Source organism: Dryas octopetala, chromosome 6 (genome assembly GCF_963921425.1).
Source record: "Dryas octopetala chromosome 6, drDryOcto1.1, whole genome shotgun sequence".
Lineage (NCBI taxonomy): Eukaryota > Viridiplantae > Streptophyta > Magnoliopsida > Rosales > Rosaceae > Dryas > Dryas octopetala.
This window is the reverse complement of record NC_141371.1, coordinates 21048501-21120589: the sequence shown is the minus strand read 5'-3', so window position 1 is coordinate 21120589 and position 72089 is coordinate 21048501. Positions and strand designations below refer to the sequence as shown.

Genomic DNA, 72089 nt, shown 5'->3' with positions numbered 1-72089 from the left:
GTCAATCTAAGTCGTCAGCATCAATGGAATCCCTTCTTGGCGGCATAAGCGGCGTAGACGCGATAAAGCCAGGTAAGTACTGGGTGAACTTCGCCTACATCTGTGCCTGCATTTGACTCACATGTGTCTGCACCTGTGCCTCACGAGTCTCTTTTTCGGAATTTAGCTGATGCTGCATCTGCTTCAATCGAGTGGTTAGATTGGCGATGGCTACAGATCGCTGAGAAGAAGACGAGGATGATGTACTCACGTCACGAATCCTCTCATATCTCATGTCCCATATCTCCTTACTGGGCCTAACACCGAGTGTGTCCATCAAAATACGCAGGTCGGCATTGGGATCAGGTTGGATTGACTCCAACAGAGTATCAGGAGGGAGCTGGTTGGCCGCTTCATCCAAATACCTCACCTTCTTGGCCACCATCTCAGCCTTCAAAACTAGATACACAAGGTAGAAATTAAGAAATTAAGTATAAATATAAAAAAATTGTGAAAAAAATTAAAAGATAAAAAACTAACGTGCATTGCCCTAGCAGCATCACTACCGCCATGATTGCAATAAACATCCTCGTAGGTGTCGATCTCTGGGAATTGTGAAGCCGCCTAAACAAAAAATAATGTTGTCAAAAATTAAACAATATTAACAAATATATATGTATTAAATTAAATTAAATAACGAAGTACCCGATGTCGCTCCTCCAACCGACAACTGATGGGCCTCGAACCACCATGATGTTCAATCCTTGCCGGCGCTTTCCGGTTTTTCACATTGGCGGTCGACTTCTTCTGTTAAATATGAGACAAATTGTAAATATGCTAATGCATATACAATAAAAAAATGGAATAACAAAAGAAAATAATATTTTGAAGTCTTAAAATGATATAACGTACCAAAAACGTAAGAGACTCGAACTCCGTGCACATATACTGCCATTGATCAAGCTGATCTGTCATCTCCTCAGGGGGGTTGGCCAATGTCTCAATTGGCGACATCCACCTCTTGTAGTACAAGTGCAGCTCGTGCTTTCACTCCTTGAACTTATTACTCTAACATATATATATATATCATCCAAATACTTTAATGTGTTGGCATCCTCCCACACCTTAAAGTTTACCTAAAAAGAATAAATATTATGTTGTTAGGATTAATCAAATTCATAAATTTGTATTAATCGAACTATACTCATTGAGATTAAGGTCCTGATTCTCTCTTTTGGGCGGGATCAACATCTTTCCATTTGGCTGTAATCATGAGGCAGTGATCACGAATAAACGCCCCAACATTGTGCACGAACATACTGTGGGTCTCTGGGTCGGCCGGTCATCGTTGACCATCCGCGCACATAATGGTAATCGTCGTCTTCGTCGTACGTGTGATTTTTGACGATTTCAACCCTCTACATGGCCCCCTCGTCGCTTTGCTACCTACAAAAGCAAATATAACAATTATAATCACTTTAATCTTAGAACCTCTAAATACAGTTGAATCTAAACACAATCGGTATGAACATTTCTCTTGCCTTGTTCGGGTTGCGACGATGATAAGTTGGTTGCATCATTGACCTAACCACGTCTGCTGTGGGCTCGGCGAGCCCTCTGTGGCACAGGAGCTGACCCAATACTTGAGTCAGGCATCGACGGTAGAATGGGGTTTGAGGCAACCTCGAGCTTGACCTTGACCTTGGGCTAGTCCTAGACAGATTGCGTAGACATAGATCCTTGTGCTCTCATTATCATCATGGGATACATCTACATAATTCAATAAATATTTATATTAGTAAAAAATATATTAATTACCATTTAAATATATGAACTTAAGAGATATAAATAACAAATCAAAGTAATGACTTACTAATCTGAATCATTATTATTATCACTAGAAATACTAATTTCTTCATTGTCTGAGGTACTTAAATACACCACTTGATCATCATCATCGATACCGGCCATCACCATCGTTACCATCATCATCATCATCATCGATCAAATCATCAACATCAATTCACATAAGAGGTCTGAGATCAATTGTTACGGCATCAATCTCAGTAGGAGGAACGTCATGAATCTCGACTTGGTGTATGATATCATCATTGTTGTGAGCGACGCATGAGTTAGGGGTGTTCGAAGATGAATCCTCTTGGTAGGCCTTGTCATCCTAATTTTCCTTTTCTGAAATATCTCATATGTTTCGATTATGAATCTTTTGAACTATTTTCAACCCTCACCTGCCTTAGGATCATCTAAATAAAATACTGGTGTCGCTATGGCAGCAAGAATATAGGGATCATCCTCATACTACCGAGTGTTTGTGTTCACAGATATTAAGTCATAATCGCGCTTAATATTTAGCGGGTAAATATTAAACCAATCACACTTAAATAACACAACTTCATAGCGTTCTTTGTACAATACTTGATGTACACTCGTCAGCTTTTTATAGAAATTCATTGTGGTAGTGTTGCAGTTCCCCGACACACAAACCCTACTATTTTGAATGATCAAATTATCACCTGGTTCCGCAACCAAAAACTTAACTCCATTTACAATATATCCAGAGTATGTTTCAACCTTAAGAACGCCAGTCGCCAAAGCCATTAACTCTTTGTTGTACAAGGGAAAATGATCATCTTTCAACTTTTGCATTTGTTAAAGGACAATATAATTATTGATATTACCAAAACGATTACAAACAATCATGCATATTAATAAACATATACATTAATCACTTACATGTGTCTTAAACCATTATGGAAACAATTCTTTGTGCTTTTCTTCTAGCTTCGAAGGATAGTCGTGCTTCATCAGTTCCTCATGTTCTTCGAGCAATAATACAACTTCGTCGTAATTATTAAGTATCAACCAATGCATTACCTTCATGTCGGCTTTCGAGACCTCATATGTATGGGCGCCAAAATGTCGTGTGGGTTGAGCTAGAAAATATAGAAAGTGTCTCATTTCTGATACCACCGTAGTCGTTGCGATCGAGCCTATTGAATGATGTCTCAACATTATGGAGATACATTGCACAATAAGTGAGAGATTCATTGTCAATGTATTCCTCCGCTATGGAGCCTTTAGGCCATGCCCTGTTCAGGACGTACCTTTTGTACATGCCCAGCATTTTGCAATATGCAAGTACATAGTAAGACAAATTTTTTTAATTAAAAAGTAAACTAAACTTAAAGAATATTAACATAAGGATTTAGGAAGTGTTACCTTTCTATTGGGTACATCCACCGATAACTGACTGGGCCAGCAAAAGTTGCCTCACACGAAAAATATATCAGCAAGTGAATCATTATATTAAAAAAGACCGGTGGAAAAATTTGCTTGAATTTGCACAGGATATACACAATCTCATCCTTCAACATCTCCACATCTGACACACACAACGACTTGGCGAAAGAAATTCGACAAAGTAATAATCGGTTCAACAACCTTTTCGGGAAAAACCCCCTAAATATCGACCGGGATAAGTCGTTGTAATAACACATGACAATCGTGAGTCTTCAGTCCCGATATTTTGCCCGGGTCGATTTTCACATTTCGTGAGATATTAGCCGCGTATCCATCCGAAAATTTGACAGATGCAAGAAACTTTAAAAAATTCTTTCTTAGCCCCGGGCTTCATTGCAAAGAATGGATGATTCTTTCGAATTTTGTCACCCTTCTTCTCTAACCACAAATGTCTTTATATGTCCATTTCTTGCAAACCTTGTCGAGCCTTAATGGTGTCCTTTGATTTTCCCTCGATGCATAAAATTGTCCCCTCGATGCCTAATTGAGATATTGAAGTGGCCTCGGCATATTTCTTTGCTTGTTATCGGGGTGTTTGCCAATCCGACCAAATTCTATGTTGTTCAATTGACTCAAGATTTCATCCTGTAAGTTCTTTAGGTCTCCCTCTCATCTATGTTTTTTCATCAAAAGAGTCTGTTTCTATACGCCTATCATGACTATCCGACAACCATCGTCGGTGGCCCATATAACATATTTTCCCACTGTGTCAAGCAGCTGTCGTATCCTACATACAAACCAGACATGCCCTATAACTCTTTGTGCTGTAGCCTGACAAATTCTCATAAGCTGGAAAATCATTAATTGTCCACATGATTGCTGCATGCAAGGTAAACATTTTGTCAATCGACTTATCATATGTCAACACACTGTTTTGCTACAAGTCTTTCAACTCTTCAATCAACAGCTGCAAATACACATCGATCTCCTTGTCAGGAGATTGCGGCCTCGTAATTAATAGCGACATCATTGTAAATTCCTTTTCCATGCACCTCCAAGGAGGCAGATTATAAGGAACCACAACGACCAGACAAGTGTTGTGGGATGTGCTCATATTCCCATATGGATTAAATCCATATGACGCGAGTCCTATTCTAAAATTTAGAGGTTTTGCTGCAAAATCGGGATACATTTTATCAAATTATTTTCATGCGCTTCCATCTGCAGGATGTTTCATCACATCGTCATCAACCCGCTTATCCTTGTGTCATCTCATGTCACTAGCAGTATGTGTTTACATATACAATCATTGCAATCTTGGCTTGAGGAGAAAATAACGCAACACCTTTCTCGGAATGTTTTTCTTACCATGTCTAGACTTCTTATGATATCTCGACTCATTGCACACAGAGCATTTATCCCTTCCTTCGTTTTCTGTGTAAAACAATGCACAATCATTCTTGCAGGCGTGAATTTTTTCATACCCAACCCAAGATCTTTCAACACCTTATTCGCCTGATAATGAGTTTCAGGTATATGATTGTTCTTTGGAAGCATCTGTTTCAAAATCCTCATTAATTGATCATAACTTTGATTCGAATGTTAATTTAGAACTTTCCAATGCATCAACTCCACAACGGCAGTTAGCACCAAAAACACTTCACAACCAGGGTACAATTCACGCTGGGCTTGATTCAACAATCTCTCATACTTATCAAACTCTTCTCTTTGGACTTCGGGAAACCCATCATGTTCATCCATACTATCGCTCTCTGTATCATCATCATTGACTTCGTGATTGAGCGATGCATCAACAGATTTCGTAGGTTGCTTCCTTTTCTGGGCATCCGAGGAAGTCGAAGCAGCCACCATCGATTCACCATGATGATACCATGTCGTATAATTGTCTGACATCCCATTGTCTAACAAATGACATTAATTGTACTTCATGTAACGTATTCGAGTAACCGTTGTTACATTTCCGGCACGGACACTTTACAAGACCCCGAGCATTGACATGTTTCTGTGCAACTTTAATAAACGGCTCAATCCATCTAAATATTCTTCACTAACACGATTCGGATTATGTATCCACTGTCGATCCATAATGCACGTTTCCATATTATATGACAATTAGACAAAAGATGCGTCGCTCTTCTCGTCTCCTTATGCCTCCGGTAAGAACCCTATCTCATTCAAGAATGCATAATTATGTGTTGTGGTTAGTGGTTCGTGGTTCGTGGTTCGCGTGACTTGGATTCGATCAGGGAAAATTTCGGCAACATCTCCCTATGGTTCTCCAAGTGCACGACGTAGATATTAAAAATCAATATCTAGTATGCACTCGAAGAACATTAGGAGACGCCACCAAAATTCCCTTGATCAAAACCTCGTTATGTGAACCGCTAACAACAACACATAATTATGCACTCCCAAACTGTCCATAGATAAATTGGACAATTTAAGAATCAATATTGGAGCGCAGTCACGCATTGCGTCCATGCACGTCCAACAGAATCTCGAACGGGTCTAAGGTGTATTCAAGTTGAACGCATTGGTCGGAGTTATTCACTGATAACTTCGCACAACTAGTTTAATATATAGATATCTAAATAAATATCAAGAGATCTCCGGGAATTACTCAAGAATATTTATATTTCTAGCCCCAAGAATATATATTTAATAAATAAATGTAATTTCAAAATACACCTAAGTTTTACAATTTAACTAAATTTAAAATACAAACTAAATTATAAAATTTATAATAAATAATTAATTAATCTAATTTTACAATTTAATAATTAAACTAATGAGAACATTAAATAAAATGTCAAAATGTCAAACTAATTAACATAATAAATTTTACCTCGAAACTCCGAAATTTGTCAAATCAAATTTTCCTCGCACGAGAATATTCCTACAAAGCAATCAAGGAAATTAAAAACCAACAAAATATAATAGCTAATAAAAAACATAAAACCCACAAAAAAAAATCCACAAAATAAATTAATTACCAAAAAAAGCACAAAATCCACAAGCCTGCAAATCCCCAATAAATATAATCCACAATCCTACAAATGCAAAATTCACAATATTAAAAACCAAAAAAATAGAAAATCCACATAAAAAAAAAAGAAAAAAAATACCAATTAATAATATGGGTTTCAGGTGGGATTTCTTGGTGGGTTTTCTGGGTGAGATTTCTGGGTTTTGGGGTGACCGAGGTGGGTTTCGTGAGAGAGAAAGGGAGGAGGAGATCGGGAGGAGGGTGGGGTGGGTTTCGTGAGAGAGAAAGAGAAGAGGAGATCGGGAGGTGGGGTGGGGTGGGTTTCAGTGAGAGAGAAAGAGAGGAGGAGATCAGAGAGGTGGGGTGGGGTGGGTTCCGATGAGAGAGAAAGAGAGGAGGGTGCTCGAAGAGGGGGGTGGCTGGGTTTCGATTAGAGAGATCAGAGATGGAGATCGAGAGGGTGGCTAGGAAATGAGAGATGGAGAGAAATGAGAAGATGAGTGTTCAGAAACAGCAAAAAAGAAGGAAAAAAGGGATTAAATCCCGAACACTTTAGGTGACGAAGACATTGCGTCACCTAAAGTCTATTTATGCGACGAATTGCTCATGTTGTCGCCTAAAGAGGCTTTAGGAGACGAAATGTTTTCGTCGCCTAAAGTGTGAAATTTTAGGTCGCCATTAAGCCCCGCCAAAATTTCACACTTTAGGCGATGACACATTTCGTCGCCTAAAGCCTCTTTAAGCGATGAACCTGCTCATTTTGTTGCCTAAAGTGATTAAAATAATAGCGTCCATTGCTTCAAGCTCTAATACCTAACTTCTACATTTCTGATTGGGGTCATTTTTTGTATGGATGATCTCTGAGTGGTGTACTAAAAAATGAACTGTTTGGATCGTTGAAAACACGATCGAGCTGTGAGCTTCCACATATAAATGAAAGGTTTTGACACTTGAAGAATAAAATTCTAATAACTCTTTCGTTCGAACCTTGTCGTAATGATAATTGTGAGGACCACAACGTGATTTCAACGATCAGAGCCGTTCATGTTCTATGTTCATACTCAAACATCATCCTTGTGAAAGTTGGCCTAATCGGAATTCATCTAGCTGTTTGATTATCATTATGAAAGCCACGATTGTTCATACACCCTAAACCTTAAACCTAATTTTTACATCTCCGATTGAGATAATTTTTTGTATGGATGATCTTTCAGTGGAGGAATAAAAAATGAACGATTCGGATCGTTGAAAAAAAAGTAGAGATATGAGCTTCTACATATAAATAAACTTGAAGAGTACAATTGTATTAACTATTTTGTTGAAACCTTGTTGTTCCAACAATCATGAATACCACAATGTGATTTCAACGATCGAAGTCGTTCATTTTTTATGCTCATAATCAAAGATCATCCTTGCAAAAAATTGGCCAAATCAGAATTCATCTACTTGTTTGATTGGTATTAGAAAATTAACGATCGTTCATAAGTTCGATCACCGTTACCTAACTTCTACATCTTCGATTGAGCTAATTTTTGCATGAAGGATCTTTAAGTCTGGGGCTAAAAAATGAATGGTTCGGATCGTTGGAAACAAGATCGCATCGTATGCTATTACATACATAAATATGTACACAAATAGCACTGGGACTTTGGGCGACGAAGTATAAGATTTCGTCGCCTAAGGAGTCTTTGGGCGAAGAAGTATATTCATCACCCAAAGCCCCCTTAGGCGACGAAGATAAGATTTCATCGCTGAAGAAAGCTTTGGGTGACGAATCCTAATATTTGTCGCCTAAAGTATGGCCTATTCATCATTTTAGCGCATGATCTTAGGCGACGATATTTTCCGTCACCCAAAGTAGATTCTTTGGGCGACGAAGTAGATCCTTTGGGCGACGAAGTAGATTCAACACCCAAAGTCTCATTAGGCGACGAATTAGGGATTTCGTCACATAATGAGACTTTGGGTGACGTAGATTCGTCGCCTAAAGCATGGCATATGAATCATTTTGCGCATGACCTTAGGCGACAATATTTTTTAGTCGCCCAAAGTCACCTTAGGCGACAAACCTAAATTTTCGTCGCCTAAAGTCACCTTAGGCGACGAAATTTGTTGTTGCTCAAACATGTATGCGTTTAGGCGACACAAATGCAAATTCGTCGCTTCAAGTGTCTTTAGGTGATGAATTTATGCAAATTCCTCCCCCTAGCCCCAGCTTCGTCGCACACCCATCTCCCAACCCCAGCCCCTCCCCTCCCCCACCCAGCCCTATCCCCTCCCCTTCCCGCCCCCACCCAGCCTTCCCCCAACCATCCCAGCTCGCCCCAGCCATCATCCCCCCTCTCCCTGCCCGACCCACCCCCAGTCTCGTCGCCCCTTTCTCCACCTTACCCAACCCCAACCCCAACCCAGCCCCCTCACCCCTTACCCAAACCCCAGACCCTCCCTCTGCCCAACTCCCCCCAATTTGTTTTTTTTTTTTTAAATTTTAAAAAGTTTTAATTTTTTTTTAAAAAATTTTATTCAAAAGTTTTTAAAAATATTATTATTTTTTAAAATTTGAAGAAAAAGACGAAAATACCTCTGTCACGTTAGCAGATAACGGGTTATTTGACAGAAAAACTAACAGAGGTACTATTTTGACACAAAATGAAAATTGAGGTACTTTTTTGCAATTTTTCAAAGTTGGGGTACTAAGTTGAAACAACATGTAAAGATGAGGTATTAAATTGTAATTTGATCTTATTTTTTTTGTAGTGGTGTGTTTGCATAAGTATGGGAACATAAATTAATACGTACCTTGCATTTCTCACAAAGAAGTGGATCCGAATACCAAGTTTAATCAACTACCACATCAGAGGCTAGAGGTTTTCCACAAATTATTACTGAAGCCATAGAAGATGTTAAAATCACTCCTAATAGTAGTAAATTTTACGCATGATTTTGAAACATTAAGTGCTCCCTTCACTGTAGGGTCCATTAATTTTGCTTGAGATTTAGAGACAATAAGAATCGTTGCAGTTTTTACATAACAATTTTGAGATTACATTGCTTCTCTAAACATATGCAAACACACACACACACACGATCCTGTAAAGAGGGAAATAGAATTTGCATTGCCTAATATAGAAAACTATGCTTATATGATCAAATTTCCACCAAGTTAATTAGTGATGGGTCTGCAATTTGGGGTGGGGAGTTTGGGTGTAGGTAGTTTTTTTTTTTAACGTTTTTTTTTTTTAAATTTGATTTGAATGGCCATCCATACAATTAGGCTTCTGTTAATAAACTAACAAAAAATTGTAATAGGTACTTTTTTTTTTTGGCCAGGGTAATAGGTACTTATTAGACACAAATAGAAGTTTGGATACTCAATTGAGATAAATAAAAGATTGGGTATCATGTTGGGACACAAGTAAAAGTTTAGGTACCAAAAATGAAGAAAAGGGAAATTTTATGAATAGGACATAGACTTTGGTGTATATTGCATTGGAGGATATATATTTCGGATTGTGTCATTGGACAACAAAAACTTTCATTTTGTATTATTGTGGGACAATTCGTCACTTTTGTTAGAAAATATGTCTAAATGAGGGATAAATTGGTCATTTCATATTAAATAAAACTTTAATTCTATTTCTAACTTACAAAGGATTAAAACAAAAACTAAAAATATATTAAAAAATATTATAAATAAATAAATAATTATAGATAATTAGGGTGCACTCCTTCGTCAACTTAATTGGGATTTATTGATTCTACCATTACAACTTTTGAAAATTTGATTCAACTCTTTTGGATACTTTTGGTACGTGTCCATGTCAGCTAATTGACATTTATTAGTGTACATGTCACCATTTTTAATTGTTTTGTATGTATTAAATATTTGTTACTTATCACCTATAAATGAATTGACAAATTGTTCGAATAAAAATATGTGTACGTTATTTTCTATGTATTGTAGAATTTAAAAGGGTGCATTATTTTTGGTTGACTTTCAACTAGGGGTGGTTCACACGGTTCGGTTCGGCTCGATTTTAGGGCTGAACCGCAAACCAAACCTATTACAAGGAATCAGTTTGGTTCCACCAGTAAAATTATTCACAACCGAACCGAACCAAACATAGCTAAATCTTATCGGTTCAGTTCGGTCGATTCAATCAGGTTAGCTAGGCTAGCACTTGTTTTTTTTGTCTTTCTATTTTAACATTTAGAGTCCAAATGTCCAAAAATTTGAAAATCTCAATTTTTGAAGCCTAGAACATCCTAAACTATTGATGAAAGTTCAATGCATCAACTAAGAATTTAATGAAACTATAAATACATTACGATTACAGTCCAAAAGATAAAAATAAAATAGAAAAGCAACATGAAATCAAATTTAATATTACCGTCCAAAAGAAAAAAAAAAAAAAAAGCATGAAATCAAAGTTAACATTACAGTCCAAATTCTGAAAGTAAGACCAAAATGAAATTATGAAATCAAATCAAAGTTCTAGTGTTCTACTCCATTTGGCAGCACCACCTCCCCTCTTTCATACTGACAAAATATGCAAATAAGATTAAATTGGTCAATGAAAATTATGAAATCAACATTTTCTAATCTAACTAAATATCTAATTATACATTATACATACCACACAATAAGTCAAGCCTTGTTAGGGACTTGTCTAGGCCTAGGAGACAACATAGAACTATTTCCAGTAGTTGTACTTGTAGACAAAATTTCTACATAACAGTAAAAGAGAAAAACATTATAAAAGAATTATTCTTAACAACAAAATTAAATTGTAAAAATACTAAAACCACATGTATTAAAAGTTTATACCTTTCTCAATTGCTTCACAAAACTCCATCTCCTCAATGGTTGGTGAAGGATGTAGAGCAACATGAGAAGACCTCAACAAATTTTGTGTACAAATCAAGGCCTCACCATTTTAGGACTCAATGAACTACGGAATGGATCAAAAACATGTCCACTAGTGCTAAAGAAAGATTCCGAAGTTATTCTAGACACAGGGATAGAAAGTACCTCCCTTGCAATAGATCCCAAAATAGGGTATGAGACGGCCCTATTAACTCTCCACCAATTTAAAATATCAAATTTTGGAATTTCATCCCCTTCTATAGGATCAGACAAATATCTATCCACCTCATTAGTAATAACCCCCCTAACTTTGGTGGCTCTCCTCTTTTGGGCAATTGCTTGCAAATTCTTTTCTTTGTGTGACTGTCGTAGATGAAGAATCAACTTAAGGGAATGGTGGGTAATCCTATAAACAATTTATAAGTGTGAAGGCATAGTGGATTTTTCAATTTTATTCACCTATTCCCTTAGCCCTAGGATGCTTAGGTATGATGAGACATGAAAAATAAGAATAGCTATGACAAAAAATTACCCTTGACGATCATCTTGGGTACGTAGAACCCAAGAATTGCACACATCCATGAGGATGTCTTTTTTGCATGTCCATCTTCATGATTTGGCTCCACCAAGAGGATGAACACTCATCTAGACTAGAGGCTTAAGATCACAAGTGTGATATCTCTAAAGCTAGTCCACACCAAAGTGTGGGAGAAGGAAAGATGAAAAGAAAATGTTGATCTTGGCTACTAGATCATCACCTTTTCATGATATAGGTTTAAGGATATGGCTATGAAGATGTGTTTATCAAGACCCATCTCTTTCTCTCAAGCTTTCATGGAGGATTAGAGAGAGAAGAGAATATGTGAGTGGAGGAGGCAAGGGGTTGATTTCCTCCCTTAGGGTTTCGGGCACACCTTGCTTCTCCTTATACTGTGATGGCTTTTTAATCCAACCCATCCATTCTTTCCTCTTTGCCATATATCCTGCAATCTTGTCTATTCATATTTAATGAACAAAACTCATATTTGTACTATTTCTCAAAACTTTCTAATATTATATGACTTACCCCATGTGACTTATGACAGTCAAAAACCCTTTGATCAATATGTCATTCTCAATACTTAATCACATGATTAACACTTTAATCAATAAGATTAGTGTTTGGATTAGGACTAAGATTAATTAATTAATCATTTATTAATTAATAAGATAACATTAATTATTCTCTAATAATTAATAATTTAGCCTTGGGTCAATAAGCCCAAGTTTTGACTTTTCAATCTTACTCTCTAAGTAGATTAATTAACTAATTAATCCTATTTGAGAAAAGATTATGTCAAGTGATTATCCCAAATTAATCACTTGACTTATAGGCTTACTAATTATCCTCATCAATTAGTAACTAAGTCATTAGAGCTTCACGGTCCCCATTAGTATCTCACAGTTAAATGAGCTCACGCTAGAGCAATTTAGGCTAAGTGACCCACTGAGAAGTGTCAACTCCCAATCTTAGGCAATACCAACTATTATGATAGATGCGATAAATAATCGAACATATTAATCCTCAGTATCATCCTTCCTTTTGGTCCCCATATACTTGTATGTGTGTGGCCCTTTAGATTCTTATTCGATTTGGCAGTATGATCACAATTAATCTAGAAACGCTTTCTAATTAATTGCTCTTTTGTCTCTACAGACCATATTGACACCAAACCATAGTTTATGGCCCACAAACCAAATAGAATTTAGCCTCGAACATATTCAGTTATGATTACAATACAGTACGGTCTTTTTTCATCTATGTCCCGATTACATCCTAGGTATGGAACTAATATCAAAACTTATTATAGGATATAATTATATGTGTGACTCTAATGTTCTGGCAAGAGACTTTACGAATCTTTCTATCCTAATACATCTCCTTCTTTACATATGTGTGACTCTAATGTTCTGGCCAGAGACTTTACGAGTGTTTCTATCCTAATACATCTCCTTCTTTACGGAAGGTGAGAGATGTTAGAAATTATAACACTATGAGATTGATCATAATAATAATAAGAGTTAAATGCACTGTTGGTCCACTTACTTTCACATTTTTCCCAAATTCGTCCACGATCTTTTTTTTGTACCAAATTGAACCACTTTCTTTTCGACGTTTACCTATTTAGTCTATTCCGTCAATTTTGTTATAAATTCTGTTAAAAAAAAAGGATAAAATGGTCTTTTCATATTAAATAAATTTTTAATTCTATTTCTAATTTTAAAATATTAAAACTAAAAAAGAAAAAATAAATTTAAAACAAAAAACAAGAAGATGTTGATCTACAATCCAGATCGCAGATCCCCCCTCCTCCCTCCCCCACCTACCCCCACTCTTCACCACCGCCGTCTCCCTCACCGATTGCTGATCCCGACACAGGCAACATCATCCAAGGTCAGCCAGCGTCATCTCTCTCATTTTTCTTTCTCCTCCTTCATCTCTCTCTCTCTCTCTCTCTCTCGCTCTCTCTCTCCCCCCCCCCCCCCCCCCACTCTCTGATTGGGTTTTCTTTTCTGTTTTTGGGTTTGATTTTGTTCCTTATACTGGTGGGTTGCTCGGGGTTGGGGCTGGGTTGCTGGGTTTCTTTTTTATTTGTGCTGGGGTTGGGGCTAGGTTGCTGGGTTGCTAATTTTTTTGTGTTGCTGGGTTTATTTTTTATTTGTGCTGGGGAGACATGTCGCAGATGATGATAATGATGAAGGAGATGGAGAGACAACCAACAAGAAAAAGAAATTGAATGTAAAAGTAGCACCGTGTTGTACAACTCTCCTTTTTTTTCTTTCTTTTTTTTTTCTTTTTTTGGTGGGCAGAGGACGAGGAGGGGGCAAGAGAATTGATTGGATTGGGTTGATCTGCATATGCTTCCATTTTAATGGGTTGGGTTGGAGCAACCAAGTTAGACAAAAAATTAGACCAGCCAAAAACAGAGAAGAAATCGTCTTCTTTTTTTATTTTGGTATGAATGAAATTTTCTCCCATCTAAAGAAAGCTTCAAAGCAACATAGATTGCAAATTGAAAAGTTACAATCATCAACTTCCCAATTTTAAGTGAAAGCTTGAAGAAAGATATATGTTAGTTTACATATTCTGTCAAAATCTAGAAACATGTTTCTAGAAACGTAAGTTCCAATTTGAGTCCTCTTATGTTGCAAATCAAATCTTTTGTAGATAAAATATCTCTTTTTATGATTCTTGTACGAAAAGGAAAAAAGAAGAGAGAAGAGAGTTGCAGACAAGAAGGAGAAGAAATAAGAAAAAATAAAGGAAGAGAGAAGAAATAAAAATAAAATAAGCATTTTAAATTTATTTTTTCTTTTTTAGTTTTAATATTTTAAAATTAGAAATAGAATTAAATGTATTTAATATGAAAAGACCATTTTATCCTTTTTTTTTAACAAAATTTATAACAAAATTGACAGAATGGACTAAATAGGTAAACGTTGAAAAGAAAGTGGTTCAATTTGGTACAAAAAAAAGATTGTGGACCAACTTGGGAAAAATGTGAAAGTAAGTGGACCAACGGTGCATTTAACTCTAATAATAAGAAAACGCAACGAAAATAATAAATTAAAATTTTTCTTATCAAACTCAAAACCTAGGATGTGATCATATGCATATATAGAATTCAAACAATGAATAATAATATAAACATACCTTCTTTTGTTCATCAATGGAGCTATCTTTATCCATGGTGGCTTCTTCTACTGTTCGATTCACCAAAGCACCACAAGTATCGTGCCTCTAAAAATAGTCCACAAGGAAGTGATTAAGCAAGGTAGATTAGAGAGGTGATCAAAAGTGCTAGCTTCCAATCAAGTCTCTTTTCTCTCTATGGTGGCCGGCTTCCCTATGTGTAGGTTTGCTCTCTTTTATGCTCTTTCTCAAACTCACAAGAAAGTGAAAGAACGTACTTAAGAGTCAACCTTATGTGGACTCACACTTACTTTTTTAGGAGATAAATAACTCTAATTTATATTGTAAGTAGGAAACTAATTTCTTAAAATTCCCTAGAGTGGCCAGCCATGTAGGTAGGAGTGAGTTGTTTGGATATTGTCATTTTATTTTACATTTATCCAAAATAAAATGTCAAGTCAAACTTGGTTGATTAGACTATGATTTTTAGTTTTATCCAAAAACTAATTTTACCAAGTCTAATATACATATATACATATATTTATAATTAATATTTCCATAATATAAATATCTCATATTTATTATTTTGGGCTTTGCCTAAATCCAACTTACTTCAACTTTAAGCATTGTTTAGGTCTGACCCAAATATCAATTATAACTATAAGCCCAAATCCGATTTAAAATTTAATTAATTATTCTCAATAATTAATTTCCAACCTAATAATTGTAATCCCATAATTTTAGGAAGTGAGATAAATTTATGAATTGAAAAATAAATATGGAAAGACACAAATGCTTAATCTAAAATTAGAGGGATGAGATACAGTACGCAAAATTCCCCTTAAAAGTAAGATGCCTCCATATTGAAGTTTGTCAACCGCCGATCTGGAAGCCAGTTAAGTCGCCAGCCTCCCTCACCACTCCAACACCGGGTTATAGCAGAGAGAGAGAGAGAGGGAGAGAGATACAAAGAGAGCCGCTGAAGGTGTGGGGAGAGGGTAGGACCGCTGCTAAACATCTCCCTCTTTCTTTCTTTTGCTCTTTTATTTTTCTATTTTTAGTTTTAATTTTTTAATATTTTCTCTTACACCAAGAGAGAGAAAGAGATGATATAAATGACGAATAGCAGGAAAAGAAGCAATTATCAAACAACTAATAAAAGGATGAATAGCAAGAAACAAGCAATTACACATCTTTTTCCCCAACAAACAGTTTAATGTAAACAGTTTCAAATAGGATACATCAAGCTTAAGCTAAATTTACTTTGCAACATCCGAGCACATTCTATTTATAACCACACCAGATTCCAGAAATCACATACCTAGAGGCATGTATTTGTAATTTTGTAGGACAACTTACCTTTGTTTTCTTAAATGAGCATTACTTCTAAATGCGGCTTCAATGACTGTGAAGTTGCTTCAAGCTTTTTCCACTTCGAACTTTCTTCTCTTCAATTACGTAAAATACTTGGCCCCATGTTAAAGCAATAACCAACATGGAACTCATGAACCCATCCACTAGGTCTCATATACTTCATCATGAACTAGTCTTCAAGAATGCTCATCTACATGGGAGTTGAACCATAATGTCTGCACAACATAATCATGTAAGCCCTGGTCCAGGTAGAACTTAAACTTTTCCACAGCTACATAATCTTGCCTACGCATTCACATGCTGAAACATGATATTACCACTTCCTGATGCCATTCCTGACATACTCCATGATGTAGAAGCAAGGCTTTAGGTAGAACATAGGATCCATTGATTTGAAAAGCGTCACAATGCAGATACAAACTTCTCAAAATAGGCAGCTTGTAAGAACTTTGATAGTGTAATAGGTAGCTTCCGTTGACAGCATTTCTACATTCTTTAGAAGCTCATCAAGTACCCCGGAGAGTATGAATGAAAAAGGAAGAGAAAAACAGAAGAAAAAAAGAAAGAAAAAAAAAAAACTAGTCTTGGTTCACAATGTAAAGGTTTCCATCCCCCTTAGTTCTTTATATACTCTAATAACTGTTCTTTTTCAAAAAGTAAACCAGGTTGACCAAGGTCTAATAAACTGATAATATTCTTGCAGCTGTAACCATCTTAGAGCACTTTATCTGCACATAAAGAGTTGTTGATTAAATCAAGTACCAACTTCGGTACCTATTTCAGCTTTAGTCTCTGCAAGGTTAATTGTAATCGGTTGCCATCCTGACTGATGATGAATGATCCATTTCTTCATGCTGACTATCATATTCAAGATCTGGAGTACATCACCCAAAGGACGCTCTTCTAAGCATGCTTTTCTCACAATCATAGCTGCTTCATATCTATAGAAAAAATAATGAACAAGAATCATGGTCAGAACTGAGCATTCCAGGAAGCCGAAGTAGCTGAATATTTATAATTTACACTTACCTGCTTTGAGAAGCCATTATTGCCAATCGTCCATCTGAGGAACTCAGAAATTTCTGTATCGCATCCCATGTGGCTTTAGAGTACTGATTAACATTTCCACCTATAAGGTTCACACACTTCCATAATCTGTCCTTTTTACCAACATACAACTGAAGTGCACCCAGGTTCTGCTTCACTACCATTTGTTGCTCTATTGCACAATCCAAGGCCTTCCTTACATCCGTGTTGCGGTGTTTTGGATCTCCACAACGAATGCAATCAGTAATGTTTACTTCAGTAGGCATAATTTTTTCAACTTTCAGGGTGTTTAAGGCTAGTAAAATAACACCAATAAGGCCTTGAACATATTCAGAGGGTGGTGCGCAGCCCTGAGTTCCCCAGATACCATTACTAGAAGTGTTGTTTGCAACAGTAGAGGATGGAGGAGGCAGATATTCAGAACCACCAGTATACCTGTTGTTCATAGAATCATGATGAAACGCCTGGCCACTCTGCTGATAAGGGCCTTTATGAGGTACATTTAGGCTAGCTGGATTTAGTGACTCAGTAGACCTTGGTCTAAACTCTTCTCCAGTTCGATGATGAGCAAACTTTGGTGGATTTTGTGCATAGTTGCTGTACTCAGAGATACTTAGCTTACCAATATCAGGAACATTCACAGGTGGCGCTGAAGAAAATCTAGGGCCATCAGGTCTGGGAGGATTAGGCCGAAAACCATGACAGTGAGAATTAGGAGGGAGCATATTATCCGGTCCAAAATTAGGTTGCATATAGAGGTTGTTCGGCATCATTGGAAGAGGATATTGGTTTTGCGGGCCTAGGAAATTATTTCCATTAATGCCGGAAGGATCAGAATTTCCAGGGTAGAAATTGGGAGTAGACCGACTAGTGGAGACTAGAGACTCACTAACACCAAAGAATTCATGTGGGGCTTTCTTAAATTGCTTTGCCTGTGTATGTTCAGATTGGTAAGGGTAATTGTTATTCTTGTCGTCTTGGATCCCAACTGGCACACTTGAGGCTCTTGATACGTTAGGTTGGTTTGGGTTTTTCCTATTGGACCTCCCTTTATATTTAGTATCACCAACCCTTCCATTGGTAGAAGGCTTTTGATTTCCCATAGCATGAGGTTCAGGATAAGCTAACGGTTGGTTGGCCTGGAGCATTTCAGACATCGAGTGCTGTGACATTTCAGGGTTAAAAGACGGGTTACCATTAGCAAGCTGAGATGATTCACCACTTGTAAGTGGGGGCCCTCCAGCTGAGAGGCTCGTCCAAAGCCATACACTCTTTGCTGCAGCAATGAGGGGTGCGGAAGCTTTTTGTGGTTGTGCCAGAAGAATATTATATCTTCTCATGCGTAACTGGTGCAGAGCATTAGAGAAATCCCTGTCTCCAGAAATAAGCAGATAATTGGCCGGAGCAGGGTTATCTACTGCCCAGAACAGCATATCAACTAGAATCTTCTTGTCACTTGCATCTTTCACACCTGTTTAAGACCATGAACTCTCAATGAAGATGATGATAGGAACAAAGAATATAAACATTTCGAGGAGAGATAGCAAACAGAGAGGGAATTCACAAGAACTAAACATTCAACAATGGAAACGCGACAAGTAAGAAGATGAAGAAGGAAATATATGATTAATCTAGGTGAGAAAACATGCCATGTGAAGCAAAATTGATCAAATTATGCATAAACAAAACAAGTTTTTGCTGAAGCAATTTAAGCAATACCCAAATAGCACCCCATTGATGGAGAGAAGAGAGGAATGAGAATTTAAGAAGGAAGTGGCAAAGCAACGTGCTTGAAGTAGAAACAAGAAATGACTCAATTCCTACTTTCTACTAACCATTAGCAAAGCAATGGTATAGTTTTTCACATGGGTAACAACTAACAGCAGCACACCCAGTGATTTCACCAATTTTTTTTTCTTTTTTTGGCTAAGTAGTGTTCGATCATTAGACTACCATTAAATTAAAGTCAAACACACAGAATTGAAATCATCGTATAAAAAAAAAAAAAAAAAAAACCACCCAGATATCAACCAATCGCAAAACTAAATTAAATTAAATCAGAAGCAGACCGCAAATCACAAAAGAGTTGGGAATCTGTTGACTAGGGTTTAAAATTAGGGCACGATTAAAAATTTTAAATTAAGAAATTAAAAATTAAATAAAAAAGTAGAAAAAGTACCAGCAGGGACGTGGTTGAGGGCGATGCCGGTGCTGGAGAGCGATTGCTGTACAGACGCGGGGATGCGAGTGGTGTCGCCGTAGGCGGAGATGGAGACGGGGCCGCAGTAGTTCATCTTGACGAGGGCGGAGCTTATGTTCTGGGCGATGGCGTTGGTGTCGCAGCCCCTCGGGACCTGACAGTTCTCGATGTCCCACCACACCGACGTCTTCGCCGCCACGTACTGCGTCTCCGCCATGGCCGACGTGCTGCTTCCGCTCACATCTCCACGCATTGGCGCTCGCCGATCCAGTCCAGATCTATACGCTTCTTCAGCCCAAATTCCAAACCCCTCTTTTTTTTGTGCTTGAGAATTTATTTATTTTATTTTCATCAATTTGTTTGGTTTTGTTTGGTTGCTTTGGACTGCAACTGCCGCCTGCTTCTATGTATTCTTCTTTCTTGTTCACTACTTTCTTTACTACTGACTATAACAAGAAAATCGCGACCCGGGGAGGCTTTTTCGTTTTCCCATTTTGCCCCTGGTGTGTGACTTGGGACATTTTTGTCTACACAATAACAACTTTTTGGCTGCGTGCACATTGAAAATTCTCTCTATTATTATTATTCTAAACGTGGGTATTGGGTTCTTACAGGCCTTAATCCTATTGGCAAGTTTCATTTTCGTGGCCTCACTTTATTACCAACCATTACCTTAAAATATAAATAATTATATAAATCAATAAATAAAAATAGTAATTAAGCTTAAGCTGGGATTATTGATTTTTAACCACTAGGGCACTAAACGAATGTAGAAGTAGTTGTTTCATGTTTGTAACTTTGTATTAAATAGGGATATGGATCCACGACACTATTATTTTTTACACAAGTTTTGACCCAAGTTTTTAATGGGGCTTATTCCATATAAAATTTCAACGATCTGAACCGTCTATTTTTTAAATCTTAATTAAAAAATCATTCTTGCGAAAAATTAAGTAAATTGAAAATTATTTACCTACAAAGATTAAATGGTTAACATTTCAAGTGTTTACTTTGTTGACCAATATTAACTATTTAATTTTTGTAGGTAAATAGTTTCTAATTTACCTAATTTTTTGTAGGAATGAACTTTTAATAAGAACAAAAAAATAGACGGTTCGGATCGTTAAAATCCTATATGAAATAAGTTTCATTAAAAACTTTTGTTAAAACTTGTGTCAAAAATATAGTATCACGAATCCGCCCCCAATAAACAATGATAGTCACTTTTATTTTCTTTTCTTTTTTTGTGAGAAAAATAAAATAATTAGGATTAAGGGTACTTATAGACAAGGGTTTAAATTTCGAAATTTTCGGCGAAATTTCGCCGAAAATTTCGATTTTTAAGGGTTCCGAAATTTTAACACTAATTCGACCAAATTTCGAAAAATTTCGCCGAAATATTCGAAATTTCGCTAAATACCCAGCTGAAGCCAGTGAGGGATTGAGGAAGGAAGAGGAGACTAGAGGTGAGCTGGCCTCGTCGCCGACCGTCGCCGAAGGCAGTAGATCGAAGAGAGAGAAGAGATCGGCGTGGGTCTGGTGGCTGGGCAGTGGGAAAGAAGGAGAAAAGAGGAAGAGAAGGAGGGAGGAGAAAAGAGGAAGAGAAGGAGGGAGGAGAAAGAGGGAGAAGAGAGAAGGCGTGGGTCTGGTGGCTGGGCATGCAGTGGGAAAGAAGAAAGATAATGGGTTTGGTGGCTGGGTAGTGGCAAAGAAGAAAGAGAAGGAAAAAAGGTGAAGTCACGGGAAGAAAGAAGAAAAGAAGGAAAGTAAGGAAAGAAAAGAAAAAGAAAAGAAAAGAAAGAAAAAGAAAAAGAAAAGAAAAAGAAAAGAAAAGAAAAGAAAAAAAGAAAAGAGAAAGGAAAAAAAAAGTTTAGAATTAGTTGAGGACTTGAGGTTTGGGGTCTTTGTGTAATTAGAAAGAAAAAAAAATTTGGGATTTCATTTAATTGTTTTTAAATTTTAAATCCTATTACATTTTATATAAAAATAATTAAAAATATCTTAAAGAACCTAAACTTTAATATCTTATACCATATCCTAAAGAATATAGAATACACATTATAAAATATATAAAATTTAGTGTATATATTATAGAGTATATAAGATTTAGTATATAGAGTATATATGATTTAGTGTATAAATTATAGAGTATAAAGAATATAATAATTTTATTTATTTATTATATTAATTTTATTTAATAGTATTTGCCTCCAGCGCGCATTATATTCATTACATATCACATGAAACCTATCATATAATTTGGTTTTTTCAATGTTTTTTATCAATGTAGTAGATAATATGTTAAATAAACATATGGTAAAGTTTCATTCAAAATTTCCGTATTTTGATAACAATTTCCGTCGTTTCCGTCGAATTTTTGTCGAAATTTAAAAATCTTCGAAATTTCCGTCGAAATTTCCTCGAAACCCGAAATTTTATTCCTTGCTTATAGATTACTATATATGTGTATGTGTCACTGTTGTCACTATTTACTTGTATCATTGACCCATGAGAAGGAGAAGACTCATAAAAGTGGTCCTTGAGTGAGTGGGATGCTTACCCATGTTAATAATTATTGATTCAATTTACAAATAAAAACATCAAAACGAACGTCCTATTTTTACCAGACAAGATTAACGACAATGAAAGTAATAAGAGATCGGACAATCAACCAAATAACATTTAGCACCCCACAAAAGGAAATAGGAAAAGGTCGTATCTTTGGGTTCGCAAAGTAAATACTTTTATGCTTTCAAGTTTCAACCAAGGAAGAGTTTATACTTTTATTGCCCACATAATTATTAATTATATATATTGTCCAAATTACAGTTTTGCCCAAAGCATTGTCAAAATTACAAATAGAGAAAAACCCATTAATTGAGAAATGGCTTTTGACGTGAACCCACCTACCCATCGAAACTCTCAAGACATTGGATTGGTACACGTACATATATTGTTAAATGTATTTCAACTTCGGGTTTCACACATCAACCAACTAAAGTAATAAGCAAGCAAGCGAGTAGTAACAAGAATATGCATCACACATTCACACCAACGTTTTTATTTTATTTTAAAAAAAATATAAACAATAATAGAGAGAGAGAGAGAGAGAGAGAGAGAGAGAGAGAGAGAGAGAGAGAGAGAGAAGAGAAAGGGGGTCACCGGCCGGAGTGGGGTAGTGGAGGGGGTGGAGGTGGTGTAAATGAAGGGAGAATTTATAGCTAGATACTTTATCTAAAAGTGGAAGTACGGTGAAAGTTTCATTTTACTAAACTTTTCCCTTAGCTCTTAGGATCTTAGGTTGGATGTGCATAAAAAATAAAAATAGCTAACAATGAGAGTTTATCCTTGAAGACCTTAGACCTCCTAAGGATGAACCTAAGGTTGCACACAATCATGATCTATGGGGATGTCATCAATCCATGTCCATCTTGAGATTTCGGCAACACTAAGAGGAAGAACAACACTTTGTTTCATAGGACTCTCATCAAGAACAAAGTCTCAAAGTTCACATGTGATTTCACTAAAGAATAGTCAACACCAAGTGTGGGAGAATAAAAAATGTATAGAGAAGAGAGATCTTGACTACTAGTTCTTCATCTTTTCTAAATATTGCAATATAACAAAACCCTAATTTTCTCTCAAGATTTCATAGAGGAACAGAGAGAAGAGAGAAGAGAGAAGATGTGAGACAATGAGGCAAGGGGCTGAATTCCCTTCTCTTAGTTTTGGCCACCCTAGAGTTTGCTTAAATGGGATGGCTTGTAAATCTAACAATTCTTTATCTTCTCTTTTCCTATCTTTCAATCTTGCTCATTCATTTTTAATGAACAAAACCCATATATACACTATTGCCCAAGCTCTTTAATTTTACAGGACATGTCCCTATGTGATTGAAAGTCAAAAATCATTTGACCAAGATGTCATCCCAACACTTAATCATGTGATTCATAACTAATAAACATAGTGTTTGGGATAGGACTAATGATATTAACTAATTAATCATTTATCGTTTCCACTAATATAACATTAATTATTCTCCAAATATAATGATTTGGTCATGGGTCAAGCCCAAGCTTTGACTTTCTAATCTTACTCTCGAAGTAGATTAATTAATTACTTAATTAATCCTACTTAAGAAAAGATTATGTTAAGTGACCACCCAAATTAATTCCCTTGACTTATAGGTTTATCTTTGATGACTAGATTACTAATTGCTGAGAGCAATTAGTAATCTAGTCATTAGAGATTAATAGTCTCAATTAGTATCTTATAGTCATTAGAGATTAGCAGTTTCAATTAGTATCTTACGAGCAATTAGTAATCTAGTCATCAGAGATTAATAGTCTTAATTAGTATCTTATAGTCATTAGAGATTAGCAGTTTCAATTAGTATCTTACACTTAAGCGAGCTCATGCTAGAGCAATTTTAGGATGGGTGACCCACTAGGAAATGCTCAACTCCTAGACTTGGGCATCTATCACAATAGTTGCATCAACATTCGATCATACATATTAATCCTTGACATCATTCTTTTTGAAGGTTGATATTAGGTGGTTTATCTGCCTAATTAACCTGATTAGAAACACGATCAGTGATGAGACCCAATTTTTGATTAACTGACCACAATAGAAAGTATTATACTCTTGCACCTAGTGATCAATCAAACAAGCAATAATCTGTAGCTACAGATTGACACTCGAAAACAAAATATAAATTTTACAACCAACATAAATCAAACACACACAAGGATTAAGTGACAACCTATGCACTCAAAGGATCCATCAGTGTAGGCATCCTAGTGCTATCAACAACTAAAGTGGTGTGTGAGCAGATTTTCAAACTTTCATTTATCATTCAAAATGTTAAGTTAACATGCTAAAGTGGAGTGTGATAGAATTTCCAGATTAATAATAAGCAACACAATGGAAATAAACAAGGCACAAGATTGTGATAGAATTTCCAGATTAATAATAAGCAACACAATGGAAATAAACAAGGCACAAGATTGTTCACCCAGAAAAACCACTAATGGTTAAAAAACTTGGGGTCTTTTTCAGCTGACCAAGCAATCCACTATCAAGGGTTTCAATACAAGCAATCACACAACAAGTTCAATCACTCTAGTCCTAATATTAAGTGGCAGCTTCTTACCATTGTGCATCCTTGTGCAAACACCTTGAAGCTAGCAATCAGTCATTTATGCCATTGGCAGCTCCTCCATGAGCTCTTCAACGCACGGCACCGATTGCAACCAAGCAAGTGGATTCCAATGATAATGCTATGAAATGCAAGTATGAATTCTTTAAAAATCAGCCCCCTCAAGTTACAAAACTTAGAGAAGTTGATGGAGAATCCAAACTCTAAAATCTATATGAGTGTTTGATGAAGATAAAAAACACTCAAGACCTACTCAGATTTTAGAAATAAAAACCCAGATTTTAGAAAACAATTTTCATAAGAAAAATGATTTTTCCCTACTGGTATAACAAAAACACTCTCTCTAAAAATGTCCAAGGTGTAAATTCAGAAAATGAAAGAGGTGAAGAGAAGTATGTGTCGTACCCTGTATTTTATCAAAATCATTCTCATCAAATTTAGACACTTGGAAGCTCCTCAGTCGTTGAGCAAGAGGACAAAACTAACAAAAAGGAATATTCAAGAATATTGCCAAGAAGAGATAAGAATGATAATGTGTCTTAGAATTGAGAAATAGGTAAGAAGTAATTTCAGCCAAACAAAATACACAGCCACATGTACATGTGAGATGTGGAGTGGGAGGGATGATGAATAGTATACGGGTGCTGTGTGTGTGCGCGTGAAAACAAGTTGAAGGCTAAAAAGCTAACAGCAAATGTCCTTTAAAAAATGAATTAATGAAAGTCCAGTTCATGTGCCGTGCACATGCTTGTTTAAAAGCATGAAATGAGCTTTAAAAGAAATGAGCTTTAAAAGAAATGAGCTTTAAAAGCCAATTCACGAAATGGCCTTTGAAGTATCAACAGTTATTAAAGTGATGAAAATGCATGTGCAGTGCTCGTGTGAAGAAAACTGTCCTTATGATCAGTGAGTGGCTAGTCGAACAGACACAAAACTGATTTCATGAAATGCATTATACCTTAGAGCCTTTTGCATTGCAACTTCAATCTTGATTTCTTCATCCCAAGTGTTCTTAACCTTAATTCTAGCATAGAGCTTGTGAGTGAATAATTAAAAATAATTACATTGATTTTGGTAAGGAAAAACCAATTCAAAATCCTAAAAACTAACACTTTCCTTTTGGTCTCCCAAAGTACTTGTTTGTGTGTGACCCTATAAGTTCTATTTCGATTTAGCAGTATGATCACAATTAATTTAGAACTCTTTCAATTAATTGTTCTTTGGACTCTACAAACCATGTTGACACCTAGGTACAGTTTAAGGCCCCCAAAGCAAATAGAGTTAGCCTCATAGCCTATTCAGTTATGATTACAATACAGTATGGTTATTCTCTGATCTATATCCCAATTACATTCTAGGGTATGGAACTCATGTCAAACCCCATATCAGCATATAATTAATATGTGTGACTCTGATGCTCTGGCCAGAGACTTTTTGAGTCTTCATTTTTAGGGAGATCTTCTTTTTATGAAAGGTGAGAGATTACTTACTGCACACTCACATGTCTTCATATGTGTCTCAATGCACCCAACCTATATATGTTGTTAGAATATGATCATATAAACGCAACGAAATTTAAATTTTATATAATCATGCTTCAGATTGAGATATGATACAATAATACAATGATTTACAAGAAATGAATTCATACCTTGTTCTCTTGTTTGGAAGCCTACTAAGGTGCGAATCCACAAGCTCTATGCTAGTTGGTCTTTCTAGTCACACACATGTATAACCTCTAATTAGTCCACGCTAGGAGGAGATACAAAGATGAGCTTACTAAAGAATGAGAGTGCTAGCCCTCTTTCGCAAGTATGGCCTTTTGGAAATAGAAAGAATGTATAATGAATTCTACAAGAACTTCACTTAGTCTGACTAATTGACGTAATCTATTATTTATAGACATGAGTGGAAACCATTTTTCCACTATAGGGGGGTCGGTCACCTAGTCTTATGGACCAAGTTTGTTGATCCATTTGACTAAGTAATTAACATTTAATTCACCTATGAATTAATTAACTATTTAATTAATCAATAAGCCTAAAAGCCCATTATTTTTATTTCCATTAATTAGTTTAAAGCTCAATTAATTAACTCTGTTCAAGCCCATTTCTAAACCATCTCACACCTATTGACATGTGACCTATTAGGTTCCAATTGAATCTGACTGTAGATTTTAGGACAAATTCCTAAAACAACTTAATCCAGATAGAATTACCATTTCACCCTTAGGTCTCCACAAGCCATGATTGACACCTAGTAGTATGTCATGGCTACCTAGATTAACCAGAAGAGAGAAGAACCTATTCAATCTTGATTTCAATACAATACAATCTCTCTATCATCCTATGTTCTTGCATTATGATTGGATATGGAATTCCGTCAACCCTAGCATAATACTTGAGGTACAACACTTATGCATAGATTTCATTCGATCATAGAAGCTTGTTTCCATGACCTAGTACTCTGGCCAGAGATTCATGAATCTAGACATCTGTTGTCTCTTGGAATATTTCTCTCATTACCAGGAGTGACAGATTCTTTGTTGAACACATATATGTCCCCATACGTTAGTGACTATGCTCAATCTGTACGTACCTTTGATTAAACTCTAGGAGGCTAGCCTTATGATATAGTTAAAGCATAGCGACCGAGCGTACAGGACAACCATGGTGTCTCAAGTCTAGGGACTAGTTGTATTACCAAGACTTAACGATTTCCTGTTAACGGGTGTGTAATATTCCTTGACAGGTATTCGTTATGTTGGTCACGTTCAGTGAACCATTTATGGCACCTATGATGTTCTCCTAGTGTTACTACATCGATAATATGAGACTGATTATTCTATATGTTAAGCAGAAATGGATCATACTGGTTTTACTGGTTTGATATTGTCCAGATATCAATCCTGCAACTAGGAACAGTTTAGACTTCAAGTACTAAAGAATATAAGTCTCACTGTTCTAACTTCTTTAGGATATTATTCTTTTAACTTGAAATCATGGACCTCTTTTATGCATACACACATATATTGGGATATAGTATGTATATGAAAGATGAAACATAAAAGACAAGTTTACCCATGATGTTAGAAATATACATAATACGTTTATTAAAATGATTTTCATTAGGGCATATTCTAACATATGTAACCTGTACTTAATTGCATCGGTCCATATTATGCAATCAAAGTACACTGAATATACATACAAGACATCGATCATGTATCGGGTATAAGGATTAGTCAGTATCCATCATAACCTCAGAGACCCTAATTGACTTATGTTTAGTCAAGTTTAGTGAATGCGTGTCTCCAAGCACACACTCACATATCTGCTCTAGTGTCACTACACTATGTCATGAGACTCACCATCTCGAGTAAGCAAGCGTATACCGTACTAGTCTTGATTTACATTGGAATGTTAATGCCTAGTTAACATTCTCTTTCTCGACTAGGAACACTTAGGAATCTAAGCATCTGATAACATGAGTCTCAATGACTTCCTAGCTCATCATGTTTCTTATCTTAGATTTCTATGGACACATTCATTCACTTACACGATGATCCTAGAGTTTCCAGTGTAGTGAATAATGCTTATACCCTATTGATATCGCGATGTACACTTCACATTAATTGAAACATTTCTTCAAGTCACTTCAACCAAACACCTATGGTTAACCAATTTCCAATGGTTTTAGGGCATATTTTCAATAGTAACACCCCGGGACCTGGGTATGTCACAGTGGAATATGTTATGAGGATCTTGGGAGTACAACACCCGTCCTCGAGTGTTATAGCCCTAAAACCCTTAGAATAGGTTAAACAATTTTGTTTTGAAATTGGGTTGGATCAGAAATAAAATCAAAAGCGAAAATATGAAACATTATTTAATAGTGATGGAAGTGATAATTTTGTCCCTTAAAATTGATCACGTGCATGTCACATGATCAATTTTTGACGAAAATTGTAACAGATTTGACAAATGATCCTTCTTTGACACAAAATTGAAGTTTATGTTTTGAATTGACACAAAATGAAGGTTGTATACTAAATTGCGATAACCCCCTTAGTTTAGGTCCTTTTGCTAAAAAATTTCCAATAGAAGATTTAAGGAATTTTTTTTTGAAATTTTTTATTCAGAGGGATGAGAATCGGACTTGGATAAAAGGGGAATTCTATAGCCCTTTCAACTAGACTACTACGTCAACAATTGAAAATAAGGAGTAAGGAACTTGTTTACTACAAGATAAATGTTACCTCACAAGCTCACAATTAAACTTGTCAAGTTTTGCAGCTAAAAATCCAATAAATCATTTACTCTTGTTTTTAATTTTATGCAACCTGCAAGAGTGCAAGGAAGGGTGATCAAGAATGATATGCACAACCTGAATAGGAGTCCTAAGTAATAATTATTCAGATAGGAGCCCTTGGCGCAAGTCAAGGAGCTAGATGGTGGTTGCTTGAGAAAGCCCTTGCACTCTCCTTTTTTTCATCCCTTTTTTTTTTTTGCCCCCTTTTTCTTTTTTAAAAAAATGATTAATAAGTTAATTTTATACTCCCTAATAATAAATTAACCCACTTAATATTAAAAGGTACACTCTATCATAAAAAAATGATTAAGAATCCCACGATATAAACTTGACTGCTGATAATATATTGCCGAGGGCTCGGTGTGTCTTGTATTTTTAATTTTTTTTTTCCGTACTGAACATATAGTCACTATTTCCTAAATAATTTTATTATTGAAAATTAGGGTGAATGTATCTCCATAAGTTGAATTTTGTGTTTAATGTTTGTTTATTAATTTTTGACATATTTATGTAAAAAATATATATATTTATAAGTACATTTTTATGCAAGTTTTTGGTAGTCACTGTTCCACAATGACAATAGTTGTTATTGTCGTACATTGACTATATTGTAAAATATAAAGAAGCAAAAAAAACCTTCAAGCACTCAGTGTTTATGTCGAGTGCTCAACACATTGAAGTGAACCGGCTTATCATTATGTTTTACGAGTGAGTCGACTTATCAAGCCATTTATTATTTAAGGTCTTAAAAAAACACTCTTTTCTTTTTTTTGGTTCCCACCTTTCTTTTTTGGTTTATTACCACTTTTGCTCGCTGAAAATGTAATGAAATCTCAATTCACCTCAGTTGTTTTAATTGTCTCAATTTGCTACCTAATAGTATATCTTGTGTTCCAATGTGCCCCTTCGGCTCAATTCCATTATAACTTCTGTTAGCCTTGCTGACGTGGTGCCTACGTGGCAGGGCATAGTGGTCATTTCAACCCTCCTAGACCACTCAACACCCCACTTTTTTCACATAGACGCAAAAGTGGGACCCACCTCTTTAATTTATTACAAAACTTAAAAATATAAAACAAAAAATTAATACTTTAACAAATTAAAAGAAAAAATTAACCTGAATCTAAAGCATTGAACTTAATTCCATGGCCGCTGTGAATGCAACGTGGTCTCCGGGCTCGCTCCAGCTTCATTTAGCTTTCAATTGCGGCAGTTGCAATAAACCCTTCCCCATATTCGTACGGATGCAATTGGGGAAGCTGGATCGTCGGGTCGATTGCTTTGTGTTGCTCGTGGTAATGGGAATTCTTCGTGGGTCAAGTCGAGCTCGAATGCCGATGGGTAATGGGTAATGGATCTGCACCTGCACTTGTTTGATGATAAAATAACCAATATCAAAATAAAAATAACTCATCACCAAGCTTCCAAATTACCCACTTGGATTCCAACAACCCCAAAACAAAAAAAGAAAAGAAAAAAAAACAATGAAATCTACCCCAAACCCTCCTCCCTACCCAGCACCTCCTCCACCCAACTCCCTCCCCATTTTTGGCCATCGGCAAGCTCGTAACCCCCAAACCCTTGTCCCTCCTTCTCCCCACCCACTTCGACCCCGTCACCGCCATTGATTTCAATTGCGACGACTCCGTCATCGTCTCCAACAGCTATGATGGGTTTTGCAGGACTTGGGATGCCTATACTGGCCACTGCATCGATTTCCCAACCAGTGGCCGGAGATGGGAAGAAAGGTAGGTGGGTTGGGTTGCCCTGCCACGTACATAGGCGTCACATCAACAAGGCTAATAGAAGTTATGACGAAATTGAGCTGAAGGGGCACATTGAAACACGGAGTATACCATTAGGTGGCAAATTGAGACAATTAAAGCGAGAGGAAGTGAATTGAGATTTCGTTACAATGTCAGAGGGGCAAAACTGGGAATAAGCCTTCTTTTTTTTTGTCATTTCTTCCTTTCTCAATACGCAATTTATTCCAGTTCAGTCTCATTTATGCACATTCAACGGTTAGTAGCCACTGATTGGGGACCAGCAACCATGACTTGGTATCTTTTTCTTTTTTGCCAAGACATGACATTGTGAATTTTTGTGTGCACTTTAGAGAATCAATACTTACCCCAATCTCGAAGAAGAGAGAGGGTTGACGACGATACATGGCTTAGACTGATTGCAAAAAGTACAAGGGAAAGTAGTCAATCATCCATCTCAAACCAAAATTGAATCATAAGTAAGCGTGTGGCGTGGGATTGCATCCACTGTATAAGCTTCGTAGTGGAGAGTGGGGCTTCTTTTTAACATTGGGTTATTTTTGCTTGGTTTTTACTAGTGGCTTTTGGCTCTCTTCACACTTTTGTTTTCCAAGCATTAAAATAATTTGTGTATGCACAAATTTCGCATTCTGAAAGCTAAATGGACAAGAAAAAATAGACAATTACTCAAATATATTTGTATTCATTTTAACCAATACCTCCTTATTTCATCAGAATTTGAAAGTGAATTTTAGTCGAAATTTTATCTCAAGCAAACTATTAGATATTAGTTTTTCGTATGTGAGGAAAAAACAAATGTTCAAGGTTTGTATCGTAGTAAGCCATCTTTGACTTTGAAAGTGGAATAATTGGGACTTGTAAGCATTGATGATATATTCTTCCTATACTTGATGAATAACACTGAAAGCCTTCAAGTGTTTGAGTGTTTGACTTGGCTAAATGGTTTTTAACTGGCGCCCTTTAAGTAGCACTCTCTGACAACATTTAATTGTATCTGTTGATGCAAATTCTCGTGAGGTAGATGCAACAACGTAAAAATGATGACTTGGCTGATCCGAAGTCCTGCTGGATGATGATGCGGATGTTGATTGGGATCTTCCTGTAGACAAACACAAGATCAAAGGAGATGGACCGGTGTGGTACCAGCCAAACACACTCCGATGATGAAATCAGTGGTGATGTTTGATGATAGATGAGGAAGAACAAAGGATGAACTTGGGAGAATGGGAAGAACAAGGCAAATGTTATGGGTTATTCTCAGCAAGTTGGGTATGCTCCTTTGTGAGTGGGAATTTTTGCGTAAGTGTTTTGTGGATGGATTCATGGTCATGGTTTTGCACATATGAGTTGATATATATAAGCAAAGGGAGTCTTGATGAGTAAGATACCTGCATGTGAATGAATGGTTGCCAATGACCCACGCGCCTGGTCAGAACTAGTTGCATGTACAGCTGCTCACCTCCTCAGCATTCAATGCTGCATTGAATGCCCCATTAAATGCAAGGTTGGAAGATTCAGGCAAACTGCCCCAGTAGTCATGAATGCAGACTGGATATTCTATCTGTCAGAAGATTTGTGTCAGGTGCATTTAAGTGTGGCGGTTCATCCCAATGTGATCTTCCTGGGAATGGCGGCGGAGAGCCGAGCCGAACCGAACATATATCCTTATACGTATGCATGAAGTCTATGTGTGATCGGATCGGGCATGGGATTCCAGACCGAGCCGATCCAAAAGATAGGGGTCCCTCCGAGCCCTAACTGGCCGATGCCAGAACTCGAAGGAGGTTCCTTCAGTGCCGAGCCGAGCCGAACCGGGGTGACCGTGGAAAGATGGACACTCAATCCCTTGGAAGATCATCGGTTCAGCTCGGACCGAACATGGAGGGCCCGGCATGGAGACCCGGTCTGAGCTGGCAGAGGAAATGCTGATCAGTGATGATGTGGAGGTCAAAGTTTGACCACTGAGAGTCAACTCCGAGGTTGGTTTTGACTGGCCACGTGTCGAGCCGTGATTGGCTGTTCGGATTGATGTGGATTTTCCCACAAACAGAAGTCCCCCAGCTTCCGGTCCGAGCGGGCAGTGGTGGATTGGAAGTTGAAGTGTAAGGACAATCCCAAAGATAGCATGTTACTTGATCCTGGAGCTCAAGGAGAAGCTGACCGAGGCCGAGCGGGCGGTCAAGGCCGAGCGCGATCGGTCGGCGGGTCTGCGGTCCAAGCTGGCCGAGAAGGAGGTAGAGGTTGCTCGGCTCGGGAAGGAGCTTGTGTCCTCAGAGCAGAAAGTGGCCGACCTGGGGCAACTTGCTGACCAGCTCCAGCGGGATGTTGAGGAGGCCGAACGAAGGGCGGCCGAGTCTCGGCGTCGAGCTGGGCTTCCAAGCGTCTAGGCACTGGCTGACGCCCACTTCGAGGGGTATAAGGAGCTTTTGGAGGCGATCAAGTCGAAGAGGCCGGACTGGGATGTCTCATTCCTTGGCGAGTCCGATGACGAGGAGGAGGATACCCAAGAAAGTCAGTAGGACGAGGTTCCTCTTCCCGATCGCCAAGCCCCCGCCGAGGTGGTCATGCCAGCGGCCGAGCCGACTCCGGAGGATCCTCCGCCGCCTGAGTGCGAGCCGACCCCGATCCCCCCAGTCCCCGAATCCGATCCCAATGCTGAGATGCAGATCGGCGGGGTTGAGGTGGTGCAGCTCGGCGAGGAGACGCCCGAGGAGTCCAACGAGCCGATCCTAGAGGGACCTGCCGAGCGATCGGCATGATAGCTGCATTTTATTTTTATGTTAAGTTTTTACCTTTCTCCCCGAGCCGATGTGTGGCTCGGGTTTGATTTGATTTTTGAACAATATGTTGTTTGGATTTATCTCGTTTAATTTTATCAGTATTTTCTTTTTATGATACAAGTTGCTGTCAGTTTGGCTCGGAAATTAAGCTAAAGACATAACGAGTAATATGGATAAGAAAATTTTAAAAATAACAGATATAATAAATTAGAACTTGAGATCGGCTCGGCATGCCGATCGCAATGAAAATGAATGGTAATGATAAATTAGAACTTGTTTTCGGATCAGCTTGATAAGCATACCCAAGATAAGTAAGAACTTAAAAACCCTAGTGATCTCAGATGGGCTCGGTATACCCGTTGAGATATTTAGGAATTTTGTTTTTGAGAAAAAATATTCAAACCTACTTTCAGATCGGCTCGGCATGCACGATGAAAGTTTTGGTTGGAGTGTATATTTTTTCTTTTAGAAATATCCTGTTGAACGTTAGGACTGTAGGAAGTCACTTCGGCTCGGACAGGGATTTTTATAGACTTGATAAGTCTGTACCATGCCGAGCGTCGGGCCGAAAGTGGCGCGCCAGCTCGGCACAGGAGTTTATAGACCTGATGAGTCTGTAATATGCCGAGCGTCGGGCCGAAAGTGGCGCGCCAGCTCGACACATGATTTTATAGACCTGATGAGTCTGTAATATGCCGAGCGTCGGGCCGAAAGTGGCGCGCCAGCTCGACACATGAGTTTATAGACCTGATGAGTCTGTAATATGCCGAGCGTCGGGCCGAAAGTGGCACGCCAGCTCGACACATGAGTTTATAGACCTGATGAGTCTGTAATGTACCGAGCGTCGGGCCGAAAATGGCACTTCGGCTCGGCACATGGGTTTACTATTTCTTTCGAAGGAAACACTTAGATCTTTCCTCTTTATTGAAAGTGTATAGGAGTAGAGTCCCCAGTGTTTGCTTCGAAAAAATAAGAAGAAGATGAGTCAAAATGTGTTCATCCTTTCATTGATTGGAATGAGTGTTAGGTCGGACAGTCCCCGATCCTAACTACATTTTTACTGGTAATAAGTCTTCAAGTGTTCAGCGTTCCAGCTATTTTTGAGAGGCTTCCCAGCCAGAGTGGCCAAGTTGTAAGTGCCAGGCTTGACTACGCCCGTAATTCTGTATGGTCCGGTCCAGTTCGGATCGAATGAGCTCTCCTTGACGGCGAGGGGATTCTTCTTCATGACGAGACTGCCCAATCCGAAGCTCCTGGGCCTGACCCTTTGGTTGTAGTATTTGGCTACCCTCTGTTGGTAAGCAGCTCGGCAGAGATTGGCGTCGGTTCGCCTCTCCTCGATCATGTCTAGGCCGAGCCGAAGTCCGGTGTCATTTGTCTCGGGATTGTAAGTACCGGTTCGGAAGGAAGGAGTCCCCATTTCGACCGGGACGACAGCATCAGTCCCGAATGCCAACGCGTAGGGTGTTTCCTTCGTGGAGTTGCGATAGGAAGTTCGGTAAGACCAAAGTACCTCTGGCAAGAGTTCAGGCCAATTCCCTTTAGCATTATCAAGCTTAGTCTTGAGGGTCTTCTTGATGATCTTGTTGATGGCCTCGACCTGTCCGTTCGACTGCGGATGGTAAGGAGCGGTGAAGCGCAAGTTGATGTTCAGACGTGAACAAAAACTCCTGAATTTGTTGCAGTCGAATTGCTTGCCATTGTCCGCGATGATGGTGTGCGGCATGCCGAACCGGCATATGATGTTCTTCCAGACAAAGGTCTCCATCCGCTCGGCTGTGGTAGTGGCTAGGGGCTCGGCTTCGGCCCACTTGGTGAAGTAGTCGACTGCCACTACGGCCATGGTGACTTGCCCTTTCGCCTTCGGCATTGGGCCGATCAAATCGAGTCCCCACTGCGCGAACGGCCAGGGACTGGATATGGAGGTCAGCAACTGGGGAGGTTGATGGGGGACTGCGGCAAATTGCTGGCATTTGATACAAGCGCGAGAGAGATGATCCGCGTCTTTGTTCAACGTCGGCCAGAAGTAGCCCTGCCGGATCGTCTTGTAGGCGAGGGCTCTTCCTCCGGAGTGGTTTCCACATATCCCCTCGTGGATTTCTCTCAGCACATCCTGACCTTCCTGGGGGGTGACACACCGCAAATAGGGTAGGGAGAAACCCCTCTTGTAGAGCTGACCGTCGATCATGCTGAACCGAGCCGATCTCGTCTTGATGAGACGTGCCTTGTCCTTCTCCGGGGGAAGGATCCCGGAGACCAAGTAGCTGATGATCGGCGTCATCCAGTTCGGCTCGGCCTCGGTCTGCATAACGGCGGCCTCGTTTTCGGCGGTGCTAGGTCTATCCAGGATTTCAACTGGAACGTGTCTAGCGGATCCGGTGTCCGTGGCCGAAGCCAGGCGTGCCAAGGCATCGGCTCTGCAGTTCTCTGTCCTCGGGATTTGGGATATTTTGTATTCTTGGAAGTTCCCGAGCAGCAAACGGGTCTTCTCGAGATAGGCAGTCATGCTAGGCTCTCGAGTCTCATACTCTCCCAAAATCTGATTGACGATTAGTTGGGAGTCGCTGAAGATGTTCAATTTGGTCGCGCCGAGCTCCCTTGCCAATCTGAGTCCGGCGATGAGTGCCTCATACTCTGCTTCATTGTTTGATGCTTGAAATCTGAAGCGAAGAGCATACTCCATCACAACTTGTTCTGGGGAGATCAGAACAAGCCCAGCTCCGCTTCCCATGGCATTGGAAGATCCGTCCACGTAGAGTGTCCAGGTGAGAAGATCAGCTTGGCCGTGATCGCCATTTGTGTTCGGATCAGACGCAGTTGGTGTAGCGTCGGCGCGCGGTGGGTTTTCCGCCGAGGTGGTTGACTCACAGATGAAATCCGACATGGCCTGACCTTTGATGGCCGTCCGGGGACGGTAGATGATGTCAAACTCGCCGAGCTCGATTGACCACTTGATGAGCCGCCCCGAAGTCTCGGGTTTTGCCAGGATTTGTCTGAGCGGCTGATTCGTCAAGACGACGATTGAATGAGCCTGGAAGTAGGGTCTCAATTTCCGAGCCGAGCTGACCAGGGCGAGAGCCATCTTCTCGAATTTTGGATATCTGGTCTCGGCATCGGCGAGGGCTCGGCTCGTATAGAAGACGGGGTGTTGTACACCGCCGACCTCTCTCACTAGAACTGAGCTGAGAGCCGAGTCAGAAACAGAGAGGTAGAGAAAAAGTTCTTCACCTTCCTCTGGTTTGGATAAGATGGGAGGTTCCCCCATGTGCCTTTTCAGATCTTGAAAGGCCTGCTCGCATTGGGGGGTCCATTCTATGCTCTTCCCTGCTCCCCTTAAGGCCTTGAAGAAAGGGAGGCACCGGTCAGTGGACTTCGAGATGAACCGGTTCAGGGCGGCGACTCTTCCAGTCAGACTCTGGATTTCCTTGCGTGTCCTTGGGGACTTCATGTTGATCAAAGCCTGGATCTTCTCTGGATTGGCCTCGATCCCCCGTTGGCTGACCAGGTAGCCAAGGAACTTTCCTGACCGAACCCCAAAGACACATTTGGCTGGGTTCAGCCGCATCTGATACTCCTTCAGGACTCCGAACATGTCTGCGAGGTCCCTGACGTGATCGTCCGCCTTGATGCTTTTGACCAGCATGTCATCCACGTAAACCTCTACGGATTTGCCGATGGAAGATCTAAACATGTGGTTGACCAGCCTTTGGTAGGTGGCTCCGGCGTTTTTGAGTCCGAAGGGCATGACCTTGTAGCAGTACATGCCGCGATCCGTTATGAAAGATGTGCCCTTCTGGTCGGACTTGTGCATGAGGATCTGGTTATACCCAGAATAGGCGTCCATGAAGCTGAGGAGCTGATGCCCTGCTGTTGCATCGACGAGCTGATCTATTCTGGGCAAGGGAAAACTGTCCTTGGGACAAGCCCTGTTCAGGTCGGTGAAGTCCACACACATCCTCCACTTCCCGTTATTCTTTTTCACCATGACCACGTTGGCAAGCCAGTCGGGATAGTTGACCTCCCGGATGAACCCGTTGTTTTGTAACTTGGTTACCTCTTCAGCCATGGCGGCGTATCGGACCGGATCATATGACCTCCTCCTCTGGCGGACCGGTTTGCATCCCGGGTCAATGTTCAGCCTGTGGGTGATCACGTCAGATGATATGCCTGGCATGTCATCGTAAGACCAGGCGAACACTTCCGCATTGGCACGGAGGAAGTCGATTATGGCAGAGCGTTGCTCAGGGCTGATCTGAGTCCCCACTCGGACGAGCCGATCCGGTGTATCGTCCGAGATCGGCACTTCCTCCCAGGCCTCGGCGGGAAGGGGTCGAGATTCTGGGTTCGGCTCGGAAGTGAAGTCGAATGTCTCCGCCCTCGGCCACCTGCCCGAATCGGCGATGGAGTCAAGTTCTTGCGAGTTCGGCAGCTGACCCTTTTGTTTGATCGAAGCGGCGTAACAAGACCGAGCCGAGCACTGGTCTCCCTGGATGACAATGCAGTCGTCGCCCACCGGACATTTGATGAGGAGATTGGCGTAATGGACGATGCAGTCAAGGTCGACCAGAGCCGGTCTGCCCAGGATGATGTTGTAGGCTGACGGCCGCTTGACGACAATGAAGTACGTCATGCAGGTCTTCTTGATCGGTCCCTTCCCGAGCGACCAAGGCGGGAGTGTCGGTCTCCAGCTTATCCTCGCCAATGCCCATCTGTGCGAACGCAGAGTGGTAGAGGATGTTGACTGAGCTTCCTCCATCGACGAAGGAGCGTGTGATGGTAGTCCCGGCCACCTCAGCCACTATGACGACCGGATCATAGTGGGGGAAGATGATCTCATTCGCCTCATTAGGCTCAAAGGTGACCGGTGCCCAGTCCTTCCGTTGTCTTTTGGAAGTGCTGGGCTGACCCGCTTGGATCGACAGGGACTCGTGAGCTTGAGCCGCCTGTCTGACATACTCCTTCTGGGATCGGTTCGAGCTCCCCAAGAAGGTTGGTCCCCCTCCGATCGACCCGATGGCAGCATCCCGGACATCAATGGTGTTGGTGGGCTTCTTCAGCGCGGCCTTGGGTACCCTAGGCCCGCCGGCCAGGAATTGATTGATCTTACCCGCCCGGGCAAGAGTCTCAATCCCGTCGCGGAGAGCATAGCAATCACCCGTGACGTGGCCGTGATTGGAGTGGTACTTGCAGAAGACACCCTCCCTGATTTTGTCCGGGGGTGGTCCCTTGATCTCCCTGGCAGCTGGGAGTTGGTCCTTGATCTTGGAGAAGATCGTCTCCAGACCGGCGTTGAGGGGAGTGTACTCTGTGTACTGGACGAACTTGGGCCCCTTGCCCAGAAGTTGGCGCGGTTCTTCGGTCCTGGTCTTCTTGGATTGGACCTGGGGTTTGGGACTTGCAACCTCTCCCTCCTTCCTCTTGGCTGAGGTCGGCCTGGGGTTCAGGGCCTCCACCTGAGCATCCCACTCCTCAGCCCGCGCCCACTTAGTGGCTTCAGCAGAAAGCTCATCATAAGTAGAGGGAGGGTTCCTCATCAGATGGGAGCGAAGTCCGCCGGCGAGCAGACCCTGCATGAGGGCGTTCTTAGCCGATCTGTCATCGCAATCGTCGCACTTCGTGTATTCGATGTTGAAGCGGATCAGATAGGCTTTGAGGCTCTCCCCTTCCTGTTGCTTAATGAGCGACATATCGTTCAAGTTGTAGAGTCGTTCGGATACAACCCGATATCTCGCCAGGAAGGCCCTTCGGAGGTCGGAGAAGGAGTCGATGGAGTTGGGCTGGAGGGTTCGAAACTAACCCCGAGCCGATCCCTTCAAGGTTGAAGGGAATATTCGGCATTTAGTGGCTTCAGATGCCTGGCGGGCCTCCATGGCGTATCTGAAGCTGTCAAGGTGGTCATAGGGATCCTTGGTCCCATCGTACTGATCCATCTTGGGAGGCTTGGTGTCGCGGGAGACCTCAGCATCCATGATTCTGCTGGTGTACGGGAGGGGGAGTTCCTCACCGTGGTCAGCTCTGCCGGTATGTCCCCTGGAGACCTCGACTTGGCCGAGCCGATCGTGGACGCTCCGGATTTGGTCCTGGACCAAAGTCCGGACAAGATTTTCCACATTGGGCGGGGTCGGCTCGACCGCATTTTCCCCGGAGCATTCGGCCCGGTTACCGAGTCTCTCACCCACCGGCTGACGAGTGATCCTCTCGCCCACTGGTTGTCGATCTGACATGATCATGGTGGATCCAAGTCGGTCGCTCACAGATCGCCTTCCTGAGTGAGCTCCTGATGGGGAAGGATCTTGGCTGGCGATAGGACCGAGCCTATCCCTAATCGGGACCCTGGTTTCGGCCGAATCAGTTGGACCGTTGACCCCCAACCTGGATTGGGCCGGCGGTCGCTGATTTGTATTCGGATCGGCACGGTCTCCCCTTGGACTCCCGGGGAAACGTTTTCCGAAGGCCGCCTGCTTTTGCTGAAGGAGACGGTGGGCGTTTAGGAACTCGGCCTGTTCGGCCGGGGGCATGTCCTCGAAGCCCGGGAAGGCGTAATCAGCATCCTGCCGATCGGTCTGGTCGTTCGGCTCGGCAGGAGTGCTTTGCCGAGAAGGAGATGGTGAAAGGACCTCTTGCTCGGCTCGGGTCTGGCGCGATCGAAAACCCGATCCTCCACTGTTCTTGAGCTGAGCACGATGGCGTGCAAGTTCCCCGGCCAGCTCGGCCTGTTTTGCAAGCAGCTCATTATTCTGCTTGAGAAGTGCATTCTCAGCGGTCAGGTGCCGTTGGCTTTCCTTGAGGAGCTTGTGAGCAGCTCGGATTTTTGAGGGACCTTTGGACTTTGATGTCCTGGGGAGTTGTGCTCCCCTCGTCTTTTCAGGTGTCTCAGGCTGATGTTGTTCATCATTCTGAGATGCTCCTGAGGAAGAGCTACTGTCGCGGAAAATGGTAGTCATGATGACTTATGTGCAGGAAGAGCTTAGCACTTGTGGTGATGAACACAACGGCTGAAGTCGATTTCCCACAGACGGCGCCAATCTGTTGATGCAAATTCTCGTGAGGTAGATGCAACAACGTAAAAATGATGACTTGGCTGATCCGAAGTCCTGCTGGATGATGATGCGGATGTTGATTGGGATCTTCCTGTAGACAAACACAAGATCAAAGGAGATGGACCGGTGTGGTACCAGCCAAACACACTCCGATGATGAAATCAGTGGTGATGTTTGATGATAGATGAGGAAGAACAAAGGATGAACTTGGGAGAATGGGAAGAACAAGGCAAATGTTCTGGGTTATTCTCAGCAAGTTGGGTATGCTCCTTTGTGAGTGGGAATTTTTGCGTAAGTGTTTTGTGGATGGATTCATGGTCATGGTTTTGCACATATGAGTTGATATATATAAGCAAAGGGAGTCTTGATGAGTAAGATACCTGCATGTGAATGAATGGTTGCCAATGACCCACGCGCCTGGTCAGAACTAGTTGCATGTACAGCTGCTCACCTCCTCGCAGCATTGAATGCCCCATTAAATGCAAGGTTGGAAGATTCAGGCAAACTGCCCCAGTAGTCATGAATGCAGACTGGATATTCTATCTGTCAGAAGATTTGTGTCAGGTGCATTTAAGTGTGGCGGTTCATCCCAATGTGATCTTCCTGGGAATGGCGGCGGAGAGCCGAGCCGAACCGAACATATATCCTTATGCGTATGCATGAAGTCTATGTGTGATCGGATCGGGCATGGGATTCCAGACCGAGCCGATCCAAAAGATAGGGGTCCCTCCGAGCCCTAACTGGCCGATGCCAAAACTCGAAGGAGGTTCCTTCAGTGCCGAGCCGAGCCGAACCGGGGTGACCGTGGAAAGATGGACACTCAATCCCTTGGAAGATCATCGGTTCGGCTCGGACCGAACATGGAGGGCCCGGCATGGAGACCCGGTCTGAGCTGGCAGAGGAAATGCTGATCAGTGATGATGTGGAGGTCAAAGTTTGACCACTGAGAGTCAACTCCGAGGTTGGTTTTGACTGGCCACGTGTCGAGCCGTGATTGGCTGTTCGGATTGATGTGGATTTTCCCACAAACAGTATCGAAAACTGTTGATTCTAATTTTACCAAAAAAAAGAAAACTGTTGATTCTGACGTATCCCTGCTATTAATGGAAATTAAAAAATGGGCATGGCTCAAACTAAACCTCAGTGTTGGGCGAAACTCACCTCAGTCATCCATGATGGGCTTCGTGAGCTGAAAGCTTGACCATGTCCCGTACCAACTCATACACGCATAAAAACTCAGACGTACTCCTACAAAGTACAAACTAGGAGCACAACGCAATTACCAAAGTGGAGGTCATCTGATGATGGGAGGGAATGTGGGATAACAGGAAGCTTGAAGCCCAAGACTTCATAGGCCTATAATTAAATAGCGAAATCAAATTCGTTCCAAGGTACGCACTTCTTCTGATTATTACTTGCATATATACATTGCATTTTGCTAACTTAAGCAGCAGAGAGCTATTGTAGGTACCAACCCCTTCCTCGAAGAGAAGATCCAATTTATTGAAGACGAAAATTTGTTCACTCAATCCAGGTCATCAAAGTTTTTTTTTTTTTTTCTTTTTTTTATGGGAAATGAGATATCTCATATTAAGGCATCTGGCCAAATGAACAGCCATCCTCACTGAGAATGGTTAACAACCATGTGGGAGCTTTCTCCAACCAAATTACATGCAACTGAGGCAATCAAAAGAGAATATTTAGCAAGCCTATATATGGGCTACCTAATTCCAAGTTCGTGAGCTATATCGAAAAGAAACACTAGAAAACAAAAAGAATAAAGATCGAATGTCCTCAATGATGGCCATCTCCACTGCTAGACAATCAAGTTGTGAGAGAAGATGAATTGCTTCAAGAGAATCAGTTTCAAAGATGCATCGCCTAAGGCCCAAGTCTGCTGCAAAATGCATCCCAGCCAACAACGCAAGCAATTCGGAGGCTAATGTTGACCAGTTGCCAACCATGGGGCGCGCTAAACACCCTATAACCTCACCTTCATAGTTTCGAGCTATAACACACCCCTCAAGCTAGTCTTGGCCAATTGGTGCTGCGGCATCCACATTCACCTTGTAATAACTTTGCACCGGTTTCTCCAAGCGGGCTGTGGCAGTCCGAGGCGTAGCAACAAACACAGGCTGAGCAGCAAGAAATTCTATGAGGTACTTCCCAGCTTTGTGAAACAACTGATTAGCAGGGAAAGTTTGGAGCTCATGCAGTACAATCATTCCATAGAAACCATGCCAAAACACAAAATTAGGGTCAATTATCGGGAAAAATCTCATTGGACGACCTTTAATGTCTCCAACAAAGAGTATCTCATCAACATTGTTGGACTGATCAGGTTTGTGGGACTTATTTTGAGAATGTTTTATTAAATCATCGTGGTTCTAGTATGAATATGAGGTTATAATTGATTCATAGGGTCTTAACAAGAGAATTCTTTTCAATAATCAGTCGCAGGTAAATACATCTAGGAAGACCCAGATTTGTATCATGATTAGTTCTTGCACATGCTTGCTTTTCAACATGAGCTTCATAAATTATTATTAATATAGAATTCTTTTTTGAAAATTCATAAAATCCCCTTTAAACTCATATTTTTCTAACTTAAACTCATGGTTTTTTATGTTCAAGTGTTAACTTATGAGGTCCCAATCGGGGATCACCACAGCGGCACCTATCCTAATTAAGAATCCCATAATATAATACTACGCTACCAGCATCACTATTTTAAGTTTCTTAGAACAAGTTAAGCCTTATTTGATAGAAAATGGGTTGGATCAGAGAGTAAAGTGCACACAAAATTGATTTTGAAACACACTTTAAAATATATTTAAAATAGACCAACCCATTAGGGTACGAAGTTTTACAAAAACAACCCTAACGTAACATGACATCATTAAGGGTCATGTTTAAGAAACAAAACACAAAAGAGTACCAACTGACTATTAAAAAGATATTTTGAATATTTACAAACTGGAATATAAACAAAAATAATTATAATAAATAGGTAGAGGACCCAGCAAAACAACATGAAGAAGACTTGATGATGCCCAGCAAAATGTACGAGTGCCTCGCCCAACAGATTAGTCAAGGTCGTCAACTAGAGGGTGATCTGCAAGAGTAACATAAGGGATGAGCATCACATACGATCATAGCTTTAGTCGGGAGACCTTGGGTAGGTTTGAAAATAATAAGTAAAATACTTAATAGATATAGTCAGTGATAAAACGGTTCGAAAGATTCACCGACAAACCAGAAACCAATGTTAATCGTTCAAATCCACAAAATCATTGATGATGAGCTTCAAATACAAGAGAGTGTAAACTCAACAATAGTTTGTGAGCTTAAAAATGCATAAGGAAAAGTGAAGGGAAATGATATAACTCATTGAATGGATTCACATCCATTTCAAATAGTGTGTGAGCTTTATTAAAAAAAACAAAACAATTATTTTTGCCAACCATTTCATTGAATCAATACAAGCTTTTACAAAAAAGAAAAAAAAAATCAATACAAGCTTTGAATAGTAAAACCACAAACTCTTATTCCCATTCCATTCCATGCCAGGCGCATTAGAAGTTGCGAAAAAATGAGATTCCAATTAAACCACCTTCATCTAGAACTAGCATAATGAAAGAGAGAGGTTCAAAGCACTTTTGCAGCCATCAATTAGCTTGACCTACACTAAACCCATCATATAAAAAACAAAATCTCCCATTACACCAAAATCTGAGCTTCACAGTTCTAAAAAGGAAAAAAAAATTTACACAAAAAACACATAACCCTAACCAGGATTGCATTGCTTGTAAAGTATCAAATTTATTTCAAATAACTTGAAGTGTTCTACGAAAAAAAAAAAAAAAAGCAAAAAAAGAGAAGAGCAGCGAAGACATGGTTTTGGCAAAATTACCCATTGCCGATCGTCGGCACACTGTCGCCTGTTGTCGGAGCCTCTAAGTGAAACCATTGGTTGGAGTTGGAGTTTGTCGTGCAGTATACGGAAGATGAAAGGGCGCAGCACTTTTTCATCTCCTCTGTTTGTTTGTTTGGGATCGCTTTCACGTTTAGAGGCATAAACGCCGTTACTCCTCCAGCGGGCCGGGTTTGGGTCTTTTGGTGCTTTTTTTAAACAAACAGCTGTCAAAGGATTAATGGTCCACATCAAATCCTCAGTACAAGCAAGTCCTCAAATCTCAGGAACCAAGTAATTCCCATAAAGTAACGAGGTGAGCTAAGCTCAAGATTTCAATTTACGAAACCTTTTTTTTTTTTTTGTTAGGAAATTTAATAGATGTTCCCTAACCTTCTTTGAGCTTGATTACATATTAAGTCTGTTCTAATTTTCTTCCTTTTTTCAATCTTTTTAAGTTCTATATTTGGCTATCAAGTTTTTAAATAATATGAACTGGTTGAAAATATTTAGAGTTAGATAACATGTTTGTTTGGCCGGAATCCATTGTCATAAATGGGTATTGCGTTGCATTCCATTAAGACATGATGTTTGGTTGTTTTGGAAATTAAAATACAACCAAACTTCGAAAAATATTATGAACTAGCAACGAAGAATATTATTTTTCTATTGGCTCTAAACCCACCTTTGAAAATAGAACACGAAAAATTTTCGGTGTGTCACACTAGCTGTTAAGACCTCTGAATTTGACCACACCTTCACTGGTAAGGTTAATGGTTATTTTAAATCATTCCTAAAGCCAGTTGCTGTCAAATTTGGATCTTTAGTTTCCCAGCAGGTATAAGTGGGACTGAGACAGAGGAATGACATCAATCAAGGAACACACTTTGGTAAAACATGTAGGGGGAAGTACCACATCATGTTTAGTGGATTTCCTACCTCTTTTCGTAATACTATATATATAAAATTAAAGTGTTTTTCAGATAAAAGTGCATAGTTTTTGTATGGCATATTTGTGTGATTTTTCTATGTAATATCATGTGCGACCTAAGAGTATAGGGTCACGTGGTGCTGACCTTGGGTTTCGATTCCCTAAACCTCATGAGGGGGTAATACAGACTAGTTAGTCGGATGTCGTTCTAATCTAAGCCCAAATTTTGCTCAAAATTTGACCATAATTCAAATTCGAAACATGAATTTAAGTCGCGTAAGGAAATAATTAATTATGTATTGAATTCCATGTAGAATTATGCTCTCCAATCACTGATCAATTAGTGACCCAGATTGAGTATAAGTATGGAGTGATCGCAATCTCGGTCAATCACCATAATTATGAAATCATGATTTTTGGCCAATTAATGGTCTAGCCATATTGGGTCGTCGATACACCCTATAAATACAAGCGATCGATGACAAAAGGCACATTCAACATCACACCACCATGTCTCTCTATTTTATTACTCTATTGTCTTAGTTCATTTCATTTCTTTCCTTTGTTGTTCTGCTAAGCCTTACAAGAGGCCTTAGAAATCAATTTAATTTTCATGTTCAATTAGTTTCTTCCATTTTAATTCAAGTTTTCTTTTAATTCTCCGCACTTTATGTTTTTGTTCTTCAATTTTGTTTAATTTATGCCCTATAATTTCCCTCGCATTTGATTCATCTTTTTTGATCGTTTGTTACCAAAATTTGTTTCCAAAGTTGATTAAAAATTAGATCGATCGCACTTCGTTTGATTAAAAATTAGAATTTAGACGCAAGTACTTTATTTTTACATTCAATTTCGATTGGGCTAAAAGTGTCTTGACCGGGTGGCTCGCCCCACATCAAAATCCATAAAGGACCAAAGGACGAAAAATAACAAACATAGCTCCAAATCAGAGGTCGTCGTCCACTGATCTAGAGGCCGGTGGAGGAAAGAGAGAGTGAAAAAGAGAGGGAAGGAGAGAGCAGAGAGGAGAGATGAGAGAGTGAGGGGGAGAGAAGGGATCGAGTAGAGGCCGCATGTTGGACCGCCAGTGGCAACCTCCAGCGAGGGCGACTGAGGGTGGGCCTGATGTTAGGGGTAGGGGCAAGGAATAAAATTTCGGATTTCGAAAAAATTTTGACGAAAATTTCGACATAAATTAGACGGAAACGATGGAAATTGCTATCAAACTACGGAAATTTTGAATGAAACTATATCATATGTTTATTTAACATATTATCTACTACATTGATAAAAAACATTGAAGAAACCAAATTATATAGTAAGTTTCATGTGATATAAGATGAATATAATGCGCGCTGAAGGTAAATACTGTTAAATAAAATTAGTATAATGAATAAATGAAATTAGTATATTATTTATACTCTATAATCTATACACTAAACCTATATATTTTACAATCTATACTCTATATTGTTTAGAATATGATATAAGATATTAGAGTTTAGGTCGTTTAGGATATTTTTAATTATTTTTTTATATAAAAATATATTGTGTTTAAAAACAACTAAACGAAACTTCAAAACGGCCAAACGAAACTCTATACATTTTTTTCTCTTTCCAATTGCCCAAGGCCCCAAACCCCAATCAATCCTAAATTTTTTTTTTCTTTTCATTTTTTTCTCTCTTTTTCTTTTATTATCTTTTTTTTTCTTTTCTTTTATCTTTTCCTTTCTTTTTTCTTCCCTTCCTTCCTTTTCCCATTTCCTTTCTTTTCTCCCTCGTAAGTCTCCAGTATGGCACCAAATGATATTAAAAAAATTGTATACTAATAAAATTAGTTATGTACATCAGTACATGACGAAGCCAGAAGGCCCAGAACACAAAAAATAAAACAAATTATCCTCCAAGTCCAATACTCCACTTAACCCAGTCGCAAGTACTCTCCACTCCCCAGACTCTCCACTCTTTTCTTTTCTTTTTTTCCTTTCTTTTTTCTTTCTTTTCTTCCTTTTCCCATTTCCTTCCTTTTCTCCCCGCAAGTCCGCAAGTCTGCAAGTCTCCAGTGGGCAGTGGCCATCTTCCCTCTCAATCTCCATTATTTCAATCACCTTTTCTTTCTCTCTCCCTCAGTCAGTAACTCATCTGATCTCTTCTCTCTCCTCCCTCTCCCTCTCCCTCCCCGATCTCCCTCTCTTCTCTCCGCGCGCCGATCTCCTCTCCCCGGGCCGATCTCTTCCTCCTCTCTTCTCTCTCCCCGGCGACGACAGGCGACGAGGCCGGCTCTCCTTTTTCTCCCATCTCTCCCACTGGTCGCAGCCTCCCTGCTCCAGTCAAAAATTTCGCTGAAATTTCGGCGAAATTTTTTGAAATATTTTTAATATAGTGTTAAAATTTCCATACCCCTAAAAATCGAAATTTAACACCTTGGGTAGGGCCTGTTGGGGGTTGATTTTGTTTTTCCTTGTATGATGGGATATTTTGAGAATTTGAGGGAGTCTCTAAAGAGAAATTATATAAGTTAAAAATTTATAGAGGTGCGAGGTGAGAAATTTGGGGGTGTGAGAATAGCAGTGGTCTTTCATTTTTTTTTTTTCTTTTTGTCTTTCATTTTTTTTAATTTCTTTTTGTCTTTCTTTTTCACCATATACATGTACAAAACGCTATACACAAATGATTATGTACGTAATAGAACAAGCCTTTTGGCAAGCCTGCCCAACAACTAGTTATTGGTCTGAGAATTATATTAGTTTAATAATTAATTATATATTTCTTATATTCCTACACGCCTGTTCTATTTCTCCACCCACCTTATTTTTACACCCACTATTAAATTTAAAATAAAAATATAAAAACACTCTTCCTACCTTCCATTATTTCTATAATACTCTTTAATATATTAACTCAAACACTCACCTATTAAACACTCTTCCTACCCCCCTTAACTATCATTCCACCCATCCATCTTTTTCCATAATACTTTTCTTCCATAAATCCTAATACTATTTTGTCACCAAAACTAAAAATCAATGATACTACTTGATTGATGCTCATACATTTATTAAAATGTATGATTATTCTAAACACTAAACCCTTTTTATTTATTTATAGTTTCAGAACAAGAATTCGTTCTATTTTAATGTTTATTTTAATTTAGAAATTGAATATAAATGTTAGAGATTTAATTTAGAATTTATGACTGAATTATAGGATGGGTATAAGATTCTTTTTCTTCAATTTGGACAACAATAGGTGGGTGAAATGATAGTTAAGGGGGGTGAAAAAGAGTGTTTAGTAGGTGATGTTTGAGTTGGTAACTTAGTATATCAAAAGGTATTATAGGAATAAAGTGACAGGACTGCCACCGAATTCCACCCTAAAACCCGAAGTGATCATTTTAAACCCAAAATCTTATGTTTAATTTCTTTATTTTCAATTAACCTTAATCAAAATCAGGGAAATTTTATTGAAATTTCGACAGAGTCTCCCTTAAAATTTTGACTATTCGAACCTGTAAAACATGGAAATACACTTCTATTTAACATCAACCACGCTAACCACAACCAACAAGGATCTCAAACTCGTCCAACATGAAATTTATAAAAAACAGTCATCATTTGTCAGTAGGTTATCAGAGCCGCAACTAAAGGGATTCATTTTGTACAAATATTTACAAGAGGAACATTGTGTCCTCGGGATTGGGTACGGATTCCTCGACACCTTAGCTCGACCGCCACTATCTGGGGGAAAGTTAAAACAAAACAGAGAAAAAAGAAATCTCAGTGAGTGGATGTAATAAAGCATAAAACTATGTTCTTTTCTTAAAGCCTTTTTCGGATAAACTTGTATTCTCAAAATCCATATTCTATAGCTTGGAAACACAACCCCCAGTTTTATAACTTTTTCTCAAACCTTGAAAACTCACCCATAAGATGCAAATTAGCCAAAGCAAACCGTAGACTAAATCAGTTATTCTCCACGTTTTCAGGAGTGCGAATAGACCACAATTACTCAATATTTAACGAAATTTTTACATATTCAATATAATCTCTGCAATAATAATAGTGCACACTAACATAGATACTCACAGAGAAGCCGTCATATGAGCCCGAGTGATCTCAAGGTACTCGCAGAGCCAAAATAAACTATCATACTTATAATCTTTTTTTCTGTTGTAAACTCATATCTCAAAATACTCAATAAAATTCAAATAAATCAAAAAATACTTAAAGCTCCATAATAGTAAACTGACACTAAATCAAGTACCCACAGGGAAACCGTCATGCATGTGCATAGCCCTTACACTATCATACACATGCAGAGCCATATACTGCCACATACTGTCATACATGTGCAGAGCCTTTTTACTGTCATACACATGCAGAGTCAATACTGATATCAATGTCATACACTGCCAAGTAGTCTCTAGGCGAGTGCAGAGCCAATTTGTACCTGCTAAGGGGGTACTCACATGGCGGTTTGGAACCGCATTCCATTACTCATATATTAAATCCTCTCCTAAACCTTCCACAGATTTCCTAACCAAACTCAAATCCCAAAGCATGCTTAACCAACCCATGATTCTAAATCATTATAATTCATCAACTTTCAACCACACAATATTAATAGAAATATTTCATTGGGTCCATAAACATAAAGCAAAATTCTTCAATATAAATGAAATTTCTGTCCTTTCATATCATATGCTCTCCAATTGCAATAGAACTCAAATAATAACCAAATTGCTCAAATCCTTATTTAAAACACCTCTTTGTAATCCATGCATAAATAGAACTTTAAATTCAAGCCTTGGGAAAAATGTTTGGCTTTTCTCAAACAACCCTTAATATATATATATATATATAGTAGAAAATTAAATTATGAAATGCATAAAGACAAATCCACAAAGCAAAGGTCCAAGTCACAATAAGAATTTAGTTTTGATCCTCCGCCGAATCGTCTCAAGCCTTGGTCGTGTCGTCTATAAAATAAAGAAATAAAACATTGGACAAGGCTCGTCTCAACGGCAAATCAAAGACGTTCCGCTCAACTGTTTTATTTTTCAACGGTTAATTTCTTATTTGCCTTAAAGCCGCCCATACACTCAAATCCTTACCGGCTCAAATTCAACATCACCCACACTTTTTAATCCATCCATTTAATCCAATAATTATCTACAATATACCTCGGCTGAGGTATATCGTTTGGGAGTCGTTTGGGTACCGAAAGTGTTTGAATCAGGGTTTCGTCAACTCCGAACAATTTCAACTTATCCAAAATCAAAATCAACTCAATAAGGGTCTCAATTTCATGTTTAATAACTGAATTGACGGTTGGTTGGTCAGACCCACCGCCGTAGCTGCCCAAAGGGGCAGCCCCAAACACAAAACACCAAAATTCTCAAATTTCGTTAAACTTTTCAATTCTAATTAACAATTGGGGTTCCTAGTGGTGGGAATTGTCCAAAAACATCTCAAGAACACCTCCTACATGCCGAAATCAAAGCGAACCCAAAATGGGTTCCTAAACCCCAAAATCTAACTTTCTCAATTACTCAAATTAAACACAAAATTTCATATGGGTTTTGAAGCCCATGAGGAGAGGACAAAAACACACCAAAAATCGGAGTGATTGGAGGCCGGAGGGGGCATGAATCCGGCAAGGAAGGTGGTGGCTTCTTGTCCTTTGCGAAGTCAAGCTGTCCCGTGTGGAGGCCAAACGGCGAAAGGGAGAATACAAAGGTGTCGGCGCTGCTCTCGCCAGTGGTCTCAGGTCGCCTGGAGATGGGCCGGCGAAGGGGGGTTCGGTGGGACTTGGTCGCGCAGTTTCTGGGTTCTCGGGTGGGTGTGTGTGCGGGAGGAAAGAGTGTGCGAGAGAGGAGAGAGAAATGCTGGGATTTAATTCCCAGCTTTCTAAAAATGCCGATTATGTACCCACTTTTCAAATGTCCATAAATTTTTGTGCATAACTCGGATTTGCAATCCGTTTTCGCCTACGTGTTCGTGACTCGAAATCTATTTAACCATCCAAAAAGTTTAGGACAAAAATTTCTCTTTCAATTTTTCCCAATTAAACTCCAAAAATCACCGTAATTGACTTAAATAAATGTGAATAAATAAATAAAAGCTTAAATTTTCAAAACGATCTCGGGTCGGGTCATCACAATCTCCCACGTTAAGAATATTTCTTCCTCAAAATTCGTACCTGTGAATACTGAGTTCTCAAATTAACACAACTCATGGACAAAAATCAATGTGACTTTGCAACTATCAAATTCGCAATAGATAATTATAATTTCTTTCAAAGCTTTACATGTAACGTTCCAACTAAAATTCATGCATGAACTCAAATTCCTCACACTTTTTCCATAACGAAAATTTCTCAAGCTAGGTGATCATAAACTAATCCTTTTAGTTCCTCAAAAGAAATAGCCATGAAATAAAGTCTCAATTTAACTTCCAAAAGAATTTGTATTTAAATCCGCAAATGAGATTCTCTATCAAAATTGTTTCAGAGCATAATATTTATCAAGAGTTTAAATATAATCATTTCCAAATAAGCTCCATATCACAATCCAAGGAAACCAACATCCTATCCTCGGGTAAAACAAGACTACGTGAAATAATAGTGTGTGGGCCAGGGTCCATAAAGAAAAACATACGAGCATCCATACCCGAAAGATAAATAACATACCTATAATGACGTCTGGTGAAGCATGAGCATCTTGTTGGGTCATGGCAAAAAGTCTACCCTGGGCTCGGGGCTGTCTTGACTGACCTCTCTGGCCTCCACCTCACCAATATGACTGGACTGAGCACCACTACTAGATGCAGCACCTTCGTTCTGAATTGTTCTCTGTCCCTGACTCTGGGCTCCACCATCACCCTGCAGTAATGTTGGACACTCCCTCTTAACATGTCCAGGCTGTCCACAACGAAAACAACTAGTGTTACCCTTCAAACAAGGCCCACTATGGAATCTACCACAGCTACAGCATGGAGCACGTGAAGTTCCACGGGTACGGGTCTGATTACCCTGCTGTCTACCAGGGTATCCTGTGTCACAAGCTAAATTACCCACTGACTGATACCTGGAACCCTGACTATGTCCTAATCCTCTATTACCACCAGAATCATGTTTGAAACATCTAAATTCACCACCCCCAGAAGAGCCGTCGCTGAAACTGCCTCTCTTGGATGGTCCCTGACTAGGGCCACCCACACAGGTACTCTGATCATGGCGACGTTTCGCCTTACCTCGACTCCGGTCTGCTAGAGACCTCTCAACCCTCATGGCGGCCTCTCTTAAGGAAGTAAAAGTGGGGTGGATGGCTGCGGTAACTACTGTGCGAATTTCCTCTCTCAACCCATCCTCAAACCTCGAATATTTTTCCGCTTCATCTGCCACAAGTGCCGGGCAAAATAGGGAAAGCTTAGTAAACTTCCTCTCATAATCAGCAACTGTCATCGATCCCTGTCTCAAATTCTGAAACTCAGCCCTCTTCTCATCAATATAGACTTGAGGATAGTACTTCTCATAGAAGGCTCTCCTAAACCTGTCCCAAGTGATCTCGGCTGGAGTAAGTCCAATTTTCTCATAATCCCACCACTGATAGGCATCACCCTCAAGAAGAAAAATAGCCAAAATGACTTTTCGGTCATCTGGACATCCCATAACCTCAAAAATCCTCTCATGTCGTAATAACCACTCATTGGCTACGCTGAAATCAGTGGTGCCAGAAAAATCTGAGGCCCCAAGTCTACGGGCGCGCTGAATACTATAATCATTTTCAGAACCTCCGTGAGTATCCACAGTAGTTGTTACTGCTTCTGCTAGTCTATCTATCGACTGATCAAGACGTTGTGCAGTCTCATCTGCACCCTCAGCTACTCTTTGTTGATTCCTCCGCGATCGAACACGAACACGTCGAGGAGGCATGGTACCTATGAAAGCCATGAACTTATCAATAATATGAAAATCTGAAACCTATGGCTCTAATACCAAGTTGACAGGACCACCTCGGGATTTCACCCTGAAACTCTAAGTGATCTTATGAAACCCAAAACCTTCCGTTTAGTTTCTTTCTTTTCAATTAACCTTAATAAAAATTAGGGAAATCTGCCGAGAATCCAAGGGCGGTCTTGTCATATCGGGAGGTATGAAGAGTATTAAATATTTTTTTCAAATTTTATTGGTGGGTGTAAAAATAAGGTTGGTGGGGAAATAGGACAGGAGGATGAGAATATAAGCACTCTTAATTAAATTATGATTAAACTACGGGAAGCGCTATTGGCACTCCAAAAATGTCATCTTGCACTCTTCTATTTTTTTATTATTTTCATTTGATTTTATTAATTTAATTTCCGAATTACCCTCATTTAAACTTTTAACATTTTATTATTACTTAAGAAAAAATTATTTTGAATTTAATCTAGACTATTCAAAAAAAATTTAATGGTTAAGTGCCACCTCACTCTGCCATAAAACTTGTTGCCAACGAGACGGTTAAATCTTAATCATTAAATCTTTTGAACTATCTAAATTAAAGCTAAAAGTTGGGTGGCACAATCTTAATCGTTAAATCTTTTGAACTATCTAAATTAAATTCAAAATAATTCATTTTTTAAAAGTTTAATTAAGGAGTAACTTGGGAATTAAATTGACAAAATCAAATTAAAATAATAAAAAAATATAGGAGTGCATGATGACATTTTTGGAGTGCCAATAACTCCTCCCTAAGGCCTAAACTATTGTCGCTACTAATTAATCTAATTAGCAACCAAAATTGGGCCAATTGATTAACTTTTAATTATTTTCTCACACAAATAAATCTAATTAATTAGTGACCCATCTTGACCAACTTTTGTATCATGTCATTACTCATATGAGCCAAACCCAAAATGTCAAAGGCAATTTGTATTAACCTTATCCGTAGGCCTTTTAGATCTATATGTGACACTGTTAGATATATTCAAGGCAGTTAAAGCTAGTAGCCATATTGAGATAATCCAAGCCATTAACTAGCCTCACAATTTAAAAACAATAATATCATAACAAATTGTACATGCCTCAATTGCAAAAGCAATCTTGGAACTATAGAACCTTTCCGGAAGGAAGCCTTACGACGTTCGTCCCAATAGTCAACACTGAAACCTTAGCTTCAATATCAACTATGAGAAAAATTCTAATTTTGCTCAACCTTCTACTACTTACTAGATCCTGCATAGAATTACATATAGCACCATAGTCTATAACACAAGTAGAAGCTGAATCAATAGTTAATATTAACTCCATAATAAAAGTTGCCAACATACCTTTTGAATCTTTGTCCCTCTCCAGAGAAAGTGTATATTCTATGCAATTCCTCAACAAGTGATCATCCTTGCCACAATGGTAACAAACCGTCTTTGGCTCCAGCTTCTTATGGATCTTGGCATTGGGCTTCATGCTATTGTTTTGCTTGTTGTTGCCTTTCGGCTTGGACTTAGCCTTACAAGTAGAAGCCATCTCAACCACCTCGCTTGCTTTTCCTTTCTTAAAGGAATCCCCTGCTGTCCCTAACATGTTTACAAGTTCTGCCATAGAGACATTCAACTTGTTCTTGTTACAATTCACAAAGTGTGATAAAGATTCCATTGCGGACTCGTTTTCATATTCGGAAGTTGGTGCACAGCCCTGAGTTCCATATATACCATTAATAGGAATGTTGTTTGCAACAACAGGGGAGGATGGAGTAGGCAGATATTGAGAGCCACAAAGATAATTGCTGTTCATAGAATCCTGAGGAAATGCCTGGCCACTCTGCAAATGACGGCCTTTAGGAGGTACATTTAAGCTAGCTGGATTTAGTGACTCAGTAGACCTTGGTCTAAACTCTTCTCCAGCTGGATGAGGGAACTTTGGTGGATTTTGAGCATAATTGGTGTACTCAGAGATACTTGGCTTACCAATATCAGATACATTCGTAGGTGGGGGGGCTGAAGGAAATCTAGGGCCATCAGGTCTGGGAGGAATAGGCCTAAAACCATGACTATGAGAATTAGGAGGGAGCATATTGTAATGTGGAGGTTGCATGTGGAGGTTGTTGGGCCTCAAAGGAGGAGGATATTGGTTTTGCAGGGCTAGGAAATTATTTTCAATACTGGCTGAAGGGTTGAATTTTGTAAGGAAGCAATTGGGAGTGGACCTACTAGTGGAGACTAGTGTCCCAGTAGCAAGCTGCTGCTGGGATGGTTCACCACATGTAAGTGGGGGGCCTCCAGCTAAAAGGCTCGTCCAAAGCCATACACTCTTTGCTGCAGCAGTGAGTGGTGCGGAAGCTTGTGGTGGTTGTGCCAGAAGAATATTATATCTTCTCATGCGTAACTGGTGTAGAGCATAAGAGAAATCTCTGTCCCCAGAAATAAGCAGATAATTGGCAGGAGCAGGGTTATCTACTGCCCAGAACAGCATATCAACAAGAATCTTCTTGTCACTTGCATCTTTCACGCCTGTTTAAGTTTAAGACCACGAGCTTTCAATGAAGACTATGATGATGAGGATAGGAAAACATAATATAAAGGTCTTGAGAAGAGAAAGCAATCAGTGAGGGGATTCAAAAGAACAAAACATTCAATAATCACAACTGGTAAAAACAAGAATGAATATGAGACAACTAAGGAGGGAGGCTTTATATGTGAAATAAATCCAACGAAATATTATGAATAAACAATAAACTTATTCATACTTTCACGGTAGAATTATAATATTTTCATCTTATGATAAGAGTAATTTAATCATATAAACCCACAATAAATACATTCTCACAAATGAGAGTAGCAAACTTATGAAGGTTCATGGGTTTCAAATCACCCTAAATGGGTATCTCATTCTTATGTCAAAGAAAAAAACACATTCTTAAAATTATACATACCAAATACCAAATATGATAACAAAATCTCATACTCAGTCTCAATCCCAATTTCCACACCAAACAGACTCTCATGGATGTCTCCCACAGCTACTCGCAAGAATTTGTATGTGCCAACGCAACCCAAAAGAGGACACAGACTACAGTACATTGACGGTTCACCAAAAGAATGCAATGTGTCATATCCTAGAAATCGAAATCACTAGCCCCAAGGTTAAAAGAAAAGGGAATGGAAGAAATTTTTTAAAGCAGCTAGACATATATAATTATAAAAGGGGCTGGCATTAATAAAGGATGCCTTTGTGTGATAAACCACTTACTCGTGCTAGTTAATTCCTTTTTCTTTTTCCTTTTTTATACCCAGAAATCCCCCAAACCCGCTTCGCCAACCCGGGCTTGAAACTGCGGCCTCCTGCCCAAACCTACAATTTTCAGGAGGTAGGAAACTCTAGCAAATAGCTAGGTAGGTACCTTGAGGGGATTTGAGCCCCAGACCACACCCCACTAATTAACTAATCATCCTACTCCTTTTGACCCCGTTCCTAGATGATCCAGCAAATTCATTTCCAATGGTAATTAAATTAATAAATATATGGATATATAATCAGACTACCACCAGTAAATTAAAGTTACACACACTGAATTCCCTTAAATAATCGTCTAATTGTCTAAATATATCTGATTAAAAAAATTGCAAAATTAAACTTAGAATGAAGCTGATCAAATCACAATTCACAACAGTGGGTCATCAGTGTACCTGCAGGAACGTGGTTGATGGCAACGCCGGTGCTGGAGAGCGCGTTCTGGACAGAGGCGGGGATGCGAGTGATGTCGCCGTAGGCGGAGATAGAGAGGGGCCCACAGTAATTGATCTTGGCGAGGGCGGAGCTTATGTTCTGGGCGATGGCGTTGGCGTCGCAACCCTTGGGGACCTGACAGTTCTCTATGTCCCACCACACCGACGTCTTCGCAGCCACGTGCTGCGACTCCTCCATAGCCACCGTCGTGCTACTTCCTCTTTAAACCGTAGCGGGTTTTTTTTGTTTACTTGCTTTTTTCTAGGCTCTTTTGGGTCTCTACCCACTTTTACTTGCTTTTTTAAGGCTATAGGGGATGCGTCTTAGGGTGGTCTTGACTAATTAGGGGTGCGAATGAGTCGGTTTTACTGGCTAGTATCCGCCGACCGACCCATTATCGGCCAGCCGATAATTTTATCAACAACTGGCCCACCAAGTTGGGCAGATAATATCAACTAACTCATCAAAGTTAGTTCGGATATTGGTTTTGAAATTAATTAAATGTTGGTCTAATAATTTTAATCGATCCACCTATATATCAGTCATTATCGGCCTTATCGGCGACCGACTCACAACCAACCCACCTATTATGGGTTATTGCTCCTTTTTGTATAACTTGTTTTACTTGGAATTAAGAACAAATACTAAGTTATAGCTCGCAAGTATACACATCGCTCATGTTAGCATAGCGTATAAGTACGAGGTCGATTCCAAGAACAATAAATATATACACATCAAACCAATTCAACTTACCCAATAGAATTCACTAACACACATGGTAGGGGGTTTGTAGGTTATGAAACTTACGCACTCCACATACACACACAATTGCAATGCCAAGAATTCATAATTCATAATACACAACCAATTGATGGAAATACAACCAAGCAAATCAAGATAATGCATAATTATAATAAAGTTTACCAGCCGAAGGCCTTTTCGGGGACACTCTTAACTGTTGTTCTTCTTATGCATAAACTAGGAGCTTCTTAGACCTCCACTAGTTAGTTAACTTGCATATTCCCTAAGCGTACCTAAGGCAACTGTTATCCATGCAAGAGTTGTTACGTTTTGTGAAAACAGTAAACACATGGAGCATAAACTCACCTTAATATAACCTATGAGCATCCAATTATCCTTTTTCTCATGAGTACGTTCTTAGGATACTCATTTGTTCCCAATTGAAATTATTATCCTTTCGAGCTTATTTAATTTCACAACATAATCTAGATGTAATTACCCTAAGGTAGCTAGTCAAAGGGTGCAAACAAATAGAATCAATTTTACTAGAGATCAAGAATTGACTACATACATCAAATTAAATCACATGTGTCACCATTGCATAACTCACAATTAAAGTTTCATCATCTAACTTAGAAAGGCAATAAAAACTCAAAATGTAGAAAATAAAATAAAAGATCTAACTTCCATTATAATCATTGAATATACAATGAAAGCAAGAACAAACTAATTAACTAAAGAGAACGAAGAAAATCAAAAGAAAAAGACAAGGGAAAGAAAACAAAGAAAAACCCATGCGCCAACTTCTCTCTCTCTCTCTCACTCTCTCTAACTTTCAGAAAATAAAACAATTTAAAGAAAAAGGGTCTAGGGTTTATGAAAGAGTGAGGGTCTTATATAGTAGTGAGGAAGTGGAGAGGTTTTGTTGATTTTCCAATGTGAGACAAGTGCATTCCTTGCACATCAAGACTTAGAATTTTCAGCCAAAAATGGGCCTTGGGCTTATTTGGGCGTAACTTCTTTTTATGTTGGCGGAACTACTACCTCCATTAAAACGGCCATATCTTGAGTTAGACAACTCGAAATCAAAATTCGTAAAATTCCCTGCGAAGCTAACATCTGTATCTTTCCAACCATATATGGCATGCTACCTGGTTCACTCTGGAGAGTTACAGAATTGCTGTCGAAATTTGCTGTTCAATTTCCCAGGGTTTTGACTTCCTTTTCAGCTAGGATTCGTTGTGATCTTTGACTGAATCTTCCAAATATCTTCCTTCCAAATTAGGATTTCAGCATAGGGAAAGTCTTATAAGGCAAGGAATAGGCGCATGGGCTTAGTCTTTAGGCTCCTTGAATGTCGACTTGGGCCCCCTCCTTGTGGGCTAGGGTTAGGCGCATGGCCTTGGTCCTCTTGAGCTAGGGTTATACGCATGGCCCAAACAGATGTAGAAGGTTCTAGAAACTTTGACCTTGACTTTGACCAACATCTCCTAGTCCACCTAAGATTCCTTGTAAACTTGGATTTCAATTTCCATCTTGCTCCTCATGACTACCAACATGAATAGGACTACTTCTCCTACTAGGGTTAGGTTTCCTAGTCCAACCAGGATTTCTTGCTTCAATTGGGATTTCTCAAATATGAACTCGAACAATGATGATTTCTTCTCCTCCAAGACTTGATCTTTTCTTGTGTAACTAGGAATCCTCCTTTGACTAAGATTTCAGCTTTTCTAGTTTGACTATGATTTCTCTTATTTTCCTAGTGTGACTAGGAAATGTCTTAAAATGGCTCTTTTAGTTTCTTTTTTCATCATTGCTTCATTTTACCTACAAAACACTAAAACAAACTATCAAGACACAAAATGTCGAGTTCTTGCACTCTAGGTTAGAGAGTTAGTATCATAAAATAACATAAATTGAGCACTCAACATGGGTCGGTGGTTGGTTGTCAAAATTATCTGCTAAAACTTACAAGGACCGTATGATGTATTCCATGATAAACACATTTTGAGGAAAACTTTTTCACCTAATCAAAAAGTCCTCTTGTATAATTCTTGTTTGCATCTTTTTCCTGGTAAATTGAAGTCTCGTTAGACTGGTCCTTTCCTTGTTCGCACTATTTTTCCTCATGGGGCAGTTGAAATTGAAAATCCTAAAAATGGTGATGTTTTTAAAGTCAATGGTCAAAGATTGAAACCATTTCTTGAGTTCCAAAATTATGAGGTGGAGGAAGTCTTACTTTGTGATCCCATTTATCATGATTGATGTTCTTTGTTTAGTTCCTTAATTTAGGATTTTTTCTTTTCTTTTCTTTTCTTTTGCTTTTCTTTCTTGTTATGTGTATATTCTCTACATATCTTTGGAAATTATCATTCATTATTTGTTGAGCTTCATTGTTGGTAATTTCAAAGAAATGAGAGTATCCTTTTTCAGGTAATTTCTTTTCACCATCTTCTTTCTTATTTTTTTGTCATTGTCATGTTTTTCCTTTCCAATCATTGAGGACAATGTATCTAGTCATTAGAGATTAATAGTCTCAATTAGTATCTTATAGTCATTAGAGATTAGCAGTTTCAATTAGTATCTTACGAGCAATTAGTAATCTAGTCATCAGAGATTAATAGTCTCAATTAGTATCTTATAGTCATTAGAGATTAGCAGTTTCAATTAGTATCTTACACTTAAGCGAGCTCATGCTAGAGCAATTTTAGGATGGGTGACCCACTAGGAAATGCTCAACTCCTAGACTTGGGCATCTATCACAATAGTTGCATCAACATTCGATCATACATATTAATCCTCGACATCATTCTTTCTGAAGGTTGATATTAGGTGGTTTATCTGCCTAATTAACCTGATTAGAAACACGATCAGTGATGAGACCCAATTTTTGATTAACTGACCACAATAGAAAGTATTCTACTCTTGCACCTAGCGATCAATCAAACAAGCAATAATCTGTAGCTACAGATTGACACTCGAAAACAAAATATAAATTTTACAACCAACATAAATCAAACACACACAAGGATTAAGTGACAACCTATGCACTCAAAGGATCCATCAGTGTAGGCATCCCAGTGCTATCAACAACTAAAGTGGTGTGTGAGCAGATTTTCAAACTTTCATTTAGCATTCAAAATGTTTAGTTAACATGCTAAAGTGGAGTGTGATAGAATTTCCAGATTAATAATAAACAACACAATGGAAATAAACAAGGCACAAGATTGTGATAGAATTTCCAGATTAATAATAAGCAACACAATGGAAATAAACAAGGCACAAGATTGTTCACCCAGAAAAACCACTAATGGTTAAAAAACTGGGGGTCTTTTTCAGCTGACCAAGCAATCCACTATCAAGGGTTTCAATACAAGCAATCACACAACAAGTTCAATCACTCTAGTCCTAATATTAAGTGGCAGCTTCTTACCATTGTGCATCCTTGTGCAAACACCTTGAAGCTAGCAATCAGTCATTTATGCCATTGGCAGCTCCTCCATGAGCTCTTCAACGCACGACACCGATCGCAACCAAGCAAGTGGATTCCAATGATAATGCTATGAAATGCAAGTATGAATTCTTTAAAAATCAGCCCCCTCAAGTTACAAAACTTAGAGAAGTTGATGGAGAATCCAAACTCTAAAATCTATATGAGTGTTTGATGAAGATAAAAAACACTAAAGACCTACTCAGATTTTAGAAACAAAAACCCAGATTTTAGAAAACAATTTTCATAAGAAAAATGATTTTTCCCTACTGGTATAACAAAAACACAGTCTCTCTAAAAATGTCCAAGGTGTAAATTCAGAAAATGAAAGAGGTGAAGAGAAGTATGTGTCGTACCCTGTATTTTATCAAAATCATTCTCATCAAATTTAGACACTTGGAAGCTCCTCAGTCGTTGAGCAAGAGGACAAAACTAACAAAAAGGAATATTCAAGAATATTGCCAAGAAGAGATAAGAATGATAATGTGTCTTAGAATTAAGAAATAGGTAAGAAGTAATTTCAGCCAAACAAAATACACAGCCACCTGTACATGTGAGATGTGGAGTGGGAGGGATGATGAATAGTATACGGGTGCTGTGTGTGTGCGCATGAAAACAAGTTGAAGGCTAAAAAGCTAACAGCACATGTCCTTTAAAAAATGAATTAATGAAAGTCCAGTTCATGTGCCGTGCATATGCTTGTTTAAAAGCATGAAATGAGCTTTAAAAGAAATGAGCTTTAAAAGCCAATTCACGAAATGGCCTTTGAAGTATCAACAGTTATTAAAGTGATGAAAATGCATGTGCAGTGCTCGTGTGAAGAAAACTGTCCTTATGATCAGTGAGTGGCTAGTCAAACAGACACAAAACTGATTTCATGAAATGCATTATACCTTAGAGCCTTTTGCATTGCAACTTCAATCTTGATTTCTTCATCCCAAGTGTTCTTAACCTTAATTCTAGCATAGAGCTTGTGAGTGAATAATTCAAAATAATTACATTGATTTTGGTAAGGAAAAACCAATTCAAAATCCTAAAAACTAACACTTTCCTTTTGGTCTCCCAAAGTACTTGTTTGTGTGTGACCCTATAAGTTCTATTTCGATTTAGCAGTATGATCACAATTAATTTAGAACTCTTTCAATTAATTGTTCTTTGGACTCTACAAACCATGTTGACACCTAGGTACAGTTTAAGGCCCCCAAAGCAAATAGAGTTAGCCTCATAGCCTATTGAGTTATGATTACAATACAGTATGGTTATTCTCTCATCTATATCCCAATTACATTCTAGGGTATGGAACTCATGTCAAACCCCATATCAGCATATAATTAATATGTGTGATCTGATGCTCTGGCCAGAGACTTTTGAGTCTTCATTTTTAGGGAGATCTTCTTTTTATGAAAGGTGAGAGATTACTTACTGCACACTCACATGTCTTCATATGTGTCTCAATGCACCCAACCTATATATGTTGTTAGAATATGATCATATAAACGCAACGAAATTTAAATTTTATATAATCATGCTTCAGATTGAGATATGATACAATAATACAATGATTTACAAGAAATGAATTCATACCTTGTTCTCTTGTTTGGAAGCCTACTAAGGTGCGAATCCACAAGCTCTATGCTAGTTGGTCTTTCTAGTCACACACATGTATAACCTCTAATTAGTCTACGCTAGGAGGAGATACAAAGATGAGCTTACTAAAGAATGAGAGTGCTAGCCCTCTTTCGCAAGTATGGCCTTTTGGAAATAGAAAGAATGTATAATGATTCTACAAGAACTTCACTTAGTCTGACTAATTGACGTAATCTATTATTTATAGACATGAGTGGAAACCATTTTTCCACTATAGGGGGGTCGGTCACCTAGTCTTATGGACCAAGTTTGTTGATCCATTTGACTAAGTAATTAACATTTAATTCACCTATGAATTAATTAACTATTTAAGTAATCAATAAGCCTAAAAGCCCATTATTTTTATTTCCATTAATTAGTTTAAAGCTCAATTAATTAACTCTGTTCAAGCCCATTTCTAAACCATCTCACACCTATTGACATGTGACCTATTAGGTTCCAATTGAATCTGACTGTAGATTTTAGGACAAATTCCTAAAACAACTTAATCCAGATAGAATTACCATTTCACCCTTAGGTCTCCACAAGCCATGATTGACACCTAGTAGTATGTCATGGCTACCTAGATTAACCAGAAGAGAGAAGAACCTATTCAATCTTGATTTCAATACAATACAATCTCTCTATCATCCTATGTTCTTGCATTATGATTGGATATGGAATTCCGTCAACCCTAGCATAATACTTGAGGTACAACACTTATGCATAGATTTCATTCGATCATAGAAGCTTGTTTCCATGACCTAGTACTCTGGCCAGAGATTCATGAATCTAGACATCTGTTGTCTCTTGGAATATTTCTCTCATTACCAGGAGTGACAGATTCTTTGTTGAACACATATATGTCCCCATACGTTAGTGACTATGCTCAATCTGTACGTACCTTTGATTAAACTCTAGGAGGCTAGCCTTATGATATAGTTAAAGCATAGCGACCGAGCGTACAGGACAACCATGGTGTCTCAAGTCTAGGGACTAGTTGTATTACCAAGACTTAACGATTTCCTGTTAACGGGTGTGTAATATTCCTTGACAGGTATTCGTTATGTTGGTCACGTTCAGTGAACCATTTATGGCACCTATGATGTTCTCCTAGTGTTACTACATCGATAATATGAGACTGATTATTCTATATGTTAAGCAGAAATGGATCATACTGGTTTTACTGGTTTGATATTGTCCAGATATCAATCCTGCAACTAGGAACAGTTTAGACTTCAAGTACTAAAGAATATAAGTCTCACTGTTCTAACTTCTTTAGGATATTATTCTTTTAACTTGAAATCATGGACCTCTTTTATGCATACACACATATATTGGGATATAGTATGTATATGAAAGATGAAACATAAAAGACAAGTTTACCCATGATGTTAGAAATATACATAATACGTTTATTAAAATGATTTTCATTAGGGCATATTCTAACATATGTAACCTGTACTTAATTGCATCGGTCCATATTATGCAATCAAAGTACACTGAATATACATACAAGACATCGATCATGTATCGGGTATAAGGATTAGTCAGTATCCATCATAACCTCAGAGACCCTAATTGACTTATGTTTAGTCAAGTTCAGTGAATGCGTGTCTCCAAGCACACACTCACATATCTGCTCTAGTGTCACTACACTATGTCATGAGACTCACCATCTCGAGTAAGCAAGCGTATACCGTACTAGTCTTGATTTACATTGGAATGTTAATGCCTAGTTAACATTCTCTTTCTCGACTAGGAACACTTAGGAATCTAAGCATCTGATAACATGAGTCTCAATGACTTCCTAGCTCATCATGTTTCTTATCTTAGATTTCTATGGACACATTCATTCACTTACACGATGATCCTAGAGTTTCCAGTGTAGTGAATAATGCTTATACCCTATTGATATCGCGATGTACACTTCACATTAATTGAAACATTTCTTCAAGTCACTTCAACCAAACACCTATGGTTAACCAATTTCCAATGGTTTTAGGGCATATTTTCAATAGTAACACCCCGGGACCTGGGTATGTCACAGTGGAATATGTTATGAGGATCTTGGGAGTACAACACCCGTCCTCGAGTGTTATAGCCCTAAAACCCTTAGAATAGGTTAAACAATTTTGTTTTGAAATTGGGTTGGATCAGAAATAAAATCAAAAGCGAAAATATGAAACATTATTTAATAGTGATGGAAGTGATAATTTTGTCCCTTAATATTAAAAGGTACACTCTATCATAAAAAAATGATTAAGAATCCCACGATATAAACTTGACTGCTGATAATATATTGCCGAGGGCTCGGTGTGTCTTGTATTTTTAATTTTTTTTTTCCGTACTGAACATATAGTCACTATTTCCTAAATAATTTTATTATTGAAAATTAGGGTGAATGTATCTCCATAAGTTGAATTTTGTGTTTAATGTTTGTTTATTAATTTTTGACATATTTATGTAAAAAAAATATATATTTATAAGTACATTTTTATGCAAGTTTTTGGTAGTCACTGTGGACAATAGTTGTTATTGTCGTACATTGACTATATTGTAAAATATAAAGAAGCATAAAAACCCTTCAAGCACTCAGTGTTTATGTCGAGTGCTCAACACATTGAAGTGAACCGGCTTATCATTATGTTTTACGAGTGAGTCGACTTATCAAGCCATTATTATTTAAGGTCTTAAAAAAACACTCTTTTCTTTTTTTTGGTTCCCACCTTTCTTTTTTGGTTTATTACCACTTTTGCTCGCTGAAAATGTAATGAAATCTCAATTCACCTCAGTTGTTTTAATTGTCTCAATTTGCTACCTGATAGTATATCTTGTGTTCCAATGTGCCCCTTCGGCTCAATTCCATCATAACTTCTGTTAGCCTTGCTGACGTGGTGCCTACGTGGCAGGGCATAGTGGTCATTTCAACCCTCCTAGACCACTCAACACCCCACTTTTTTCACATAGACGCAAAAGTGGGACCCACCTCTTTAATTTAATACAAAACTTAAAAATTTAAAACAAAAAATTAATATTTTAACAAATTAAAAGAAAAAATTAACATGAATCTAAAGCATTGAACTTAATTCCATGGCCGCTGTGAATGCAACGTGGTCTCCGGGCTCGCTCTAGCTTCATTTAGCTTTCAATTGGGGCAGTTGCAATAAACCCTCCCCCATATTCGTACGGATGCAATTGGGGAAGCTGGATCGTCGGGTCGATTGCTTTGTGTTGCTCGTGGTAATGGGAATTCTTCGTGGGTCAAGTCGAGCTCGAATGCCGATGGGTTTTCTGGGTGATGGGTAATGGGTAATGGATCTGCACCTGCACTTGTTTGATGATAAAATAACCAATATCAAAATAAAAATAACTCATCACCAAGCTTCCAAATTACCCACTTGGATTCCAACAACCCCAAAACAAAAAAAGAAAAGAAAAAAAAACAATGAAATCTACCCCAAACCCTCCTCCCTACCCAGCACCTCCTCCACCCAACTCCTTCCCCATTTCTGGCCATCGGCAAGCTCGTAACCCCCAAACCCTTGTCCCTCCTTCTCCCCACCCACTTCGACCCCGTCACCGCCATTGATTTCAATTGCGACGACTCCGTCATCGTCTCCAACAGCTATGATGGGTTTTGCAGGACTTGGGATGCCTATACTGGCCACTGCATCGATTTCCCAACCAGTGGCCGGAGATGGGAAGAAAGGTAGGTGGGTTGGGTTGCCCTGCCACGTACATAGGCGTCACATCAACAAGGCTAATAGAAGTTATGACGAAATTGAGCCGAAGGGGCACATTGAAACACGGAGTATACCATTTGGTGGCAAATTGAGACAATTAAAGCGAGAGGAAGTGAATTGAGATTTCGTTACAATGTCAGAGGGGCAAAACTGGTAATAAGCCTTCTTTTTTTTGTCATTTCCTCCTTTCTCAATACGCAATTTATTCCAGTTCAGTCTCATTTATGCACATTCAACGGTTAGTAGCCACTGATTGGGGACCAGCAACCATGACTTGGTATCTTTTTCTTTTTTGCCAAGACATGACATTGTGAATTTTTGTGTGCACTTTAGAGAATCAATACTTACCCCAATCTCGAAGAAGAGAGAGGGTTGACGACGATACATGGCTTAGACTGATTGCAAAAAGTACAAGGGAAAGTAGTCAATCATCCATCTCAAACCAAAATTGAATCATTAGTAAGCGTGTGGCGTGGGATTGCATCCACTGTATAAGCTTCGTAGTGGAGAGTGGGGCTTCTTTTTAACATTGGGTTATTTTTGCTTGGTTTTTACTAGTGGCTTTTGGCTCTCTTCACACTTTTGTTTTCCAAGCATTAAAATAATTTGTGTATGCACAAATTTCGCATTCTGAAAGCTAAATGGACAAGAAAAAATAGACAATTACTCAAATATATTTGTATTCATTTTAACCAATACCTCCTTATTTCATCAGAATTTGAAAGTGAATTTTAGTCGAAATTTTATCTCAAGCAAACTATTAGATATTAGTTTTTCGTATGTGGGGAAAAAACAAATGTTCAAGGTTTGTATCGTAGTAAGCCATCTTTGACTTTGAAAGTGGAATAATTGGGACTTGTAAGCATTGATGATATATTCTTCCTATACTTGATGAATAACACTGAAAGCCTTCAAGTGTTGAGTGTTTGACTTGGCTAAATGGTTTTTAACTGGCGCCCTTTAAGTAGCACTCTCTGACAACATTTAATTGTATCGAAAACTGTTGATTCTAATTTTACCAAAAAAAAGAAAACTGTTGATTCTGACGTATCCCTGCTATTGGAAATTAAAAAATGGGCATGGCTCAAACTAAACCTCAGTGTTGGGCGAACCTCACCTCAGTCATCCATGATGGGCTTCGTGAGCTGAAAGCTTGACCATGTCCCGTACCAACTCATACACGCATAAAAACTCAGACGTACTCCTACAAAGTACAAACTAGGAGCACAACGCAATTACCAAAGTGGAGGTCATCTGATGATGGGAGGGAATGTGGGATAACAGGAAGCTTGAAGCCCAAGACTTCATAGGCCTATAATTAAATAGCGAAATCAAATTCGTTCCAAGGTACGCACTTCTTCTGATTATTACTTGCATATATACATTGCATTTTGCTAACTTAAGCAGCAGAGAGCTATTGTAGGTACCAACCCCTTCCTCGAAGAGAAGATCCAATTTATTGAAGACGAAAATTTGTTCACTCAATCCAAGTCATCAAAGTTTTTTTTTTTTCTTTTTTTTCTTTTTTTTTTATGGGAAATGAGATATCTCATATTAAGGCATCTGGCCAAATGAATAGCCATCCTCACTGAGAATGGTTAACAACCATGTGGGAGCTTTCTCCAACCAAATTACATGCAACTGAGGCAATCGAAAGAGAATATTTAGCAAGCCTATATATGGGCTACCAAATTCCAAGTTCGTGAGCTATATCGAAAAGAAACACTAGAAAACAAAAAGAATAAAGATCGAATGTCCTCAATGATGGCCATCTCCACTGCTAGACAATCAAGTTGTGAGAGAAGATGAATTGCTTCAAGAGAATCAGTTTCAAAGATGCATCGCCTAAGGCCCAAGTCTGCTGCAAAATGCATCCCAGCCAACAACGCAAGCAATTCGGAGGCTAATGTTGACCAGTTGCCAACCATGGGGCGCGCTAAACACCCTATAACCTCACCTTCATAGTTTCGAGCTATAACACACCCCTCAAGCTAGTCTTGGCCAATTGGTGCTGCGGCATCCACATTCACCTTGTAATAACTTTGCACCGGTTTCTCCAAGCAGGCTGTGGCAGTCCGAGGCGTAGCAACAAACACAGGCTGAGCAGCAAGAAATTCTGTGAGGTACTTCCCAACTTTGTGAAACAACTGATTAGCAGGGAAAGTTTGGAGCTCATGCAGTACAATCATTCCATAGAAACCATGCCAAAACACAAAATTAGGGTGAATTATCGGGAAAAATCTCATTGGACGACCTTTAATGTCTCCAACAAAGAGTATCTATCAACATTGTTGGACTGATCAGGTTTGTGGGACTTATTTTGAGAATCTTTTATTAAATCATCGTGGTTCTAGTATGAATATGAGGTTATAATTGATTCATAGGGTCTTAACAAGAGAATTCTTTTCAATAATCAGTCGCAGGTAAATCCATCTAGGAAGACCCCAGATTTGTATCATGATTAGTTCTTGCACATGCTTGCTTTTCAACATGAGCTTCATAAATTATTATTAATATAGAATTCTTTTTTGAAAATTCATAAAATCCCCTTTAAACTCATATTTTTCTAACTTAAACTCATGGTTTTTTATGTTCAAGTGTTAACCTGTGAGGTCTCAATCGGGGATCACCACAGCGGCATCTATGATAAGAATCCCAAAATACACTACAAGAAAAACCTTCATATATATCAGTGATAAACCGATATCTATTTAGGTTTCCAACCGATATAATGCGTGCCGATATCTATTCTCCCATATTACATATCGGTTATTCACTGATGTCTATATTATATTAGATATTGTATTTGTTTGATAATCCGATATGATATACCATCATTGTTATCAGATATTAATGATTTCTGATATCTTAAAAACTACATTCCGATATGTAAGATACTTATGATATCGTCTTGGTACTTAAAATCAGATATAAAATGAGTATAGCATATCGGTTTTGTAATTAAAATCTGATATAAAAGATGGATAACATATCCGTTTTGTTATTAAAATCTGATATAAAAGATTTATAGCATATCGGTTTTGCAATTAAAATCTGATATAAAAGATGTATAGCATATCGGTTTTGCAATTAAAATATGATATAAAAGGTGTATAGCATATCGGGTTTGAAATTAAAATATGATATAAAAGGTGTATAACATATCGGGACTGTAATTAAAATCTGATATAAAAGGTGTATAACATATCGGTTTTGCAATTAAAATCTGATATAAAAAATGTATAAAATATTGGTTTTGCAATTAAAATCTGATATAAAAATATTATTTAGATATCGGTTTTTTTTTAAAAAAATGATGTTGAAACTTCATTCCTTATCGTTGCATTTTTACATAATCTGATATGCAATAGGCTTCTGATATTGATAAAAACTAATTGGTAAATATCCATCCACTGAACAATTACTAAGCTTCTACACCATAATTCAACTTAAATTCTTCCATTCATATAAATGAATCCAACATCCAAACTCAGTAATGAAGTTAACAAAATAAGATTACAAATCCATATAGACTTATGGATAGCCCTCATCATTTATACCCCAAAATCACTATCCATCTCTAGCTAGCTAGATCCTAATTAAACACATGCCAACATGTACAAAAATAATGAAGGCATAACAGTGCAATTCAGCTAGGCCTAAATTCTGCCTATACAAAAGATTTGAATGTGAACTAGCTAGTATATATCTTCATATCTACAACAAAATGCTCAAAAAGTTACCAAAAACATGCATGTTAGTCTAAATAAAATTCATGGAAACATAATCTCCCCATTCAACCCGGACTTCATCTATTTGTTCTTGTGTGTAACTGCTCCTCCTGCTCTTCAGGTTACTCCACTGAAAAACAAGAAAGAAAAGTGCATTCAGCAAGGATCCCAAAGGGCATTAAAAAAATATAGGCCAAAAGCATGAATAAGATTGCAGCAAGTATTGAATTTAGATGGCTGCAATCTTATGTAAGTTATATATCATCTAAATTCAATACTTGCTGATATATAAGTTATATATCATCTGAATTTAGATGGCTGCAATCTTATGTAAGTTATATATCATCTAAATTTATCTGATATATTGAATTCAGATGGCCTACATTTCGTGCATTCAGCAAGGGCTTTCAAATGGCTGCACATATATATGATTCAAAAAATGGATCATGCAAGTATAAATGAGTAGTCACAGTATCAGCCTAGCTAGAGTTCAGCAATAATGCAAGTAAAAAATAATGGAAATAGAAGAGAAATGCAGACCATCAACCCAAACACACTCTTTAATGCACACAGCACCAACCCAAACACACATACACAGAAAAAATTAAAAAGATGCAAAGCCAGAAAACAAAGTCTTAAAAACCAGCAACAAAGTCTTAAAAACCAGCAACAAAGTCCTAGCTAGGCCATCCCTTCCTCCTGTAATTCCCTTTTACAAGTTTCCCAAGTTAGAACTGTACAAAGGATAGCAAAATATACCAGTCAACTGCCCCAATAGGAGTAAGTATTCTAACCTGCGACTCATATGCAAGGGTTGTGTCCTCAACTATTTCCTTCATGTACCTCATGACATAATATCCACATTCAACACCACCTGGTTGTTTAGGACACTACAGACAAGCAAAGGAAATTACATAGAGTTATACTTAATTAAATTAGTCCAATGTGTAAGACATAGAAACTTAAAGACTTAAGTAATATATAGACACTTACATAGAGATGCTTCCAAGTTGGTGATTTCGGACCTTTCCTTCCCGTAACCCCATTAAATTGTCTAATAGCACTAGTTCAGACAAAATATCAATTTAAGTTATATATCACAATTTAATATACAATCCATATTATGTAAGATGGTACATATTAATAGACACTTACGTGTTCACGACATCCATCCAGCCTGGGTTACTGGTTTGTCTTGGAAGAGGGTTCATGATGTGGACCACGTCCTTTTCTTCACTAATGATTGTCAAAATCCAATGGTTACTGTCAAATTGAACGATAATTAGCGAAAGAAATACACATGAGCATAAAACTAGCATTAAAACATCAACCAGTCAAGGGATACCCAGCATTGAATGGCACTAAAAAGACACGATCGCATTTTCCTTGCTGGAACCTATCTGCTAGGTAGGTTGATCTCCGCTCTGGGTTTCCAGCTCCCACAGAGATGCGTGCCGGGTCCACCAAACCAACCATGTCAGTCATGTTTGATTCGATCAGCCTATCGTACAGGTGCCTATCAATGTTTTTACAATGCATGTGTATCAGAAACAGTTCAAGTTGAGAAATAGTTGAATAAATTAATGCATGTGGTTGAAAGAGTACAATTACCTCATGTACACAACTAAGCATGTGGCTGAAAGTTCTTTCATCTCCAATAAGCTAGTAATATCCTCTTTTAATATATAAAGTCTTCGGACATCTCCAAAGACTTCTGGCTCCACTTC

General features: G+C 38.8%; 2 protein-coding genes across 3 annotated transcripts; both read right to left on the bottom strand.

The window, feature by feature from the left end:
- Positions 1-15952: 15952 nt before the first annotated feature.
- On the bottom strand, positions 15953-19813 carry LOC147283211 (Putative endonuclease or glycosyl hydrolase). 2 transcript variants are annotated; one of them, XR_015123114.1, is made up of 4 exons: positions 19385-19813; positions 17188-18676; positions 16476-17099; positions 15953-16373 (listed from the first exon to the last, which is right to left on the bottom strand). XR_015123114.1 is itself a non-coding variant. In XM_086249277.1 (3 exons), exons 1-3 carry the CDS (start codon positions 19656-19658, stop codon positions 16913-16915), a joined length of 1950 nt encoding a protein of 649 aa, XP_086105403.1. In that variant the 5' UTR covers positions 19659-19813; the 3' UTR covers positions 15953-16912. The 2 variants fall into 2 exon arrangements, 1 of the variants encoding a protein (XP_086105403.1); XM_086249277.1 differs by having other exon boundaries at positions 15953-17099.
- Positions 19814-48852: 29039 nt separating this feature from the next.
- LOC147283210 (uncharacterized) lies at positions 48853-57283 on the bottom strand. The gene is made up of 4 exons (XM_086246950.1): positions 56989-57283; positions 54637-55812; positions 52016-53265; positions 48853-49062 (listed from the first exon to the last, which is right to left on the bottom strand). Exons 1-3 carry the CDS (start codon positions 57224-57226, stop codon positions 52055-52057), a joined length of 2625 nt encoding a protein of 874 aa, XP_086103076.1. The 5' UTR covers positions 57227-57283; the 3' UTR covers positions 48853-49062; positions 52016-52054.
- Between the last annotated feature and the right edge of the window lie 14806 nt (positions 57284-72089).

What these genes read in the sequence shown, in the direction of transcription:
- LOC147283210 (XM_086246950.1), bottom strand. Translation starts at nt 57,226, where the DNA reads ATGGAGGAGTCGCAGCACGTGGCTGCGAAGACGTCGGTGTGGTGGGAC. An exon ending in CATCAACCACGTTCCTGCAG is followed by an intron (nt 55,813 to 56,988) that starts GTACACTGATGA and finishes AAACTTAAACAG; the next exon opens with GCGTGAAAGATGCAAGTGAC. An exon ending in GAGGGACAAAGATTCAAAAG is followed by an intron (nt 53,266 to 54,636) that starts GTATGTTGGCAA and finishes TGGCTTTCATAG; the next exon opens with GTACCATGCCTCCTCGACGT.
- LOC147283211 (XM_086249277.1), bottom strand. Translation starts at nt 19,658, where the DNA reads ATGCGTGGAGATGTGAGCGGAAGCAGCACGTCGGCCATGGCGGAGACG. An exon ending in CCTCAACCACGTCCCTGCTG is followed by an intron (nt 18,677 to 19,384) that starts GTACTTTTTCTA and finishes GGTCTTAAACAG; the next exon opens with GTGTGAAAGATGCAAGTGAC. An exon ending in ATAATGGCTTCTCAAAGCAG is followed by an intron (nt 17,100 to 17,187) that starts GTAAGTGTAAAT and finishes TTTTTTCTATAG; the next exon opens with ATATGAAGCAGCTATGATTG.